Source organism: Castanea sativa, chromosome 7, assembly GCF_040712315.1.
Source record: "Castanea sativa cultivar Marrone di Chiusa Pesio chromosome 7, ASM4071231v1".
Taxonomy (NCBI): domain Eukaryota; kingdom Viridiplantae; phylum Streptophyta; class Magnoliopsida; order Fagales; family Fagaceae; genus Castanea; species Castanea sativa.
This window is the reverse complement of record NC_134019.1, coordinates 17,161,432-17,233,520: the sequence shown is the minus strand read 5'-3', so window position 1 is coordinate 17,233,520 and position 72,089 is coordinate 17,161,432. Positions and strand designations below refer to the sequence as shown.

At 36.1% G+C, this 72,089-nt stretch overlaps 2 protein-coding genes and 1 pseudogene across 5 annotated transcripts in view; 1 reads left to right on the top strand and 2 right to left on the bottom strand.

Annotated features, from left to right (window-relative positions):
- Window positions 1-340, bottom strand: part of LOC142642915 (calmodulin-binding transcription activator 2-like) — a 21,469-nt gene extending 21,129 nt beyond the window's left edge. The window contains exon 1 of one of the 4 annotated variants that reach the window (XM_075817361.1): window positions 104-340. In XM_075817361.1, coding sequence (XP_075673476.1) covers window positions 104-143 — 40 coding nt within the window. In that variant the 5' untranslated portion in view covers window positions 144-340. The remainder of the gene's footprint in view (window positions 1-103) is intronic. The other 3 variants (XM_075817363.1, XM_075817364.1, XM_075817362.1) reach the window with 3 other exon arrangements.
- A 27,300-nt stretch (window positions 341-27,640) lies between these two features.
- Window positions 27,641-51,568, bottom strand: LOC142644061 (uncharacterized). Its single transcript, XM_075818746.1, has 8 exons — window positions 51,497-51,568; window positions 51,134-51,404; window positions 42,401-42,519; window positions 41,439-42,309; window positions 41,174-41,325; window positions 40,943-41,092; window positions 39,595-40,186; window positions 27,641-28,041 (listed from the first exon to the last, which is right to left on the bottom strand). The coding sequence occupies exons 1-8, from the start codon at window positions 51,566-51,568 to the stop codon at window positions 27,641-27,643; spliced, it is 2,628 nt and encodes an 875-aa protein (XP_075674861.1).
- Window positions 51,569-70,320: 18,752 nt separating this feature from the next.
- The window catches only part of LOC142642535 (ubiquinol oxidase, mitochondrial-like), a 6,423-nt pseudogene continuing 4,654 nt past the window's right edge, over window positions 70,321-72,089 (top strand).

Here is a 72,089-nt window from a genome sequence, read left to right as displayed (position 1 = left end):
TCTAAAAAGTAATTGAAAAAAACCTAAACCCATTGAAATGAAGAAATAATTCAAAAAAAGAATAAAATTAGCCATAAAATAAATGAGAGGTTAGAAATCAAACCTAGTCGAGGAGGCAGACCGTACGATCCACGCTCCGCCATGGATTGGGTAACACTCAGAGAGAAAGTCTTGATGGAAACGAAAGAGTTGTAATGATACTGTGAGAGAGAGAGAGAGAGAGAGAGCTCTTTTCGTTTCAGTTTTTGTTTCAGAGTCAGCGTGCGTTTCAAATGACGTGAAGAAGTAAAAGTGTAAAAATCCTTAAATGCAAGATTTCCTTTTTATTTTAATTTTGAGTGCTTATCATGTGATGATGATTATGGAATATAAAAATCATCAGCCATATTTTGCCTTGAGTGTTCCACTTTATAGGTTTATTCAATCAGGTACTGATTAATTACTCATTTAAAAAAAAATTTATGGAAAAAAATTTTTAATTTTTTGATAATTTTTTTTTATTTCTCATTAAAGTTATGTTAAAATTTTTTTAAAAATCAATACGTTAAAAGCATTCGTTAAAATAATAAGTGTTTATAATTAACTGAGTATAAAATGAAATATTTTAGGACAAATAATATCTATTTATGATGATATTCAACTATAATTAGCAAAATATAAAATGAAACATTTTAAGACAAATAATCTTTATTTATGATGATATTTCTCTAAAGATATATGGATAACGGGCTCAATAAAATTGAAGGGCACACAATAAATCCGGATTTCAAAGTTCTATTCACTACATTATTCTTGTAGGAATTTACGTAGAATCTTAAATTTTAAATTTTATAAAAAAAAAAATCTATGATTATGGTTTTGGGATGATTGTTTTTGTCGATGGGTGTTTTTTTTTTTTTTTTTTGTTGTTGTCGTTGTAGGTGGGTGGTTTTGAATTTTGATAATAAAAGTGGAATATTTTTTATTCCGCTAATGAAAGACGGTGCAGAAGTTTAGGATTAGGAAGTCAAAAATGACGTTTGAGTTGGGTGAGTGATGTTTAGACGTGTGGCAAATTTAAGGAAAGTTCAGGGAAAGTGGTTTTCTTTCCTTCCCCAGTTGTCGATGTTACCTTTTTTTGCCCTTTCCACTTCGCTTCTCGCTAGATCTCCGGGTCAAGTCTACAAAGCTAAAAAACTTCGCACCTCTTGCTGCAACATCTCCACCGTTTCCTCGAACCCACATAGCGCCACACATGGTGTTTCTTTTTCTTTTTCTTTTTCTTTTTATAATTTGATAATAAGGTGCAAGAAGAATACAAATTTTCTGTATCATTTATACTATACAAATTATGATACTGTGTTTTTTTTTTTTTTAATTTTGGTTATTTTATAAGTTGACTAAACATATAACAAATTGTGATTTATGGAGCATAAATAGAACATACAAAATGTGAAAAATGATTTGTATTCATGTAAGAGAATTTAAATCATAGATGTCTCTAAATGTTTTATTAAAAATACTTAAATACCATGAAATTTGTTAGTCCTTTTGGTTTAAGTAAATCTTGATGAAAAATGGGAGTTTTTTTTTCTTATTTGGTAAGATGAAAATGAGGAATGATAAAAATAAATAAATAAATGGGGTGGGTTGAATGGGGGCTTAAATGGAGCATTTTCTTATATTTAAATTTTAAATAAATACTATTTATATTTTGATTTTTTTTTATTTAAAACCTTTTTCTCATGCTTTTTGAGATGTAAAATTAGTAATTATGTGTTTGTGTTCAAGTTCCACAAACATTTCTTTCAATTGGTAATATACATAATCCACTTAATTTTTTTATGGTATAGTCGATCTTATATAGGATGCAATCAATTTTAGTTTTGGATAACTCATTTATGTGGACACAATTGTAACTGATATTGGTAGTAATATTCTACAAGCAATACATCCATTTGGAAAAAATGAAACTTTTTTATATAATTTAATACATTGATTAGTGTATTTACATCTATTTGTAAATTTTTTAAAATTTTAGTTTTGAAAATAAACCTAAACTATCCATATCTAAATAATATTATGTTTGAAATAGCCACCATCACTCTTGACAATGTTAAAATTCAGGTGACAAACATTCGATTTCAATAATGGATTTGTCTGAAAAACTATTAATTATTATTTTAATTTTGGTAGAGAAATAAATGAAGAATATTGGTTAATAGGGAAGACTTTTTTTTTTTTTTTGCTAGGTGAGGGGCCTTAATTTTTTTTTTTTTGTTATATAATAAGACAAATAGATATAATATGTTTTATTACGTAAACTGCCTTCTTCCATCTGGGAGCCTTAGGCTTATCAATTGTGCAGGCCCTAGAGGAATTTTACATTGATTTTTATATTTTTTCCCCTTGTAAATATATATATATATATATATATATATATATTTCTATCTTCATTATATCATATATATTATAAAAGATAATAAGGATTTATTAGTAATTTTATTTAAATTACATATTCTCTCTTTTCATTTTTTTTTTCTTCCTCTTTACCAAACACATAAGAGCATCTCCAGCAGATTCTCCAAATTTTTGTATTGTTTGAAGAATAAACAGTGACTTTTACATTTTAGCTACCTACTTTTTCAAATACACTTTTCAACAGATTCTCTATCACATTCTCTATCTCATTTAAATATTATTTCTTCATTCATTGTTTATTCTTTTTTTATCATCATTTATTCTTCCTATATTTATTCCCAACAATTATATTTTTCAACAAAAAGTGTTATATCCACAATATTTTTTGCAATACTTTCATAAGAATCATAACAAAATCTTATATGGAAAGTTATTACTAGTTCTAATTTGAACTCACCACTGAAATTATATTTTTACTCACCAATATTAGCTAATTACTTAAAATTTATTGTGAAAATATTGTGGTAGTATTTTTAAATTGTGATTTCTTATTCTTTGCCTTTCTTTCATCCATACGTTTCCTTTTTTTTTTCTCTTGCATTTTGTCCACCACACACGCATACCCATAGGATTCCATCCTCTCCTCTTTTTTTTTCTTTACTTTCCACTTGATTCCAAAACATCCCTCTCTCTTTCTTTCTCCAACTATCTCATTTTCTACTCTCTTTTTTTTTTCTTTTTTTCTTTTTTTCTTTTTCTACTTGATTCCATAAATTCTCTAGCTCTCTCTATGATACGTCTCACATAATCTTGCTTGCCTTTTGGTGTCATTATCTTCAAACACACACAAACACGCATGGAGAGAAAGGAGAAATCGCCTTTGCTCCACCACACCGCCACCACTGCTCCTCCTCACTATGGAGCGCATGCAACCAAGGGTCATATCGGCTTCTTTTTTTTTTCCTTGTTCTTGATTAGTTGTTGTTCTAATTTTAGATTTGTCAGATCGGCTTCTTTTTTTCTTGATCTTTTATTGTTGTTCTATTTTTTTTCCTGTTCTTGATCTGCTGTTGTTGTTGTTTTAATTTTAGATTTGTTGTTTAAATTATATCAGTTTTATGAGAGCAAGAATTGTTTTGTGAGAGGATGAGAGAAAAAACGAAGCAACAGAGAGAATGAGAGAGAAAAAAAATCCGGAGGAGAGAGAAAGAATTGATATAATAGTAACTGGTATACTTTTTTAAGCATAAAAATTGATTTGGAGTTTCTACAGTGCTCTCTAGATTAAGATAACTACTGTAGTAACTCCAAAAAAAAATTGGAAAAGTTGTGTTTAGAGATGTTGTTGAAGCATGAACAGTGAGGCATTTTGGAGAAAAAGTAGAGATTGAGCATCTATAGGAGATGCTCTAAGATAGAAAGCTAAAATAATTTTTATATATACTTCCACTTTCTATCCCTCCCACATATTACTCTCTCACTTTTTCATTTTCCCAACCAAACATTTTGGCAGAATTAAATTTTAAAATTGATAATAACTAATAAGTTTCTAAAGTCATATCCATCTATTTTGAAATGAAGGGATTATATTTTATCACATCCTCAATATTAAAAAATTGTTTACTACCATCTTTTTTGTATTTATTTAAATTATTAATAATATGATAAAATCTAATCCAATCATTTTTAAATAAATTTAATATTTTAGGAACTCCATAGCGGAACTATCCCTAAGGTGGCGTTTGGATGTCTAGGAATGTAACTGTGGGGGGTAAAAGTGCTTGAATATGCGTTTAGGCTTTGAGCCTGATTAGTTGGTACAAATCTGTTCAATCAGGGTCTCTAGGCCCACAGGTCAGTCCACACTATAGTGATCCGAGGAGTTGTCCGAGGAGGAGTATCTCCTCGGACGGGCCCAGCAAAGGCCCTAAGACTTGCTAAACGGTTCAAAAGCAGAATTCTAGAAGATCTATTGGGTAAAGGTGTGATCCAAGCACCCTTTAGAAGCAGGAATGTGTGAGAAATATATGAGGAAAAAGCTGCTACCACCACATTAAAGGCCTGCATCTACCTCCCTGGCCACATTAATGGAGAAATGACCTCCGAACAGTAAAATTCAACCTTCCAGCTATTACTTGAAGACTTTAAGAAGGTAGTGGATGGGACAAGTATCTGAGAGGAAGATTTGTGCTACACGTAGATGAAACAGGGAAGAAGAAGGATATAAGAAGAGAAGAGGGGGATCTCTCTTCTTCTTGGGGGAATAGAACTAAAAATTGTAATCTTTTGCTTAGAAAAAGAAATACTATACAAATTGTCCTCAGCTCATGTCCGATGAGATTTTTTTTGTTACGTTCATCTATTACTTGCATAGACAGCGGCATTTTAGCCTGTTGTTCAACCTTCCAACATCCCAAACTTAGGTTTCAAACTCATACTTTACAAATTTCATTGTATAAGGCTCTTTGGGCCTGAGCTCATCGCTTGTTTTTGGATCCGGGTACAAATTGTGCACTTACAATTGGCGCCGTCTGTGGGAATCTAGCGTTGAAGGAATTGGAACATCATGGCAGGCTCAGGTTCGCATCATGCAGGCTCAGGTTCGCATCATGCAGAATCTGAAGGATCCCAGCGTGAAGATCTTTTTGAGCGTCTTGAGCATCGAAGGGATCGAGAGGAAAGCGTGCATACCGTATATCCTGACGCGAGCCATTCGCGTGGTGGAAGCAGTGCCACCCATGATGATGATGCCAAGGTCATGCAAAGGGAGATTGACCACCTCAAGAAAAAGCTACGTCGTGTCAGACGAAGGCGGGCTTCACCCCCATCCAATCCTTCCTCAAAGGGGTCTCGGGGAAGCAGTTACAGTCCAAGGTCTAGGACTCCCCTAGCGAAACCTTCTCTTACGAAGGGGATGACCTACCAAGTCGTAAGCATAGGAAGCTTCCTTCCAGGGGCTTGGGGAACGATGCTATGAGCCAAGCGTTACACCAACTTTCGAAATCGCCCTTCTCACGCAGGATCGAGAAGGGAAGGCTCCTTAGACGGTTCACCCAGCCCACCTTCACCATTTATAATGGCAGGACAGACCCGGTTGAACATGTGAGCCATTTTAATCAGAGGATGGCGGTGCATTCTCAGAACAAAACCTTGATATGCAAAGTCTTTCCTTTTAGCTTGGGACCTGTTGCTATGAGATGGTTTAACGGACTAAAGTCGGGGTCTGTTGATTCTTTCATGGAACTTACTAGGGCATTCGCATCTCGATTCATTACATGCAGCAGAGTCCCTCGACCGTTGGACTTACTATTATCTATGGCCATGAGGGAGGGTGAGACATTGAAAGCATACTCCGATAGGTACTAGGAGATGTTTAATGAGATCGATGGAGATTTTGATGAAGTGGCGATTAATACTTTCAAAGTAAGCCTCCCCACTAATCATGATTTAAGGAAATCCCTGAACATAAAGCCCGTATGGAGTGTACGTTGCCTCATGGACCACATCGACGAGTACAAAAGGGTTAAGGAAGATCAACAACAAGGTATGGGTAGGCGAAGGTTATCCCGCAGGAGAGAAGGGATTTCAGGTCGGACAAGTACCATAACAATAAGCCGAGGAGAGATTACTCTAGGCAATCTGGCTCAACCACTCCTCAAGTAGTTAATACTGTATTCCGAGAACCAGTTCACCAATTGCTGGAGAAAGTCCGTAAGGAACCCTACTTTAAGTGGCCTAGTAAGATGGCGGGGGACCCTACGAAACAGAATCAGAACCTTTTTTGCCAGTACCATCAAGATGTGGGCTATACCACCGAGAATTGTCGGACCCTTTGGAACCACTTAGAGTAGCTCGTTAACGAGGGAAAACTGAAGCAGCACCTGTATCAACCCGACGGACAAGGAAATCGTTCGGGTTCAAATAATCAGAAGAACAACTCATCTCGGCCGCCCTTGGGGACGATTAACGTCATCTTCGCAGCACCTGACAGGACCGGTTCGTGTCCTACCAGGGTGATGGCAGTGTCACATTCCCAGGCCGAGGAGTCAGGCTCAAGGCCGAAGAGGATCAAAGGGAGTGCGCCTATTTTAGGATTCTCTAATGAAGATAAGGTTGGGACTATTCAACCCCATGATGACGCCCTGGTGGTCACATTGAGGATAGGGAATTATGACGTCAAGAAGGTGATGGTCGATTAAGGCAGCGGTGCGGATATTATGTACCCTGACTTATTCAAGGGGCTTAAGTTAGGGCTGGAGGATCTCACTCCCTATGACTCGCCGTTAATAAGTTTTGAAGGGAAGACTGTTATACTAAAGGGACAGATTCGATTGCCCGTACAGTCCGGCTCGGAAACGGTCGATGTGGATTTCATCGTGGTTGACACATATTCTCCATACACAGCCATCCTCGCCAGGCCTTGGCTACATGCTTTGGGTGCTGTTTCCTCAACTTTGCATGTTAAAGTAAAATTCCCTTCGGGTGGAATCATTGAAGAAATTCTTGGTAGCCAAACAGTAGCAAGACAATGCATATCGGTAGCAGTACTGCATCAGGCCAAGACAGAGTCCTTGGACTTATAGCAATTAACAACTCTGGATGCGTCCGGTGCGGTGACAGCAGAGGAGGCCATGTGTGAAGATTTGAAAAGATTTCTCATAACTGATGACCCCAAAAGGTTTTTTCAAGTTGGGATACGATTACCCCACCAAAAGAAAATGGAATTGGTGATGTTTTTGAAAAACAATATCGATGTCTTTGCCTGGGATCCCTATGAGGCTTCGGGGGTTGACCCAAGCTTCATTTGTCATCATTTGAACGTCAACCCTGCCGTTGTTCCCAAGAGGCAACCACCTCAGCATTCTTCGAAAGAGCATTCCGAGGCTGTCAAGAAAGAGGTGCTCAAGCTCAAAAGGGCTGGGGCTATTAAAGAAGTTTTCTACCCAGAATGGTTGGCGCACACAGTCGTAGTGAAAAAGAAGAGTAGAAAGTGGAGAGTGTGTGTGGACTTCACAGACCTGAATAAAGTCTGCCCAAAGGACTCGTTCCCGATGCCTCGCATCGATCAGCTTGTAGATGCTACTGTCGGGTATCCTCGGATGAGTTTTTTAGATGCTTTCCAAGGTTATCACCAAATACCATTAGCGTTGGGTGATCAGGAGAAGACTGCTTTCATTACTCCTACAGGGAACTATCATTATAAAGTAATGCCGTTCGGGTTGAAAAATGCAGGGGCTACTTACCAAAGGATGATGACTAGGATGTTTGAATCGCAACTGGGAAAGACCATTGAGGTATATGTGGATGATATGGTAGTGAAGAGTAAGACAGTACCTATGCATGTGAAAGATTTGGACGACACCTTTCAAATACTTAGGAAGTACAAGTTGGGTCTTAACGCCTTAAAGTGTTCTTTTGGGGTGGCTTCTGGAAAGTTCCTAGGCTACATGGTGACTCATAGAGGAATAGAGGTGAACCCGGCACAAGTCAGAGTCATTCAAGGACTGTAACCACCTCAAAATCCAAAGGAAGTTCAGAAATTGACTGGGATGACTGCTGCTTTTAGCAGATTTGTCTCTCGGTCCGCTGACAAGTGTAGACCTTTTTTTCAACTGTTAAATAAATGGAAATGATTCCAATGGTCCGAGGAGTGTGCTTTAGCTTTCCAGCAACTTAAGGAATATCTTTCCCGACCACCCATCATGTCTCGGCCGGAGGTCGATGAAATCCTAGTTGCATACCTAGCTGTAGCTATCCATGCAGTCAGCCTGGTTCTGATAAAGGACGACAATGGGGTACAAAGACTAGTTTATTATGTCAGCAAATCTTTGAATGAAGCTGAGGTGCGTTATTTGCCTTTGGAGAAGGCAATTCTGGTTGTAGTCCATGCCACATGAAAGGTTCCTCACTATTTCCAGTCCCACATCGTCGTGGTTTTAACTCAACTGCCTCTCAAGTCAGTGTTACGAAGTGCTGACTACTCGGGGAGGGTAGCTAAGTGGGGAACTATTCTGGGAGCTTTCGATATCAAATATATGCCACGCACCTCGGTAAAGGGCCAGGTTCTTGCGGATTTGGTGGCGGAGTTCGCCGAACCATCGTTAGAAGAAACTGCGAAGGAATCGCACATGAATGAAAAATTAGTTGGCATGATCATTGGCAAAGGACCTCCGATTTGGAAAGCGTATGTTGATGGGGTAGCAAACCAGAGGGGGTCTGGGGTTGGACTTGTTTTGGTATCTTCTAAGGGAATTATCTTTGAGAAATCATTGAGATTAGCGTTCTCGGCTACTAATAACGAGGCTGAATACGAAGCTGTCTTGGTCGGTATGAATATGGTACGGAGAATGGGGGGAAAGGCAATTCATATGTCCTCAGATTCTCAATTAGTTATGGGCCAAGTGACGGGGACCATGGAGACTAGGGATCTAAGAATGCAAGAGTACCTGACCCAGGTCAAATGTTTACAATCTGAGTTCGATTTTTTCATCCTTTCGCACGTTTCTAGAAGTGGAAACACACATGCGGACTTGTTGGCCACTTTGGCGACATCCTCGTCTCAATGTTTGCATAGGATTATCCTCGTCGAAGACTTGCTAAAACCAACTCTAACCACTGCAAGTGTCGTCCATATCCATCTGATAAGGCCCAGACCTAGCTGGATTGACCCTGTGGTTTCCTTTCTAAAAAGCGATATTCTGCCCGAAGATAAGTCTGAAGCAGATAAGATTCGTCGAAAGGCGCCTCCGTTCTGGTTGTCCGAGGATCAGAAATTATATAAACGCTCTTTTTCCGAACCATACCTGCTATGTGTACATTCTGAAGCAACGGAGACACTTTTGGAAGAATTGCATGAGGGAATTTGTGGAAGCCATACTGGGGGGAGATCTTTAGCCCATTGGGCTCTGACTCAGGGATATTGGTAGCCCAATATGCAGAGGGAAGCTCAAGACTACGCAAAAAAGTGTGACCAATGCCAAAAGTTTGCTCCCAATATTCATCAGCCTAGGGGAGTCCTTAATCCTTTGTCTAGTCCTTGGCCATTCGCTCAATGGGGACTGGATATAGTTGGACCCTTTCCAAGAGCTGTGGGAAACAAAAGGTGGCTGCTCATAGGAACTGATTACTTCACTAAGTGGGTCGAAACTGAGCCTTTATCAAATATTAAGGATGTCGACTCCAAGAAATTTATCTAGAAGAATATTATCACTAGATTTGAGGTACCACACACACTTATTTCAGATAATGGTGTACAATTTGATAGTAGAGCTTTCAGGCAATATTGTAATGACTTGGGCATCACAAATAGATACACCACCCCAGCTTATCCTTAGGGAAATGGGCAGGCAGGCCGAAGCCATTAACAAAGTTATAGTCAATGGACTTAAGAAGAGGCTGGATGATGCGAAGGGTAGATGGGTAGAGGAGTTGCCACATGTTCTGTGGACATATCGGACTACGTCGCGAAGATCTACTAGAGAAACACCCTTCTCCATGACTTACGGGGCCGAGGTGGTGATACCTTTAGAATCTGGGTTTCCCACATTAAGGACGAGTTCCTTCAGCCCGAGGAATAATGATGGCCTCCTAGGAAAAAGCTTGGATCTGGTTGAGGAATGACGAGAGGCCGCCATAGTCCAAATGACTTATTATCAACAGAAGCTTAAACGAGGATATGATGCTCATGTGAAGCTGAGGCCACTAGCGCATGGAATTTGGTGTTGAGGAAAGTCGTGGGTACTGCCAAAAATTCAACATGGGGAAAGCTAGCACCAAATTGGGAAGGACCATATCGGATCATCTCTGTAGCGGGCATATGGTCATATCGATTAGCTGATGTAGATGAAAAAATTGTACAACGCTCCTGGAATGTAAACAACCTACGAATGTATTATTATTAATAAAAAGTATTTTTGTCGTTCGTTGTTCAAATTATCATTATGCAGTTTGGTTTATTTATCGCTGCTCATAAATATCAAACAGAAACTTGGACATGCATGGTCCTCGGACCACATGCCTTGTGGAAATTGATATCCTATTGTTTGTTAAACAGAACTTTAGTTATATCGGGTCCTCAGACCTTCTACTTTGGGAAAATTAACATTTCAAGTTACTACTTCTAAGTATCAAACAGAAACTTGGACATGCATGGTCCTCGGACCACATGCCTTGTGGAAATTGATATCCTATTGTTTGTTAAACAGAACTTTAGTTATATCGGGTCCTCAGACCTTCTACTTTGGAAAAATTAACATTTCAAGTTACTACTTCTAAGTATCAAACAGAAACTTGGACATGCATGGTCCTCGGACCACATGCCTTGTGGAAATTGATATCCTATTGTTTGTTAAACGGAACCTTAGTTATGTTGAGTCCTCAGACCTTCTACTTTGGGGAAATTAACATTTCAAGTTACTACTTCTAAGTATCAAACAGAAACTTGGTCGTGCATGGTCCTCGGACCACATGCTTGTGGAAATTGATATCCTATTGTTTGTTAAACAGAACCTTAGTTATGTTGGGTCCTCAGACCTTCTACTTTAGGGAAATTAACATTTCAAGTTACTACTTCTAAGTATCAAACAAAAACTTGGACATGCATGGTCCTCGGACCACATGCCTTGTAGAAATTAATATCCTATTGTTTGTTAAACAGAACCTTAGTTATGTCGGGTCCTTAGACCTTCTACTTTGGGGAAATTAACATTTCAAGTTACTACTTCTAAGTATCAAACAGAAACTTGGTCGTGCATGGTCCTCGGACCATATGCCTTATGGAAATTGACATCCTACTTTTTATTAAAAAGAAGTTTAGTTATGTCAGGTCCTCGGACCCTTTACTTTGGGAATATTAGCAGAAACCATACCACATTAGTGTTGAGGTGTTAATGAGCCACTTGGATTGCTTTATGCCCCAAACTGAATTCTAAGTTAAATTTTTGATTGTGTATTGCTGTGTCACATATATTATGCTCTTGAGGCATGATTTACAAGTATACGCTAAGTATGTGTACTCTTATTTAAAGTTACGGCAAATTGAAATATTGGAAGTGGAGTTAGTTGTTCCATTCATTCATTTTTGCGCTAATGAGTATTTTTATACTAAAGATTGAAAGTCAAATGAAAGTTAAACCAGTCAAAGTTTCTCATTAATTTATGTTAATGTACATTCAAAGCAAAAACCTTAAAATTTGTTACATAACAAAAAGGGAAGAAGTCCTAACTAGCCTAAGCCTTAAGCCTTAGAAGGGGAGCAGGACGTGCTGGTAGCCTCTGTTCGTTTCAGCTCTAGTTCAAATGAGGTCTGGACTTGTTTTCCTTTATCTCTTGCCATCGGTGGAGGGACATTAGGCTCGGCATTTTGCCGCGAAGGCTTCTCGGCGCCATCGCCCTGTTCCTTCTCTTTGTTGGAACCCTTAGGTTCTTTAGGAGTTGGAATGGGCTCTGGAATCATAGAGGGGAGCGTGGAAGATGCCGTCTCAGGGGCAGGTGCGACAGGAGGAAGTTCTTCGAGCACCTGGATGTCTTGGGGGAGCCAGATGTTTTCAGGCTTCCTCAACTCGAAGGTTGTGGGAATCCTTGCCACATTTAAAGCTTCCTCCCACACTTGTTGACAATATTCCCGGCACAGCTCGGCGAACTCCTCAGTCAGTTGGTTTTCTGTTGCCTCTACCCCTTCCTTGTAAGCGGTCTTCTTTGCGGCCTCCATGGAGTCCTTGAAGGTACGAGCCTCATCCCTCATCCTAGCAAGCTCCTTCTTCAGGTCAGATTTTTCTTGCTGAGCTTTGGATAAGTTTTCGTCCTTCTAACGAAGAAGCTTGCGTTGCCCCTCCACCTGGGTCCTCATTGTCTTCAGGCTGACCTCGGCACCATCCCTCTCCCTTTTCTGCTCTGCCAGCTGTGTGGTTAGTTTCTCGTTCTGCGTAAGAGCTTAGCTGAGGGACTTCTCGGTCTCCTACCTAATCTCCAGTTCAGCTGCAGCTTTCTTTCGAGAGTCCTCCACCCACTACTCGGCATTGAAGACTTCCTGAATGGCCTATGGTGAAATATTAAAATAAATGCATTATTAGTAGCGCAAATTTAAAGTACATAAGAATGGTTTTTTTGTTAAGGTGTAATGAAAGCAATAAAGTGAGGATAAGACTTAGATACTCACCAAAGCCAAGTCCCTTGTTAGCGAGAGGAATAGATGCGGTTGGTTCATCTTGTCCAGGGCGTCCATGTCCTTGGGCAGAAGAAGAGAACGTTCCAAAGCATCGGCCAGGTGGTGAGCGTGACCTTGTTGGAACGCCTTAATGCTGGATTAGCAAGAGATTGGTGCCCCGTCCAGTTTCAGCTCGGGAGACCAGTTGGCCGGTGTACGGCATACCTCGACAAAGTCCCGGTTCTCCCCACTTTCCACTGAAGAGGCACGTCCCTTGCCTTTGCTAGTTTTCTGTTGTTGTTGTTGTTGTTGTTGTTGTTGTTGTTGTTGTTGTTGTTGTTTCAGCTTCTTCTGCTTCTCCGCATCTGCCTCCTCGGCCTCATTCTTCCTCTTCTTCTTAGGCTCCAGAACGGGAGGCTTAGGTTCAGGGGGAGGAGAAGGTGGTGGCAAGGACGGAGGGACCTAGGACCCACCCGTTTCCTTGTTAGAGACTTTCGAGCCCTTCTTATTCATCAGCCTCCGTAGAGTGGCCATATCTTCTTCTTCGGAGCTAGAATCAGGCTGTACAATTACTAGACCTTGTATGCCCGAAGTTTCGACGGGCGCGTGCTCTTTGTCTGAGAGGATGACGAGTGGATCTTCTCGAGGTCTCTTAGCTTCCTCGAGTCGAAACTGGTCGATCTCCTCGTCTAACGATTGTTGCGAGGACGCTGGCTATTCTCAGACGGCGGTTGTCTGGGAATGTGCCAAAAGAGGAATTGCTGCGATAGGGTGAGAGTATGGTATGATGGAGGGGTAGTCTGGGAGGTCGCGGTTAGAAAGGAAGCCTGGTCGTGACACGTCTATCCTTCTGCGTCGTTTGTCTCCCACGGTGATCGCGTTGTCAATTTCTTGAAAATCCACTGATAAAGGATTGTATCCTAGTATCAGGTGGGCAGCTCTCACTTGTAGGTCTTCACTGACAAAGACTTCGGAGCGAAGGACGCGATTCAAGTCTGCGACGTTGCAAATGCTTAGACGTAGACGTACGTGTTGTTTATCTGTGAAAAGAAACATCCGAGAAGACTAGCATGTTTGGATTAGTGATAAATATCAAGGGAAAAAGCAATAATGTGCAATATAATTAAAAACAGCAAAAGTAACGGGATTGAGTCATGGGTTAGGAAATCTAACTCCTATGGAGTCACACCTGGCTCTCCCCATTTGACTGGGTAGTGAGGATCGTCAAACCAGTTTCCCGAGGTGATGAGATAGTCGTCTTTCATGCCTTTGTTGGATTTGGGAAGACAGGATATCAGCCTAACGATGCTAGACCTGGATTTAATGTAGTATCCTACACTTTTGAGTTTATGGCACTCATACATATAGGCAACATCGTGCCATGTGAGGTTTAGACCCATTTGCTCGTTTAAAGCATCGACACAACCTAAGACCCTAAATACGTTCGGTGTGCATTGATCTGGGCATAACCTATGGTTACGTAGGTATTCGCTGGTTACGTTTTTCATGGGGAGGGTCATCCCACCTTCTATGAAGGCGATCATGGGAATGATAACTTCTCCCTTTCTCCTAGCGCCACCTATGGCTTCTACTGGGCAATATTTCAAGCCTACGTCATTGAGGAATCTGATATTTGGCCCTAAAGTCCTCCATACCGGCGTCGGTATCTACTAGACACTTAAATCTACCCATTTGGTGAGAATGAAAATGAAAGTTTGAAGAAGGAAAGGGATCTAGATGGTGACCGAGGATAGAAGCCGTGAAGGAATGAGTAAAGAAAGTGGAGAACTTACGGGAGTTAATTAGGCGATTCTTCACGAGCTTCTTGAGAGCAAAGATAATGATTAGCACTTAGATGTGATTGATTTCTGAAAGAATGGATGGAGATACGGGTTCCCAGGCGTTTTAACGTGTGGGAGGCGGCTTCGAATCAAAATTATCCCGCCCAATTTTTTAGAACAAACTTGGGCCGTTGGATGCAAATCTCACCGTTGAACATGGGGAACAGGATGTAACTTGCAGTCATAAATGTGTGCGTTCCGGGTTTCGAAGCGTCAGAGACGTTTTAAGGGAATGAAAGGACCCCTACATGTGTGGCGGTTTGTAAAGTGTGTGAAGGGTGCGCTGTTTGGTTCAAAACTCTATTTCTCTCCTCAGATGGGAGGGAAAGATAAAGTTTTGAGGGGCTATTGTGGGGGGTAAAAGTGCTTGAATATGCGTTTGGGCTTTGGGTCTGATTAGTTGGTACAAATCTGTTCAATCAAGGTCTCAAGGCCCACAGGTCAGTCCGCATTATAATGATCTGAGGAGTTGTCCGAGGAGGAGTATCTCTTCGGACGGGCCCAGCAAAGGCCCTAAGACTTGCTAAACGGTATAAAGGCAGAATTCTGGAAGATCTATTGGGTAAAGGTGTGATCCAAGAACCCTTTAGAAGCAGGAACGTGTGAGAAATATCTGAGGAAAAAGCTACTACCATCGCATTAAAGGCCCTGCATCTACCTCCCTGGCCGCATTAATGGAAAAATGACATCCGAACAGTAAAATTCAGCCTTCCAGCTATTACTTGAAGACTTTAAGAAGGTGGTGGATGGGACAAGTATCTGGGAGAAAGATTTGTGTTACACATGGATGAAACAGGGAAGAAGAATGATATAAGAAGAGAAGAGGGGGATCTTTCTTCTTCTTGGGGGAAAAGAACTAAAAATTGTAATCTTTTCCTTAGAAAAAGAAATACTATACAAATTTTCTTGGCTCACGTCCGAGGAGGTTTTTTTTGTTACGTCCATCTATTACTTGCATAGACAGCGGCATTCTAGCCTGTTGTTCAACCTTCCAACATCCCAAACCTAGGTTTCAAACTCATACTCTACAAATTTCATTGTATAAGGCTTTTTGGGCCTGAGCCCATCACTTGTTTTTGGGTCTGGGTACAAATTGTGCACTTACAGTAACTATTCCTATATTGATTTAATTGGGAATCTAATAAGATTCTTAGGAATGTGAGATTATAATGTTTGGTTTATTTATAGGAATCTTAACTGAATTATTTATTTTTCTCATTCTCCTCTTAGATTTGTAAATCCAATATAAGTCTTTAAAAAAAAAAAATCTTCCTCTAAATAAATAATGAAAACAAAATATAAATTATAAATTATGACAAATTCATTAAAACTATAGTCTAAAAGAAGAAAATATGAATATATCAAAAAAGTTGTCTATTCTGTTTATGTTGTTTGGGCAGGTAGAGATAATGTTGTTTTGGCGAGAAGAGATAAAGACAAAGGAAAAAATATTTATGATTTATTTTATATTTTATCTCAATTGCTTAAATGATAAGGAAAAATAGTTAAAATTGTCAATTTATAAAAAAATATAATTTTGTTTAAGCTTGAGAATCTAAATACCCACCTATTAAAAGGGATAATCCACATTCCTATTGAAAGGGATAATCCAGATTCTACTGGCATCTGATTCCTTAGTGTGATTTGCAACCAAACATAGATATCTTTAAACATTTATGAGAATCCTAAAATATTACCCCGTACCAAACGCCACATAAGAGTTCTATAAGATCCTAATCCATATTCAATACATTGTATGGCAATTACATGGGAATAGAAATCAATATTACAACTATGACCAAATAACTATTGTTATTCACCTATTTAGTGACAAAGTAGGATTAGAATCCTAAACGTGCATCTCACTTAAAATACAACAAGATTTGATGGTGTAGTCAAATTACATTTTAGTCAAAGTTTCTAGAAATATAAAATTAAATTTACAATTTTTGTTGGTCTACTTTAGCATCTCATTTTGTATAGATTGTATAATTTAATAGTTAATATCATTGCACCTTGTTCAAAATTATTATCTCCATAAATATTTTTTTTTAAAGTAAAAAAGTAACATTCTCTTTGTATATTAAAGTCTAAATTTAATTAGTTGAATATCATGAATTCAAATAAAAAACAAGTTATTTATTTTTAAAAATAATCATAATAACAATAATAATAATAATGTGTTCTTAAAATAGTAAACTTCAATCATATTTTTTTATTGAAGAGAATCCTAAGGTTACAAAAGGTTGTTTTACTTCCAATTAACTTAGTAGAACTTGTTCTAAACAAAAAAGTTAATAGAACTAAATTGGGAAAAAAAAATCTTTGAAATCAAAACATTCATTTGAAATAGATTAAAAATAATAAAGAATTTATTATATATCAATAATATATTAAGGGAAAGGTATTGCTGCATACTTGTAACACATTTTAATTGAATACAAATTAAATTTATAAATACATTGTTCAAGAAATTAACTAATTTTTTTATTAAAAAATGCATAGCTTTTGATCCTAATTAGAAAAGAAAAATAACATTACTTATTTTCCTAGTTACAACCTAGAAAAAAAAATTACATATTTTACTTTCCTAGTTACAACCTATAAAATAAAAATTACAAAAATAAAGAACTGGTTTAACAACCCAAAATCTAAATTTGAAGTCTAGGGTACAGAATGATAAAGTGTTAGGCATCTATTTCACCTAACCCAAAAGTCGGGTATTTTATGATTTAATGGTCATATCATATTGTGCACAAAACATACATTCATTTTTGTCATTATCGATGGCGTATTTTATCTACCCTTAATTTTCTTGAAAATAATTTAAATTATGGAAAATCTCAAAAAATCACATATTTATTTGGAAGCTAAGGGAATCACAGAGACTAAATTAATTTTTCCTGATCATATGGTGAATTAACTGATTTTGTAATTTTAAAAGCCAAAATTACAAAACTACCTGACCTAACATTCAACGAACTTTGACTAATGGTCAAACATGCCTAAAGTTCAACATGAAACACTATTGTGTGTTAGATATGGGAGAATCCACATTACTCCTGACATCCAGATTCTTAGAAATGTAATTCTTCACAATCTAGATGCCTAGGAATGTAGCTATTCCTATGTTTGGTTTCATTGGGAATTTTTAAAGATTCCTAAGAATGTGAGATGATAATATTTGGTTTAATCCTAGGAATTTTAAATGAATTATTTATTTTTTCCATTCTATTTTTAGATTTGAATGTGAACTAACAAGTCCTTTAAAAAAAATATTCCTCTAAATAAATAATGAAAAACAAAATATAAACTATTAATAATTTGTTGAGCAACACACGTACAACAATAAAAGTGAATACCTGACAATAATGGAATGTCTTCTTCAAACCTTTTTTTTTTCCACACGTAAAACCTAAATAGAACTTTGTTAAAGAATATATCAACAAAGTTGTCTATCCTGTTTATTTTTTTTTGGCAGGAAAAGATAAAAATAAGGGAAAAGATATTGATGATTTGTTTTCTATTTTATCTTAATTACTTAAATGATAAGGAAAATGGTTAAAATTTTCAATTTATAAAAAATACAATTTCATTTAAACTTGAGAATCTGGATACTCACCTGTTTTAAAGGAAATCCATATTCCTACTGAAAGGGATTTAAAGGAAGAATTTAAAGGAGGAATTTAGGTTCTCCTAACATCTGATAGTTATAAACCAAACTTATAAATTAAATAAAAAAATAAAAAAAGAGAGGGTCAAGTTCTCTTTTCATAGATGATTGCATTGTTATGTATTAAGAAACAATAGTATTTTGTTTTTATTGGTAGATGATTGTATCTTAATGTATTAAGAAACAATAATTTTGTGTATTTATCTTGGTTGATAGTTTGTAATATAATATATGAATGCTTATTTGGATTTTTTTTCCTTATATTTTGGCTCCCCTAACTTGAAATCCTAAGTTTGTCCATAATTTTATCATACTTAAATACATAATTTGGACCTCTTTGAACAATTTTGACCGTAGTTTGACCAAGAGTTAACAAAAAATAAGGCAGCTTGATTGTGAAAAATTTAAGTAATGAAAGACAATTGAATTCTCTTTAAAATGATTGCTCATGGGTTCATATCATACTTAAAAAGTAACATATCGTGAAATTATTTAAAAATTAACCAAACAATTAGCCATTTCGGAAAAATTGTCATAAATCTTAATAGTGATTAGATTGCGATCAAATCGTGTGTTGTTTTTATCAAATCGAAAAAATTATATAATGGGTAAGAATGATAGTTCCAAGATGTCACTCAACCAAAGGCAGTAGACACTACTCAATGCTACTAGTTGCTAATGCCATTCATCAGGACCAAGCCACACATTTGATTGTTGGGAGGAAACACTCAACTCCAAAGCAGAAAACATTGACAAATAATATAAATATATATATATATTTTAAATCAAATACTCTCTCATATGTTTCTGATTTCTAATTGATATTTATAGATGATTACCCTTGAGGGGCCAGCCTCTTTTTCTTTTCCACACCAATCCTTATTTACTACTATATTGTGTAGCTCATTTATGTCGAATCTTTGATTTAACTAACTGAACATATCACGACTTGCATTACTCCAAACTTTAGAAGGTTGATTGCTTAATGTTATAGTTAAAGACTATTAAAATTGATATGATAAATTAGGCTAGGAAATGCAATTTACTCTTATGCTACCCATTTGTTTCAGCGTAAAATATTTTCCTAAAAACATTTTCATTTTATAGTGTTTGGTTGTGTGCATGAAAAAGCTATGTAAAATATTTTCCAGTGTTTGATACAATGTAAAATGAAAAAAATAAATTATTAAAAAATTAAAACTTTTTTTATTAACTTCCAAAAAATACATGTATCTTAAATAGAGATAAACCATCCATAACATAGATAATACATCCAAACATGTTTATAAAAAAAAAATACATCCAAACATTAATATATTCCTTCAAGGAAGATATTCAAGGCACCTGTAAACATATATACTGAATAAAGACAAAGCCATCCATCATACCAAAAACTAAAATGATAAAGCATCATCCATACGTAGATATATTCCTTCAAGGAATATATATTGAGGGCACTTGTAATACATATACTAAATAAAAAACATCATTCAGAACCAAAAAAAGAAGAAGCAACTATAACATAGGTAAATTACTTTCATAACATAGATTATCATAATATTACCACCAACCAAAAAAATAATATTGTTCCACAGCCATCCCAAACCTTGCCAGTCGGTGTTGCATAACCATTTGTAAATACACTTACAATAACAAAACCCAAAGACTACGACAATATAACTAACATTAATACATAAATGCACTTCCTGCCTTTTCATCATTAACCAAATGACTTTTTTGAAATAAAAAAGGGTTTAGTCTTCTAAAATTATTATTGACAAGGCTAGATAAACCAAAAACCTCCATAGCAAGATTGAAGTTATTAGGGGATGGAAATTACTTTTAACTTTTATTGTAACTCATCATGATTTATTTAGTTATTTATTTATTTATTGTTTTCTAGATACAATAATATTTTAATTTATTGTGTTCACTCCATTATAATTGTTCTTTATCATCAAACTAAGATATCAATTAATTTTTTGTATAAGCGGGGTTTAAATTATTTAACCACCAAAAATCTTACAAATTGAGCTAAATAATTTTCAATAACTATGGAAGGTACAATAACATGCACGCGAAATAAAATGACATTTTCCACAAATCGGCCAGCTCCTCCAACTGTTTACATTGATTAGAACAACGAATTGAATCAATGCACATTCCACTCCATGTTTGACTTCTACGTTCATCATAGAAGAGCTTGCACATCCTATTCCTAGCTGGAGTTGTCTTGCGTTCAGTATCTACAATTCTACATTGCTCGCCACTAACGAAGAAGGAGAAGAACCTATAAAAGAGGCAAGTGAACTAACTTCATTAAGGATCTGTTTGGATATAATTTATTTTGCTGAAACTGAAAACTGAAAACACTGTAGCAAAATAATTTTTAAATGTGTGAATAGTATTTTGAGACCCATTTTTAATAAAAAAAATGGCTGAAAATGAAATTTGTGGGTTCGTAAACAGTGCACGAATGCACTATTCACGGAAGAAAGTGGCTGAAAAGTCAGAAATATACAGCTATTGTTCATAAACAGTAGCTGTTTGTCCCCCTGAAACGCGTGCTGCAGCAAAAAAACAAAAAAAGTGAAACGCAGGAAAGTCAACAAGTGCGGCTGGGAAAAAAAAAAAAAAAAACTGCAAAACGCGCTTGAGCTAAACGCAGACGCCAAAACGCTCTATCCAAACGCTCCCTAAATAGGTAAAAAGGAGTGAAAATTTTAATTTGAATAAAATTTAATTTCAAATAATAGAACCCACTTACACCAATAAATTTAAGCAAAATTTTATAATCAAAACAACAATAGATAAGATTAGGAGGTTAATTATCCCATGTTCATGATGTGAAAGCACCTACCTGAGTTTACGACAAGGATGAAGATAGATTTGGGAGACATATATATAATGTTTAACTGCATTTTTTGGCAAATGAAAATAGTAATAGCAAGTATTATAGTGACACATGCTTTTAAATTATATAAAACATCAGAGCTGGCCTTTTAGCAAGCTAAGAGTGAAGTGTCCACAATTGAATATATCAAAGATTATCTAATCAAACTTGATCTTGATCCCTTGGAAACTAAACGAGCAAATGCTTCTTTCATTGTTGAAATCACAATTGTCTTCACTTTATAACTATTATAAATATACTGGCCTCTGAGCATGAGTGTGAACGTTGCTCAGAAGCTCTTTTATTTTTTTAGGTAAAAGTTAATAATTTGCATCTGTTATAATTTAGAAATATATATTTTTATTTTTCAAACAAATAAAAAGGATAAACTTTAGAGAGATAACTATAATTTCTTGTTTGAATGTGAACGGAAAAAATCCTAAATTTTAGGAATTCTCTTTTTGAATTCAAAATGAAATTTGTTATTTGACATTTATGACCTTATTACTAAATAAAGTTACCATTCATCAATGAGGGTATATATAATTTTTTTCTCCTATAATTTCTAAGTTGATAAAAATCTTAATTTGATTACAATCCAAATTCTTTATCTAATCCATTTAATCCTTATTTTTTAAGTGTAGTGTATTATAATCAAAATTCTCCATCTAATCCATCTAATCCTTATTTGTAGGTGTAGTGTATATTAAAAAAAGCAGTTTTAATAGCGCCAAGTGGCTTCACCAAATTGCATAACTTTTTTAGATTTTAAAAATATATATAATTTTTCTTCTCCTATAATTTCTAAGTTGATAAAATCTTAATTTAATTACAATCCAAATTATTCATCTAATCCACCTAATCCTTATTTTTTTTAAGAGTAGTGTATTATAATCCAAATTTTATATCTAATCCATTTAATCCTTATTTTTACGTGAAGTGTATTATATATATATATATATATATAAACAATTTTAACAAAACATTTAACCTACATTCAATAGAATGTAAAATTTTAAAAAGAGATTAAATTTAATTGGTTTTCTTCTTTGAGAAGTAAATTTAATTGGTCGGTGCCATACAACTACGACCTATAATTGTGTCTATCTAAATATTATCAACAAAGCATAAAATAATAGAATAGAAAGAAAAAAAAAATCCAAAATCCAAAACATAAAATATTAAAATGTGTAGTTGTGTACGTAGAAGTATAACTAATCCCATGAATTAAAAAAAAAAAAAATCCACTTTCATTGGGAGGATATACACACAGGAAGGAAGTAATAATAAATTTGTTATCTATGTTTTTTCAAATATATTTTGTTTTAATTTATTGATTTTTTGGATAAATATCAAATTTTTAAATAACAGAAAAAAAAAGATGCTAATAACATTAACAACTTGATCTTTACCATATATTAGGGGAAAAATTGTAAGTAATGTTAACAACTTGATTTTTATGGAATTTGATTTTAAATAAATTCCTTCTCTTTTTTTTTTCCCTTGTAACAACTTCTTTACAACTTAAAATTATTGTTTTAAATAGAAACAACATCTTATCAACTTTTTTTGGGGTTGAAGTTTACCATGGTTGATATTTTTTTTGTTGGATAAATATAGGAATGATTATTGATTACAGTTTACCTACAATTGTGTCTATCTAAATATTATCAACAAAACCTAAAATAATAGGATAAAAAAAAATCCAAAGCTTAAAATATTAAAATGTGTAGTTGTGTACGTAGAAGTATATTAGATCTCATGAATTAAAAAAAAAAAAAATTACTTTCAATTGGAGGATATGCACACGGGAGGAATTAATAATTAATTTGTTATCTACTTTTTTTTTTTCAAATATATTTTGATTCAATCAATTTATATTTTGGATAAATATCAAATTTTTGGATAACAAAAAAAAAAAAGCTAATAACATTAGCAACTTGATCTTTACCATATATTAGGGGGAAAATTGTAATTAACGTTAACAAATTGATTTTTATGGTATTTGATTTTAAATATATATATATATATATATATATTGTTTTTTTTTGCTTATAGCAACTTCTTCACAATTTAAAGTTATTGTTTAAATAGAAAAAACTTCTTATCAACTCTTTTTTTGGGTTGAAGTTTACCATGGTTGAAATTTTGTTTGTTGGATAAATATAGGAATGATTATGGATAATAATTTTTTTATATCATGACTCTCATCTTTAGATTTTCAAGTTACTATAAATAATAAGGCTAGATTCATAATTTTTTCATTAACATTTGTCCAAGTTTCTATCATTTTTTAGGGCTATTTGTTATATTTACACATTTTGTTTTGATAGGGTGAAATTTAGTGCCTCCTTCCTCACTTTCAAAGACAAAAATTCAATTCTTACATAAATTTATCTACTTTTATTTTTAATGTTTAGTATATTTTTTTAATTATTGAATTTAGGGTTTTTCATTTAAATACGCACTTGGGTTTTAATTATGCAAACTCCCTTTATATTTTTCAGGCATCTCTTTTTATATTAGTTGCATAGTACCACCGCACACCCTTGGTGCAATGGTCACTCCACAGGTTCAAGTCTCCAGGAGGGAGTTTCACACACATTTACACTTAGATTAGGCTAGAGTAAAAATTCTATCTTGTATAAAAAAAAAAAAAGTTGCATAGTTATTTACCATATTCCATTCAATTAATTTTGGACTTATATATGATTTTTTCTATTTATAAAAACTCAATCTTACACAATATGCATTCATTATATAACATAAAGTAAAATGTTACTTATTTTAAAAAAAAAATAGAGCAAAATATTACTTCATTTTTATTATCTATTTAATTTTAATTAATATAAAAATTATTATTCTTTATTTTCATTAATTTACACATAATACTTAATAAAGTCGTGCATTGGACGGGCCTAATACTAGTATCTATATAAAACTGAAATTTTTGACTTTTTGTTGACCTCTTCAGAGCTTGCCACATCATTATTACTTTTTTTTTTTTATAATTTAAGTTTTTTTTTTTTTTTTTTTTAACTACATAACGCACGTTATTTCACTAGCGTTAGGATTAAAAAGAAAAAAGAAAGAGACTCACGTTAGGAGTCCTAACGTGTGTGGATTTATTTTAACAGCAATCGATCATTGATTGGTATTGGTAAAATCTCATAGGATACCTGCAATGTAGTTGGCACTTCTTTATTAAATCCATAAACTTAGCGGTAGGATAATGTTTAAGAGTTGCTTTCTAAATAGACTTCCACTTTCAAGGTGTGGAATAGACTTCCACTTTCAGGATTCCACACCGTATATTTAGACACCTTAATGCATGATGGTGATGTTTATATTAATTTTCTTGTATCTTTACACTTTCTTTTAAAACTAAATTACCATGTTTGATAATATAGTGAACTCGATTTATGCCTATGAGTATAGCATTTTGTCTTTGATTGTGATATTTTGATTATTGGTTTTGATGAAAAACGAAAAGAATGGCACAATCGAAGAGATCTATAGAAGAAGCAGTGAAGGCAAAGAAAGAGTTGAATGGGTTTTTCGGTATTAATTTCTTTTGAATTGTATGTGTAAGGACACAATTTGAGCCCAGACCCACAGTCAAAAGGGAATAGGCCTGAAAAGCCTTTTTACAATAAAATTTGTAGAGAGTGGACTTGAAATCTAGGTTCTAATGATGTTTAGATAACAAAGAATGATGGGCTTTCGTCACAATGGTACTCACAAGGAACTGTTTATATGAATATGAAGGAAACTTTATCCTCGGACACAAGCCGATGATGACTTATATTACTTTTTCCCAAAATAGATTACAATTATAGATAGTGAAGTTTACAGTGTATTTTCTCTCATTTTTCCGATCCCCTTTGCTTAAGGTCCCTTCTTTCTTTTATACTTCCTACTTCCTTTCTTCTTCATCCTCCACGTCAGGGTTAGATTGTTGGCTTAGATACTTGTCACATCCACCTCCCCTAAAGTCTTTGGAGATAGGAGCAAAGTTCCACCCTGATGTTCAGATCTCACTTCCTCATTAATGCGGCCAGAATAACAGTTGCAGAGCATTCAATGTGGGAGCAGTGGTAACAACTTTATTTAAGATATTCCACTGTCCTTCTTCTTATCCTCTATGTTTACTGTGTCTACCCTTACCTATAAGATTTTCCAGAACATAGCCGAGGTCATAACCTTCCTCAGACCAACTTCTTGTACATACTTGCTCAGACATTATCTCTTATTTATTTAATATTGCCTTTATGAGTTAATATTCATACACCCTCGGACCGTTTAGTGTCCTTAGGCTGGGCCTTTAACCCGAAGAATATTCTTGGGCCACCCTACACATATTCCTGGGCCCAATGACCCTATAGTATGTGTATTGAATTTTGGTTTGTGTATGTGATTCAAATTTAAGAAAAATTTTAGTTGAAATTTCAAACACAGTAGGTTTGGATAAATTGGATTAATAAAAATCTTATTTTCTTGGGTAGGACTTGAATTCTCTAAAACTTTTGTTCAGTGGCTGATAGTGAGGATTGAGATGCCCAAAAGCCATACATTAAACCAACTTTTCAACAAACCTCTTTCGTATATTATGACTAAATTAAAATGATCAGTTTGAAATTTGAGGTATGTTGACTGAATTCTAAGTTTGAAATTTTTTGATCATATAAAATTTTACTGTAGAGTAAGTTTGCTTAAAGAATAGTCTCTTATTTTTTAGTTTATTCCTTAATTTTGTTATTAAGAAAAAAAAAATTTCCTAAAGGAATATAGCCACTTAAAATACCAAATAACGTAGATTACGATCTTTAAAAAATGTTTTATGTTAAAAAGATTTCATAGTTAGATCATAGAGTTACAAGTTATAGATTTACTTACTTACTTTTTTTTTTTTCTTTTTTTTTTCTGAAGCGTTTGAAGTTTGAACTAATCAAAGGCTGGCCCCCTCCAGCCACAACCTGGGCCTGTCCCTGTTTGCACATGATTCATAGATTTTCTAACATTTAGGCTTAATAATATTGAGTCATATGAGATTATGAGAGAAACCCAAAAGGAGTTAGATTTTCCAGCATCAATATATCTCATGCATCATATCAAATAGGTATTTACATGAGTTCCACATATAATGATTTATGATTCTAATTGTGAACATCATGTGGCGAACAATTCGTTTGTGAAAATTCACATCAAATAACTACTAAAAAGAAATTCTTCAATCGAAGGAGTTTATAAAAGAAAAACATTAAAACAAGAGATGGTCCCTTGCTTAGCCGTTAAACAAATTTGTGTATTCGTCATAGGGGGTTTAATATACTAGCTAGAAAAATTCTCACTAAAGTTAATATTAAGATATGGATTTTCTTGTCAAAATACTTGAATGATAATGACTAAAGGTATGATCAATTTGTTCTGTTGTGTAATCTCCATATGAATTTTGTAATATGGATCAATAATTTTGCTTTGTATAGCTAAGATTTAGTGGCATTGTTTCATTCTGTACTCGAGGATCGTCCCTCACTTGCAAAAAAGAGAAAAAAAAAAAAAAAAAAGTACTGCCTTGGTGTCAAAGTTTTGAGCGTGAAAGTTAAGTTAGAGAGATGCATGGACCTTGTCAAGTTATGCTCATTGAATAAACATGAAAGAAGACCTTGTCAGAACTCGTAAGAGACTTTGAAGAGTCAAGACACCAAGTTTCAGCGTCTGTAAATGAAAGGGAAAACTTGTTTGGTAGCTGACTTTGAGGCCAGCTGGACCTCCAGAACAGAGTGATAGAAGAATAGAGAAATAGGATAGGAAGGATAGGTAGTTTGATGAACAATTTGCTTAAACTTCATTGATCATGGCCTTTGGCCTTTATACAAGTTTGCTCTGTATTCTCACTAACTAATTCTTCACAGCACTAACCAACTAACCCCCTCAACAACTAACTAACTAACTAACAACAGTTATAGTTACCTTCACACATTGACTACCCTTAACCATAGTTAACTAACACAACTAACACAAGCAGTAACTAATGCCATAAGCAACACTAGTTTGAGCAGTAATTCAATACAATAGTACATTAATGGTTAAATCCTAACAATTCCCCCCCCCCCTTAGAGCACCTTGCCCACAAGGTGAGGAAATTTAGATTGCAGATCATATAAGACCTCCCAAGTAGCATCTTCCTTGCTTTCACCCTGCCATTGGACCAAGACCTGAGTAACAGTTCTGCTCCGCAATTGAATAGATTTCCTAGCTAAGATCAGCACAGGTTCTGGGGTAATCACCAAATCTACATTCATAGCAGGTAATGTAGGTTTAGGCACCACTTGATTGCCCAACTTGGCCTTGAGATTGGAGACATGGAACACAGGATGGATGAGGGAACTAGGAGGTAAATCCTGTTTGTAGGAAATTGCCCCTACCTTCTGTATGATCTGGAATGGCCCATAGTAATGAGGAGCTAGCTTTCCCAGCTTTTTATGGTGCACAAATGACTGCTTGTATAGCTGCAACCTTAGGTACACCCAATCCCCCACAACAAATGATTTGTCCACCCTCTTCTTGTTAGCAAACCACCTCATCCTCTCTTAAGCAGCACACAAATTTTTCTTAAGTAAAGCCAAAAGCTGCTGTCTATCCTTAAGTAACAAATCCATAGCCTTAACCCTTGTAGTGCCGGATACCTAGTCTAAAACCCGAGGAGGAGGGTACCCATACAAAGCTTCAAAGGGTGTCATCTTAGAGGAGATGTGGAAATTGGTATTAAACCAAAAATCTGTCAAGGGCAACCATTCAACCCAAGTGTTAGGCTTATCAGCTGCAAAAGCCCTTAAGTAGTGTTCCAAGCTCTTATTAACCACCTCAGTTTGAGGGTGGTAAGAAGACATGGCCAATGTGACTCCTTGCAATCTCATCAATTCCTTCCAAAAAAGAGAAGTGAACACAGGATCTCTATCATTGACAATGGTGGAAGGCATGCCATGTAGTTTGAAAACAAACTGTAGATAGAGATTGGCAACCTTGGTTGCAGTGTAAGGATGTGAAAGGGGCATAAAATGGACATACTTAGTGAGTCTATCCACCACTACAAACACCAAAGACTTCAAGTGAGACTTAGGCAACCCTTCAATAAAGTCTATACTCACATCCAACCAAGGTCTCTTTAGAATAGGTAGGGGCTACAACAACCCAGCAAGGAAGCAGGTCTCATGTTTAAGCTTCTGACATACATCACATTCCCTCACATATTGCTTCAGATCCTGCCTCGGTCTAGACCAGTAAAAGTCTTTTTGAAGCCTATGCAAAGTCTTTAAGTAGCCAGAATGGCCCCCCAAGGGATTGTCATGCACCTACTTTAACACCACAATCTTCAAATTTCCATAAGAATCTCCCAAGTGCAATCTTTCTTTGTAAAATAGAAAACCATTACAGAAAGTAAACCCTTGAGGAACATCAGTACCTAACTGGATAGCATGAATAATAGCCTACATTTTAGGGTCAATAGTGTGGGGAGTAAAAAGACCCTGATGGGTATATGGGCCTTTGGGCCATGCTAAGGAAGGCCGACCTGCTCCTGGGTTTAGAACTTGTTAGTATTGTGGGTCGGCCCATACGCCGAGGATCCGAGAGTACAGCCGAGGATGATTTTTCCCCTCGGACGGACATCGGAGATTCCGGGACTTCATTGTAAAGGTTAGGGAATGACACGGTGAAGACCAATAGTATAAGGGGGTGAACCCTTGAATGTCCTAGAAGCATCGATGCTAGAGAAATACCAAGGATAAAGGCTGCCACATCCGCATTAAAGACCCTGCACCTACCGCCCTGGCCGCATTAATGGGGAAGTGACACCTGAACAGTGGAAGGGAAACTTCTGGTTACTATTCAAAGGCACTGAGAAAATAAATATCTAGGCTAAGGGGGAGTTGGGGCAATACGTGTACAAAGTATCAAAAAGAAGAGTATTTAAGGAGCAACCTAGAACTGAAAATGTGGATGGACTACTTTGTAATCGAAAAGGAAAAGAAAAAAAAAGGAAGAGATACTATAAGAACAACTCTTGGCTTACGTCCGAGGAGGTTGATTTACAATATTCCCCGTTGTTTTTGAGTGTTTGCAATCTTGGGCTTGTCATTTAATCCTCACACACTTCTAACCTGGGTTTCAAGCCCACACTCTACAAATTCATATTGTTTAAGGCTCATTGGGCCTGAGCCCGTAACTGTTCTTGGGGCCAGGTGTAATTGTGCACTTACAATTGGCGCCGTCTGTGGGAAATCTAGTCTAGAAGAGGTAGGGATATTATGGCAGGCTTAGGCTCTTACCATGCAGAGTCATAGGGATCACAACCGGAGGACCATTTAGAGCGTCTTGAACATCGAAGGGATCGTGAGGGAAGCGTCCACACAGAGTATCCAGGCGCCAGCCATACTCATGGTGGGGGTAGCACCACTCACGAGGAGGGTTCTAAATCTATGCAGAAGGAAATTAATCGTTTGAAGAGGAAGTTACGCCGTGCTAAACGCAAGTTTTCACCATCCTCGTCTAATCCTTCCTCTGAGGAGGATAGGGGAGATGGCTACAGCTCGAGGTCGCGCTCCCCCACCAGTGCAACGTCCTCCGGTGAGGAAAACGACCAGCCAACTTGCAAACGTAGGAAGCTTCATTCTAGGGGCTTAGGCAACGACGCTATGAGTAGGGCATTGCACCAACTCTCTAAGTCTCCATTCATACGGAGGATTGAAAAAGGAAGGCTTCCCAGGAGGTTTACCCAGCCCACCTTTACCATCTACAATGGCCAGACTGATCCGGTGGAGCACGTGAGTCACTTCAACCAGAGGATGGCAATGCACTCTCACAACGAGACTCTGATGTGTAAGGTTTTCCCCTCCAGCTTAGGACCTGTGGCTATGAGATGGTTTAACGGTCTCAAATCGGGGTCTGTAGGCTCATTCGGGGAGTTAACTAGGGCATTTGCTTCGCGGTTTATTACGTGTAGCAGAATCCCTCGACCATTGGACTCGCTGCTATCCATGGCCATGAAGGAAGGGGTGACGCTGAAAGCATACTCCGACCGATACTGGGAAATGTTTAATGAAATAGATGGTGATTTTGATGAGGTGGCGCTTAATACCTTTAAGGTAGGTCTTCCTACTGACCACGACCTAAGAAAGTCTTTGACGAAAAAGCCCGTCCGCAGCGTACGCCGCCTTATGGATCGTATTGATGAGTATAAAAGGGTAAAGGAAGACCAGCAGCAGAGGAAGGGAAAGGAGAAGGTTATCCCGCAGGAGAGAAGGGATTTCAGGTCGGACAGATATCACAACAACAAGCCGAGGAGGGATTACTTCGGGCAATCCGGCTCGGCAGCACCTCAGGCTGTAAATACTGTGTTCCGAGAACCAGTGCATCAGTTACTAGAGAAAGTTCGTAAAGAGCCCTTCTTCAGATGGCCCAGTAAGATGGCAGGGGATCCTGCGAAAAGAAATCAAAACCTCTTTTGTCAGTATCATCAGGATGTGGGCCACACTACCGAGAACTGTCGGACCTTGTGGAACCATCTGGAACAACTCGTCAGTGAGGGAAAGTTGAAGCAGCACTTGTGTTAGCCCGCTGGGTAGGTCAGTCAAGTCGGCTCGAATAACCAGAGGAACAATTCATCTCGGCCATCATTGGGAACAATTAATGTTATCTTCGCTGCACCTGGTAGGACCGGCTCAGGTCCCACTAGAGTGATGGCGGTTTCCCATCCTCAGGCCGAGGATGTGGGTTGCAGGCCAAAGAGGTTGAAGGGCACTTTGCCCGTCTTAGGTTTCTCTGAGGAGGATAAGGTAGGGACTATCCAGCCCCATGACGATGCTCTTGTGGTCACCCTCAGGATAGGGAATTATGATGTGAGGAGGGTGATGATAGATCAGGGCAGCGGTGCAAATATCATGTACCTTGATCTATTCAAGGGGTTAAGGTTGAAGTTGGAAGATCTTACTCCTTATGATTCGCCGCTCATAAGTTTTGAGGGGAGAGCCGTTGTGCCGAAGGGACAAATTCGTTTGCCCGTTCAATCCGGCTCAGAAACGGTTGAGGTGGACTTTATTGTGGTTGACGCGTACTCTCCATATACATCCATCCTTGCCAGGCCATGGCTGCACGCTCTTGGAGCTGTCTCCTCTACCTTGCATGTCAAAGTTAAATTTCCCTCAGGGGAATGTGTTGAAGAGGTCCTCGGCAGCCAATCGGTGGCCAGGCAATGCATATCGGCTGCTGTCCTGCATCAGACGGAGGCCGAATCTTCGGCTCTGATCACCAAAGGTTTATAGCAATTAACTGCTCCCGGTTCATCTGGGATGGCGACAGGGGAGGAGACATATTGTGAGGAGTTGGAGAAGTTTCCAGTAGCCGATGACCCAGAGAGGTTCTTCCAAGTCGGTGTACTTTTGCCACACCAAGAGAAGATGGAATTGTTAGAATTCTTGAAGGACAATGTTGATGTTTTTGCGTGGGATCCTTATGAAGCTCCAGGCGTTGATCCAAGCTTCATTTGTCATCACTTAAATGTCAATCCAGCTATCGTTCCGAGAAGGCAGCCACCTCGGCGATCCTCCAGGGAACATTCCGAGGCTGTGAAGGAAGAGGTTCTTAAGCTTAAAAGGGCTGGTGCTATCAAAGAGGTTTTCTACCCCGAGTGGTTGGCCCATACGGTTGTTGTGAAAAAGAAGAATGGAACGTGGTGGGTATGTGTGGACTTCACTGATCTGAACAAGGCCTGTCCTAAAGATTCGTTCCCAATGCCACGTATTGATCAACTGGTGGATGCCACTGTCGGACATCCTCGGATGAGTTTTTTGGACGCCTTCCAAGGTTACCACCAGATTCCCTTAGCATTGGAGGACCAGGAGAAAACTGCCTTCATTACACCGACGGGGAATTATCATTATAAGGTCATGCCATTCGGCTTGAAGAATGCTGGGGCTACCTATCAAAGGATGATGACCAGAATGTTCGAACAGCAGATGGGGAAAACCATTGAAGTATATGTCGACGACATGGTGGTGAAAAGCAAAACAATACCCTCACACGTGAAAGATTTGGTCGACACTTTTCAAATACTGAGAAAGTACAAGTTGCGCCTCAACGCCTCAAAGTGCTCTTTTGGCGTGGGGTCTGGAAAGTTCTTGGGATATATGATTACTCATAGAGGCATAGAGGTAAATCCTGTGCAGGTCAAGGCTATTCAGGACTTGCAGTCTCCTCGGAACCCAAAAGAAATCCAGAAGCTAACGGGAATGATTGCTGCCTTGAATAGATTCATATCTCGGTCAACTGACCGGTGTCGTCCTTTCTTCCAACTGTTGAATAAGTGGAAAGGGTTTCAATGGACCGAGGACTGCGAATTAGCTTTTCAACAGCTCAAGCAATATCTTTCTCGGCCACCCATTCTGTCTCGTCCGGAGGCACATGAGATTTTGTTTGCTTATCTGGCAGTGGCCGTCCACGCGGTCAGCCTGGTCCTGATAAGAGATGATGACGGGGTGCAAAGACCGGTATATTATGTTAGTAAGTCTTTAGGTGATGCCGAAGTGCGTTATCAACCTTTAGAAAAAGCGCTTCTGGCCGTGGTTCATGCCACGCGAAAGATTCCCCACTATTTTCAGTCTCACACAGTGGTTGTTCTGACTCAATTGCCTCTCAAGGCAGTGCTGCGTAGCGCCGACTACTCAGGAAGGATAGCAAAGTGGGGGACCATCCTGGGGGCTTTTGATGTTAAATACAAGCCTCGCACCTCGGTGAAGGGCCAGGTCCTCACTGACCTGGTGGCGGAATTTGCCGAGCCATTGCTGGAAGAAACTCTGAAAGAGGCCCACATGGGTGAAAAATCAGTTGGGGTAATCACAGCTGCGGTGTCTCCGATTTGGGAAGTGTATATGGATGGGGCTGCTAATCAGAGAGGGTCTGGTATTGGACTTGTTCTAATGTCCCCTGAAGGAATTGTCTTTGAAAAATCTTTAAGATTGGCCTTCTCGGCTACTAACAATGAGGCCGAGTATGAAGCAGTCTTGGTAGGCATGCAGATGGTACGTAAGATGGGTGGGAAGGAAGTCCATGTCTTCTCAGACTCTCAACTAGTGGTCGACCAGGTCATGGGGACCATGGAGGCTAGAGACCCCAGAATGCAGGAATATTTGGCCCAGATCAAGCGCTAGCAACCTGAATTTGACTCCTTCGCCTTAACTCATATCTCTTGGAGCGGAAACACCCATGCAGACTCCTTAGCCATGCTGGCAACTACCTCGGCTCAAGGTTTACCAAGGGTTATCCTCGTTGAGGATTTACTAAAACCCTCTGTTGTCATTGCCGACGCACCTCGCATCCATCTAATAAGGCTTGGACCTAGTTGGATTGACCCGGTCATATCTTTTCTTAGGAATGATGTTCTTCCTGAAGACAAATCTGAAACAGATAAGATACGTCGAAAGGCGCCGCGTTTCTGGTTGTCCGAGGACCAGAAACTGTACAAACGATCCTTTTCAGGACCGTACTTGTTGTGTGTACACCCTGACTCAACGGAAGGGCTTCTGGAAGAACTGCATGAAGAGATTTGTGGCAGCCACACCGGGGGAAGATCCTTAGTCCACAGAGCTCTAACTCAGGGTTATTGGTGGCCCAATATGCAAAGGGAGGCTCAAGACTATGCCAGGAAATGCGATCAGTGTCAGAGGTTCGCCCCTAATATTCATCAACCTGGAGGAGTTCTTAACCCCCTTTCCAGTCCTTGGCCCTTCGCACAGTGGGGACTAGACATAGTTGGGCCATTCCCAAGGGTAACAGGTAACAAAAGATGGCTTCTCGTGGGAACAGACTATTTCACTAAATAGGTTGAGGCCGAGCCCTTAGCAAACATTAGAGATGTTGACTCCAGGAAGTTTTTCTGGAAGAACATCGTAACTAGGTTCGGTATACCACACACACTCATCTCAGACAACGGTGTTCAGTTCGATAGTAAGGCTTTTAGGAAGTATTGTGGTGACATGGGTATCACAAATAGATATTCCACTCCAGTTTATCCTCAAGGAAATGGGCAAGCCGAGGCCGTTAACAAGGTCATTGTCAGTGGGCTGAAGAAAAGGTTGGACGATGCGAAAGGCAGATGGGTAGAAGAGCTCCCTCATGTTCTGTGGACGTATCGGACTACACCGTGCAGGTCCACTGGAGAAACGCCATTCTCTATGACTTATGGAGCCGAGGCGGTGATACCTTTGGAATCTGGTTTTCCTACCCTAAAGACAAGTTCTTTTAGCTCGGAGAATAACGATGGACTCTTGGAGAAAGGTCTTGATTGTCTTGATTTACTTGAGGAACGACGCGAGGCAGCTATGGTTCAAATGGCTTACTATCAACAGAAGCTAAAACGAGGATATGATGCCCACGTGAAGCTAAGGCCACTTGCACCTGGTGATCTTGTGCTAAGAAAAGTTATTGGCACCTCTAAAAACCCAGCTTGGGGTAAGCTATGACCCAACTGGGAAGGCCCTTATCGCATTGTTTCAGTAGCAGGCATATGGTCATATCGGCTAGCTGACCTAGACGAAAAAATTGTACCACGCCCGTGGAATGTAAATAATCTTAGAAGGTATTATTATAAATAAAATTTGCTTTTGTCGGTTAACATTTCGAAGTTATAAATACCTCTGACGCATGAAGCTACTATCTTTAAGAATCAAACAGAAACTTGGTTAAGTGCAGTCCTCGGACCACAAACCTTGTGGAAATTGATGTCTTCTCATTTGTTAAACAGAACCTAAGTTATGCCGGGTCCTCAGACCTCCTACTTTGGGAAAATTAACATTTGAAGCTACTATCTTTAAGAATCAAACAGAAACTTGGTTAAGTGCAGTCCTCGGACCACAAACCTTGTGGAAATTGATGTCTTCTCATTTGTTAAACAGAACCTTAGTTATGCCGGGTCCTCAGACCTCCTACTTTGGGAAAATTAACATTTGAAGCTACTATCTTTAAGAATCAAACAGAAACTTGGTTAAGTGTAGTCCTCGGACCACAAACCTTGTGGAAATTGATGTCTTCTCATTTGTTAAACAGAACCTTAGTTATGCCGGGTCCTCAGACCTCCTACTTTGGGAAAATTAACATTTGAGGTTATCATTTGTAAGAGTCAAACAGAAACTTGGTTAAGTGCGGTCCTCGGACCCCAAACCTTGTGGAAGTTGATGTCTTGTCATTTGTTAAACAGAACCTTAGTTATGCTGGGTCTTCGGACCTCCTGCTTTGGGAAATTTAACATTTTTGAAGTTACAATTTTTAAGAATCAAACGGAAAATTGGTTAAGTCTTATCTTCGGACCACGACTTTGATCAAAGTTAACTCCTTATTATGTCTGGGTGTTAATGCGTTACTGTTTATTAACTCTGATCTTAAGCTTTATATCTTTAAATGATAAGCAAATTTGTGTAAGGAATGGTCCTCGGACCTTACAACCTACTAGAAACGGTGCTATACATTACAAGGGTTTGATCGTTATATGAGGTCTTTTCTTCTTTTTAATCAAAGCATTGTTTAAATATCTCAACCATGTCACCTTCTGTTAAATCTTTAATAACATGCGCGTGATTATGTGGAAGTTATGATTGTGCAATCCTTGGAGTTAGATTTGTTTACTCTGAGAAACTTTTGCTATGTATTAATGGGAAACTTTTGCGATAAGTATAAAAAGAATAAAGTAAAAACAGATGCAACACGGGTGAACATCAAATAAAGTTGTTCTTCATTAATCATTTGGACATGCATTACATATAAAGGCTGAACATGGAGAAAGAGAAGCCCTAAGCTAGGTCCTGAGCTTTTGGAGGAGGATTTCGCTGAGAAGTGCTGGTTCCCTCTGTCTCTTTCAGCTCCAACTCAAAAGGAGACAGAACCTTTTGTCCTTTGTCTGCTACTTTCGTTGGAGGGACATTGGATTCCATGGCTTGGCTAAGGCCCTTCTCGGCACCTCCGCCTCCTTCCTTGTCTTTATTGGAACCCGAAGGTTCTGTAGGATCCGGAATTGGCTTCGGGACCATGGGAGGAAGAGCAGGAAGAGTTGTCTCAGGGGTAGGAGTAGCAGCAGGAGCCTCTTCAATCTCTTGTATCTCCAGGGGAAGCCAAACGTTCTCGGACTTCCTCAGATCCGAGGATAGAGGAACTCTTGCTACGTTTAAAGCTTCCCCCCAGACTTTCTGACAGTACTCCCGGCACAAAGCCGCGAAGTCCTCTGTCAGCTGCTCCTCGGTGGTTGCTACCCCTTCCTCGAAACTCGCCTGCTTGGCAGCTTGTAAGGAGAGTTGGAATGAGCTGGCTTCTTCCTTCATCAGCGCAAGTTCTTTTTCCAAATCCGAGCGTTCCCGTTGGACTCGGGCGAGCTCATCATCTTTTTCGCGAAGGAGCTTGCACTGCCCTTCTATCTGGGTCTTCATAGTCTTCAAGTTTGACTCGACCCCATTTTTCTCTCTCCTCAGCTCAGCCACCTCCGAGGTAAGCTTTTCATTCTCTGCAAGAGCTGTGCCCAAGGTCTTCTCTGTCTCTAGCCTAATCTACAGCTCAGTCCTGGCCTTCTTCCGAGTATCTTCTATAAATCTCTCGGCTGCAAAGACCCCCTGAATGGCCTGTAACAAAGTGTGATGGAATCAGGAATAGTAAACAAGGGGTAAACTTGTGGAATCTTCCTAAAAAGGGGTAAACTTACCAGCGCTAAATCCCTTTTTAAAGAGATGAATAGTTATGGCTGGCTCATTTTTTCCAAGGTTTCCATGTCCTTGGGCAACAGAAGAGGGTGCTCCAACACTTCGGCCAAGTGGTGGGCATGGCCTTGTTGAACCGCCCTTATACTGGACTGGTAGGAGATGGGTGCGCTGTCCAGTCTTAAGTCGGGGGACCAGGTGGTCGGTGCTCGGCGCACTTCGGCCTCGTCCCTGATTTCCCCGCTTTCAACTGAGCGGGCCCTACCCTTGCCTTTGTCCAGCTTCTGCTGCTGAACCGGTGGGAGTTGTTGTCGTGGTTTCTTGGGGTCCTTACTGATCGTCCCCTCAATATCCCCATTTCTCTTCTTCTTGGGATCCTCGGCTGGAAGTTTTAGCTCAGCTGGAGGAGGGGGAGGTGGCAAAGATGGGGGAACTTGGGACGTCCCCGTCTTTTTCTCCATAACCTTCGCAGCTCTATTGGTTAGGAGACCCTTCATCCTGCCCATATCTTCCTCGGATTCGTCCTCGGGTAGGACAACTACAAACCCTGCAATTCCGGAGGCCTCGGTGGCTTCTTCCTCCTCGTCGGAAAGTACGACGAACTGATTCCCTCGAGGTCTCTCGGTGTCTTCAAAATGGAATTGATCTATCTCCTCGTCTAGTGTATGTGAAGAAGACACCTGCTCTTCTGGAATAATAGTTGCCTGAGAGTGCACGGCGAGGGGAATTGCCGCTATGGGTTGGTTGTACAAAACGGTGTGGGGGGCGTCAGGGAGATCGTGGTCGTCCAAAAAGTGGGGCCGGGCTACGTTTATTCTTCTTCGTCTTCGGTCACCCGCAATTATGGCGTTCTCTATCTCCTAGAAGTCCGAGGATATGGGAGTGTACCCCAGAATGAGATGAGCAGCCCTGAGTTGTAAGTCTTCGTTAACGAACACGTCGGAGCGAAGCACTCGGTTTAGGTCTGCGATGCTACAGTGACTCAAACGAGGGCGCACATGTTGCTTATCTGCAAAAAAGACGTCAAAACAAACAAGCCTAATCAGATTCACACAGATATGTAATAAGTTTAAGTAATTATGAATACTCATTTTTGTGTGTGTTAGAGGAAGTTGTGTTGTGGGGAGATTAATCCTATGGCATCGCACCTGGGTCCCCCCACTCAACTGGGCAGTGGAGGCCGTCGTGCCAGTTCCCAGAGACGATCAGGTGGTCGTCCTTCATGCCTTTGTTGGATTTGGGCAGACAGGAGATTAACCTAACGACACTAGAACGGGACTTAATGTAGTAACCTATATTGGAGAGTTTATGGGACTCGTACAGAAAAACGACATCATGCCAGGAGAGGTTTAGACCCATTTGCTCGTTTAGAGTATCGACGCTACCCAAAACTCTAAAAACGTTTGGGAGGCACTGATCGGGACACAACCGGTGGTTGCGAAGGTACTCCCTAGTTACAGGTTTCATTGGGAGGGTCATCCCACCCTCTATAAAGGCTATCATCGGGATGATAACCTCTCCCTCTTTCCTAGAATCGGCCACGGCTTCCGCCGGACAATATTCTAGACCTACGTCGCTGGGAATACGGTACTTGGCCCTAAAGCCTTCCATCCCAGCGGCGGTATCAACTAGACACTTGAATCTTCCTATTACAGAGGAACGAAAGATTAAACTCTAAGAGGGAGAATGCTTATAGTGAGAGCCGAGGACAAGGACCGAGGAGAAAAGGTTAAGTATAGAAAGAACAAAAACTTACAAAGTTGAAGGTGTGCAAATTTCCACGGTTTTTTGCAGGTAAAGTATGATGGCTGATGTTTTGATGGGATTAACCCCTAGGGAATTAAATGAAGGCGCAGGTTCCCGAAGCGTCATGGCGTGCGGAAAAGCGGCCTCGAAATTATGTTTATCCCGCCCAAATTTTCGTGGAGTAATGAGGGCCGTTGGATGCCCATCTCGCCGTTGAACGTGGGGGACAAAGTGTAACTTGCAGTAATAAATGCGCGCGTTTTTTAAAATAAAACCGCCAAGTGGCATCTTCTGGGACGCGAAACGATTTTCACATGTGCCATCACTCACAAAGTGTGTGGAGTAGGTTCTCGTTAGATCAAAACCCTATTTTTCTCCTCGGACGTCGAAAATTAGAGTTTTGAGGGGCTATTGTGGGGAGTAAAAAGACCCTGATGGGTATATGGGCCTTTGGGCTATGCTAAGGAAGGCCGACCTGCTTCTGGGTTTAGAACTTGTTAGTACTGTGGGTCGGCCCATACGCCGAGGATCCGAGAGTACAGCCGAGGATGATTTTTCCCCTCGGACGGACATCGGAGATTCCGAGACTTCATTGTAAAGGTTAGGGAATGACACGGTGAAGACCAATGGTACAAGGGGGTGAACCCTTGAATGTCCTAGAAGCATCGATGCTAGAGAAATACCAAGGATAAAGGCTGCCACATCTGCATTAAAGACCCTGCACCTACCGCCCTGGCCGCATTAATGGGGAAGTGACACCTGAACAGTGGAAGGGAAACTTCTGGTTACTATTCAAAGGCACTGAGAAAATAAATATCTAGGCTAAGGGGGAGTTGGGGCAACACGTGTACAAAGTATCAAAAAGAAGAGTATTTAAGGAGCAACCTAGAACTGAAAATGTGGACGGACTACTTTGTAATCGAAAAGGAAAAGAAAAAAAGAGGAAGAGATAATATAAGAACAACTCTTGGCTTACGTTCGAGGAGGTTGATTTACAATATTCCCCGTTGTTTTTGAGTGTTTGCAATCTTGGGCTTGTCATTTAATCCTCACACACTTCTAACCTGGGTTTCAAGCCCACACTCTACAAATTCATATTGTTTAAGGCTCATTGGGCCTGAGCCCGTAACTGTTCTTGGGGCCAGGTGTAATTGTGCACTTACAAATAGTATAACTCAATTTTAGATCAGACAACCAGGTTGGAGTAGGGAAGGATATCATGCATAAGGTGCCCTTAAAGGCAGTTGGGACACTTGATGCAGAAGTAGCTGGTTCAGATGGTACAGAAACAGAACAAGAGGTAACAACTTCTTCACCTTGCCTCCTTGAAAGAGCATCAGCCACCACATTCTCCCTACCTTGCTTGTACTCCACTATAAAAGCATAGCCAAGGAGCTTAGTGATCCACCTTTGCTGTGCTGGAGTTCCCACCCTCTGCTCTAATAGATATTTTAAACTTTGGTGATTAGTTTTGATAACAAATGGTCTCCCTAACAAATAGGGCCTCCACTTCTTCACTGCCACCACCAAAGCTAAAAATTCTTTTTCATAAGTAGAGAGTGAAAGCTTATTACCCTTCAATGTCTGGCTGTGGTAGGCAATAAGCATATGATCTTGCATCAAAACAGCTCCCAAACCTAGACCAGAAGCATCACACTCCACAGTGAAGGGCTTGGTGAAATCAGGCAAAGCCAACACTAGATGACATGAAACAACATCCTTAAGCATCTCAAAGGCATGGGCAGCTTTTGGGGTCTAAATAAAAGAATCTTTCTTCAATAATGCAGTTAAAGTTGCTACATTTTGCCTATAACCCTTCACGAATTTCCTATAATAGCCAGTGAGGCCAAAGAAACCCCTTAAAGCCTTGACATCTCTAGGTATAGGCCATTGCTGTATAGTAGTAGTCTTCTTAGGGCTAGCCTTCACCCCTTCACTAGAAATAAGATGGCCTAGATACTCCACCTCATCACAAGAAAACATACACTTAGATTTCTTAGCATATAGCTAGTGTTTGGCCAAAGTTTTCAAAACCAATCTGAGGTGACCAAAGTGATCAGACAAGGATCTACTATAAACTAGTATATCATCAAAAAAGAAAAAGAAAAAAGAACAAACTTCCTTAAAAAAGGGCTTAAAAATTCATCAAGGATTGAAAGGTAGAGGGAGCATTGGTCAAGCCAAAGGGCATAACCAAAAATTCATAGTGGTCTTCATGTGTCCTAAAAGTAGTTTTAGGAATGTCTTCCTCCTTCGTCCTGATTTGGTTGTAACCAGACCTAAAGTCCAATTTAGAAAACACACAAGCATCACCTAGCTCATCCAACAACTCATCAATGACAGGAATAGGGTATTTGTCCTTGTAGTTTCTTGATTCAAAGCCCTATAATGAATACACATCCTCCAAGAACCATTAGCTTTCCTAACTAAAAGAACTGGTGAAGCAAATGGACTACAACTATTCCTAATTGAACCAACAGACAACAACTCCTTAACTATCTTTTCAATTACATTCTTTTGATAATAAGGGTACCTGTAGGGTCTTTGGTAGATGTCTTGAGCTCCTTCCTTAAGCTTGATTTGATTTTCATGTCCCCTAATAGGAGGTAATCCAACAGGAGTTGCAAAGACTGCATCAAACTCTAATAGTAGCTCAGCCACCTAGACAGGGACTTTGGAAGCACCATCTGCATAGTGGAAATCCGTAGGATCTAAAATTTGCAGAATCAATCCTCTCTTCACAGGTTCTTTCAAAAATTGAGTCCCTTCTTGAATGTGAGTACTTGCACCCCTTAAACCATGTAACATCACAAACTTTTGTGCATAAGAATAGCACATAGTTAGCAATTTGAAGTCCCATTGAATGACCCCAAGGGTACTCAACCACTGAGTTCCTAACACCAAATCACAACCCCCATAGGCAACACATGTAATTGAACCAAAAATTGATGCCCTTGCAAACAAATAGGAACTTCCTTACATAATCCTTGAGTTCTAATCACATCACCATTAGCCACCTTCACTTCCAAAATTTGAGAAGCATCCACAGGAATATGTAATTGAGAAAATAAGGAAGTATCAACAAAATTATGTGTGCTACTCGAGTCTATAAGAATTACCAAGGACTTATGCCTAACCTTTCCCATTACCCTCATAGTACTAGAAGTAAGGGTACCACTTAAGGCATAAAGTGTGATTCCAGCATCCTCAACATTGTTTTCTTGACAGTGCAAGGTGTGAACAAAAACAGAAATTCCATTACCCTCCTCAAGTTCAGTAATATGCACCCCTAAATTAACTTCAAGCATAAACTCCACACAATCAAGAAGGAACAACATAGCATATTTACATTTATGACCAGGACCCCACTTCTCATCACAATTATAACATAATCCTTTTTTCTTCCTCTCCTCCATTTGAGCAGGAGATATTCTTTTGATTGGCAATCTAGTATTCCTACTATCTACCAAAGGAGTAACTTTGGGTGGACCTAACATTAAGGGCTTAACTAGCCCCAATTGAACCTTAGAACTCCTCTTATAACTACAATTGTACTCTTCTTGAATCTTGGATAAACCAAAAGCCTCATTTAGTGATTGAGGATTAAGCATACGGACAGGAAGTCTTATCTCATCCTTCAAGCGACTGAGGAAGCAACTCAGCTTGTGTGATGCAGACAACCCTTTGATTCTATTAGATAAGACTTCAAATTGAGCCTTATACATTGCCATGGAAGTTGTTTGCCTCAACCTGGTCAGCATTTCCATGGGATCATCATATGCAGTTGAACCAAACCTTGCATGCATAGTTTGAACCAGTGACTTCCAATCAGAACACCCCTGTTTCTTCACTTTCTTGAAACCAAACCAGAGCTTCACCTTCCATAAGAAAAGAAGCTAACATCAATTTCTCTCTAATGGGAGTATTGTAATACCTAAAATATTGACTGGCCTTATACACCCAACTCACAGGTTCTCCACCAGAAAATCTTGGAAAATCCAACTTCATGGGGTGAGACATAGGCAACAATGAAGAACTAGGGTTTTGATTTCCCCCAATTCTTTGAGATTGGTAGGTGCCACCATGATCTGAAGAACTCAATTTTTGTAGAATTGTAGTTAATTTTTGGCTCATCTCATTCAAAGTTCTCATGTGAATTTCTTAAATAGTTTGCATCTCTTGTAACTCCTTAGTGTGATGATCAGTTGTGCTTTGAAGTGAAGCAATGGCTTCATTTATTGTAGCAGAGGCACGAGTCTCTGCCATGAATGCCAAGGAAAGCCAAGCTTTGATACCAAATGAAAGGGAAAACTTGTTTGGTAGCTGAATTCGAGGCTAGTTGGACCTCCAGAACAGAGTGATAGAAGAATAGAGAGATAGGATAGGAAGGATTGGTAGTTTGATGAACAATTTGCTTAAACTTCATTGATGATGGCCTTTGGCCTTTATACAAGTTTGCTCTGCATTCTCACTACCAACCAACTAACTAACCCCCTCAACAACTAACTAACTAACAACAGTTACAGTTACCTTCACACATTGACTACCCTTAACCATAGTTAACTAACACAACTAACACAAGCAGTAACTAACACAGTAAGCAACACTAGTATGAACAGTAATTCAATACAATAGTACATTGATGGTTAAATCCTAACAGTAAAGGTTCATGCATGGACCATACTTTTTTTCATTTATAGTAGTAGTTGATGAAGAAGATGAATAGTACATGGCAGCCCATAAGGGTCTAATATGCGTGTTACAGACTTACAATGACAGATATATGTTCCTTCTAGCATTCTTGACTCATTAAAAATGAAAGTTCTTCAGTTCTTTGGGTATCAAATTTAGGTCTGTACTTTATATATATGTTAAACATAGTTGGTGTTGGCTTTACTTCTTGCTGTTTTCCCATTAATGGTAGTCTTGGCCTTCAATCAAGGGCCATTATGCTTAATGTTAGTTGCTAGAAAATTCACCTTCATGCAGTAGTAGCTCTAGGTATGTTTTTTAAGGTGGTCACTAAAAAATTTAAATTATACAAAATCTAATAAAGCAATAACTTGAATATTTGCTACAACTACGAGTTGTTAAGGAAAGTAAAATTATTACAATTGTAAAGCCAAAAAAATTATAACTGTTGTCACCTTCAAGGAGAATTCACAACCACAATATTTTTCTTGGTACAATTTTTTAAGAAAAAACTAAAATTAAAGATTATTTTTATTGAATAGGTTGAATGAGCTACAAAATTTGAACGATTAGCGATTTTTATCTTTTTGTTTAATAATAGGTTTTTTATTAAATAATCTGTTCACTTGTTGTTTGGTCTTGTCTTTTTTTGTTTTTGTTTATGTTTATGTTTGTTGTTATTTGGGCTAATATTGGACAAAATTTAGCTATAAAATAGTTGTAACTTAAGGCTACAACCTTATTCAATAAAATAAACATTACTACATATCTAGAAAATTTAACCGTTGAATTGTATGTTCTTTACGCTCTTAATACACATGTCAAATTTTGTATTTATCTGATATTCTTTACTATATAATCTATAGGAATTAGATGCAATCCAATGGTAGATTTGTCAAAATTTATCTCCAATAAAAAGATATTGAGTAAGGTTGTATCCTAAGGCTACAACTAATTTTATAGTTAAACTTTGTTCGCTAGTATTTATTATTGTTATTTAAGTTTTTTTTTTTTAAAAAAAAAATTTATAAAAGAGATTAAGGATTATGTTTGGAGGCACAATTAATTTTGGAGTAATGCTACGTCTACAATATTTTTACAATAAATTTTATGCAAAAAGCTGTTATTGGTGAATAAAAAAATAATATCAATATTGGGTTTAAATTAGAACCAGTAACAATTTACTACATTGGATTTGTTGTGAAATTATTGTGAAAATATTGTGAATGTAGCCCTACTCTTATTTTTTTTAACCCAAAGTTTTTTAATTTTCAAATCAGGATGTTCAACATTTTTATTAGGGTGGTCATAATAGGTTATTTAGCATATATTATTTTTTTGATAAATGTACATATACATTTTTTTTTGTGCTAGTCAGGCTTCATGGCTTCATGGCTTCATGGCTTCACCAGAAACTTTCTATACATAAGAATTAAGAAATGAATTGAAGTCTCAAAGAAAAGTAGGGACAGGTGACAACAAAGAAATTAAAAGCTCTCAATAAATGCTGTAAATTTATGAGGAGAATTTTCTTTTCTTTTTCTTTTTAGGACATACTGGCTTTATCACACGCACTTCGAGCATGCGATGAGGTTTTTTTTTTTTTTTTTTAGTGGTTGTAGCAAAAAAAAAAAAAAATCTATGCTTTTTTTATTCTATATATATAATTTTTATTTTGATAATATAATTTATAAGTAGATAAATGAATTTGAAAATCAACAAGAGAGTGACCCTATTTTTAGGCAATATTTTAGTGGAAGTTAGGATTATATATTTGTGTGGGCCTTTTTTGCAAATGTTGGGTTGGGCCGCCTGTCGCTACACTAGGCCCAAAGATTTTTGGATCAAGGAGTTGGAATTGGTCCAAGAGCAATCCTCCTTGGTTTGGCTTGTGCTCAAACAATGCCCCTGTTAATCAGGCTTTGATCACATGCCCATGATAGGTAGGATTGTTACGTTAACTACGGCAGGCAGATATAATAAAGATAATAATAACAAATTCGTTTATGATTTAGACAGAAGCAAGTAATGGGCTTTGATAAGGGATGCCCGTTTTATGAAAACAATAACAAGAGAATAGGTATTGAATGAATAACAGTAAGCTTAAAGGAAATGAATGTTAGTCTGCCGCATCAAGTTATATTGCCAAACCTAAGTCAAGAAGGGGGATCACCTCTTCAACACGATTAACCTCTTTGAAGGAGAAATTAACTGCTTTGAAGGGGTGGGCCTGAGTGACTTGTGTTTAAGGAGGTCTTTTTCCGTTACCAGAGAGCATGGGTTAGAGAGGGAGAGGGAGAGGGAGATTGACCCATTCAGTACATGCTTACCACTCTATTCTCTCTGTTTTCTTTTACTTCTTCTCTCTATTCCTTAATTCTTTCCTTTCTTTCTTTTCGTTTTTTTTTTTTTTACTCTCCTTGTTATCTTCTTTGATTCTTTCTCTCTTTTTCTTCTTGTTTTCTTACTCTCATTGTCTTTGTGATTCTAATGATTATAGCCCAAAGGTTTCCGTCCTCTTTGCCGTGCACAACAAAGGTCATTTATATAGAGCCAGCCGTAGCGGGTTTTCACCGTTTTAGCCCTTAACTGTTTTTGTCTGGTATGGGTGTTCTTTGCCGACCATTACTGACTGGTCAGTCACCCAGCCAGTGCCACTTACCTGTGCTGGCTGTGCCATTCTACTTCACCAGACAAAGAAAGCTCTTTTGTTTGATTGCTCGCCGTGGCACTCTTACCTGCCACGGTGTAAATACTCTCATTCTCTCCATCCCTCATGGCATGCACCTAGTGGTTCAAACTCAACTTTGCCTCTTTTGGGTGGTATGTCATCCTAGTAGGACATTGTCTCTAAAAGGATTTGAGCAGGAAACACGAAAATAGGTTTTCCCCCCTCCCCACCACTAGACCATAACCCCTTACTTCTGACCTATGACCTCACCATTTTCCTGTATTGGTTGGGTATAGGCTGGTGGTGTCTGGCCCTTGAGCGTGCCTTGCCTCATGCTCATCCAAGTTCTACCTGCTGCTTATGTGTTTGCTGCGATCTGAATGCCCTGTCTGCCGTTCATCTTTAGCTTCTCATGGCGTGGGCTACTTTCCCTGACTTCGCATTTATGGTTTGCTTCTCTTAGGGGCTGGGCCTCCCCCGATTGTGGGCTGTTCTTATGCTTCTAGCTCTTGTTATTTGTTTCCTACCACATCATTCTGCTATGCCTGCCGTGAGGTTTGCTTGGCCCAAGTCTGCTGGGTCTCTCCAGGCTTTTCTTATTCTTTCTCTGAAGGCCTAATAAACTCATTGAACCCTTTACTACTTGCGAGCTCCCTCGTCCCATCTACTTTCCTTTGGGCATCCTTGACCCATTTACTTTCTTGGGGCATCCGTGGCCCTTTCCAATTCTATGTTTCCCATAGGCTTTTACTAGCTTCTTGGGCTTCTTTGACCCGAGTGCTTCTTACTTTTTCTTTGGGGCTCATAGATCCTCCATTGCCCCTTACTTTCTTTACTTACATTGCCTTGGGCCTGCTGTGGCAACCGTGACCCATTCTCATTTTTCTACATCCATACAACCCATGAGTTTGTTATTTCTTTCTTCCGGATCTTTTTAGACCCGTTTACTTCTTCAGGGTCCATTTATTCGCTTTATGGACCCATCATCCATTATTCCTGCCACTTAGCTTAATGGCATTTCCATCCCACTCTCTTCTGCCCATGTCTTTGGGCCTTTCCTCCTGCTGGGCTTCCACAAAAAAAAAAAAAAGAGCATCTACAATATTTACCAAATTATCCTTTAGTTTTGTCTCTACTTAAACATAGGAATGTAGGGGTATTTTCGAACAACAAAAATTCGGTCCAAACAAAGGAAGCCCCCTCTTTTTCTTTTTCTTTTTTGAGAGGGAAGGAAGCCCCTTAAATATTATAGATGAGGGAAATATTTTTAACAAGTGTAATAAGAGCACATGTTAAGGAGTAATAAATATAAATACTCAATAATGAGGGCAGTTTTTTACTCCACCCCATTCTAGTAGATACCCGGTACGAATGTCATTCACAAATTTAAAACTTATAAAACATCAAAAAATAACTTCTAACATTACAAAACATAACAATATATGCAACAATTCCAACTTTCCAAGTATTAAATATACCCAAAAAAAAAAACATAACAATACAACTAAACATGGATTTTCTTGTCAAAATTCTCACTAAAGTTAATATTAAGATATGGATTTTCTTGTCAAATACTTGAATGATAATAACTAAAGGCATGATCAATTTATTCTGTTGTGTAAACTCCATATGAATTTTGTAATATGGACCAATAATTTTGCTTTGTATAACTAAGAGTTTTATGATTTAGTGGCATTGTTGGATTCTGTACTCGAAGATCGTCCCTCACTTGACTATCCACTTAGAAATTATAGTTGAAGAAAACTTACATATATATATATATATACATATATATATATATATATATATATATATATCTTTTTTTAAAAATCTAAAAATTTAAGAAATTTTTTGCAATTTGGTGCCGCCACTTGGCACTACCACATCGTCTAATTCCAATTGTGATCATCAAATTCTTATTTATTTATTTGTCGTAGTATTATCTTTTGAAATTGGTATTTGAGAATCAATGTATGGCATTTTTTTTGGTTATATATATAAACGTGTCCCAATACTGCTGGGTTTAGTATTCTAGTTGTGCCAGCAAGCAATGGCATCACCATTTAACCCCAAATAAAGAGAAGACCAATGACCAGACCAGAGTTCTCCTCCTGCTACAAAATAATGGAGTAGGAGATGATCTACTATTTCTCCACAATACAATTGTCCAACCAAAAATGCAACCTTGAGCAGAATCCTTGTTGTCCGTATATTCTTCAATGGAAACCAATGATCTCAGTTTCCACTCAAAGCTTTATAGTAGGAACTAACATCAAATATTCCATAACGTGATAAGAGAAAATGCTAAGAGACTTCTTAGAGCATGGGAAAGAGCAACAAACTCTATAAAGTGTAATTTGGAGCAAAATTGTCAAATTAGGTAGAGCCGAAGTCTAGTGGGCACAACACAGTTTTGTGGGATAAATAACTTTGGAGTGTGTGTTAAGATGAACAAATTTGGTAACTCTTATTTTAGCATTTCTCTACACATGAATGGAAATATTTTTATGAAAGAAAATTAGCACATTAACACATTTGTCAAAAAAATAATGCAATACCGAAAACGTGTACAATAAACCAAGTCAACCTATCCGAAATAAAATTTTAAACTGAATTAGAGTATATACAATAGCTTAAAAGCAAAATTTTCCAAACTCAAATCATTCTAGAATGAAAACAATCTAAAACTCCAAAATATGAAAATAGTCTTTCATTTAAATATTTTATATGTTCTTTAATCGTCTAACACTTCTATTTGATCCTCCACTTTCTCTTTTTTTATTTCTCTACAAAATAGAAATAATAAAAAAGTTATTTTCTTCTTAAGGAAAACAAAGATTTTGTGAAGTTTTAAAAAAGAACCAAATGATATTTATTTGTGCAATTGTACTTACTTCTTCACAATCTTTCTCTTCTTTACTTCGGCACAAATTTTTTTCTTCAAGTACTTTATTTCCATTGTTAGCCCCTCTTTTTGTTATTTCCTATAATCAATATGATTCAATATATCATTATGTACTAATGATAATATTATAACTTCATCAATAATGTATAGGTGAAGCATCGTAACCTGTTCCGTTTCCTTCAATTTCAATGACTCTGGTTATTGTAAAATTTTGTTTGTGAACAAAAAAATTGTATGCAGTAATTTTCAGTTGGAAGATGTAGGTTTTTCCAATTATGCAATATTTGATGCTACTTGGAATAATATTGTCACCGTCTTCATTCTATTATTAAAAAAACAAAAGATTTCAATTAGTGTAACATAATACAATTAATATAATTATACAAACAATCTATATATATATATATATTGGAGAGTTGCATAGCAGGCACTTTAATTTAATTAACTTCTCTTCTTCCTTGTCAAACACTACAAAATTTGCATGTTCTGTTGTATCGCCAACTTGCATGTCAAGTCTGTATCTGAAATATTATTTTTCATTTACATCAATTAACATTTTTATATATTTAAAGTTAACCAATAGTAAATATTAGAATTACTTACTTAATTTTTGGGAATCCACATACTTTCATACATGTCTCACAAAATAGTTTTGATTCATGTTTTTTCAATTTTTTTAGGACACTCATCACAGAAGACATAATACCATCCATTCTCCGCATTGATCTTTTTAATTGAGGCCATGCAATAAAATGTTATGTCCTATAAAAAAAAACATGGTAAATATTATCATTCAGGTTCCATGAATATTTATGTAACTGTTTTAGAGTTTATTTATAAGAAAGTTCATGAAGGATTTTTTCACATAAACATATTTGGAAAACAAATATAGACCCAAGAACACTCTTTACAACATCTTAAAATATATAGCAATATACTACTCCTGTCATCTGTCTTTCCCAATTGGTTGAAAACATCATGAGGTATTAGTTGAGTTAAATTTTTTTGGACAAATTGCAACTAACAATAAAGCATCGGAGAATGTTATTGATAGAAGAAAAAGCATCTAAAATAAGTTCATTCAATTACATGTCAATTAGAAGATAGGGTTTGTTTTGTCAAAAAAAGGTAACAGAAAAATGGTTGTTAATCACATCATTTACTTTCTAAAAGTATTTATCATATTCAAAATCAATTTGAGGAATTAATGTAATCATAGTTTGTTGTCATCAACTTAAACTTAATTACCAAAAAAAATCATCAATTCAACTTGATTTTTACATGATTATTTAAACAGAACTTATTGATTGATATGTCAGTCCAAATGCTAGGAAAAGAAAATTTTATGTTGCAGCATTCGCATATGATGTACATATACCTCATTTGAAATCCATTCTTCAGCCATTTTTATTTTTTCCCATTTAATTATTTATTTATTTGTTACATAAAATATTCTCCTTTTATAAATAAGCATACCTAGATGCAGACACTACCCTTCAAAAATTAGATTATGCGTTGCTTACTCTCTGCTATCGTATATTTAACAATTGAATCCAAGTTCAAGTAAGAGATAACAATACCTTGCACACTTAATACTAACCTATTCTTTTTCAGTCTTTATAGTTTATAAAGGTCGAAATTTCCGATGGTGTTCTTTTCATCTTAGAAATCTCATTAGGTTCAAGGATTGAACGTGATAGTTGCAACAACTCAATCTTCTTCTCTTTCTCATCAAGGTTGAATTCAGTTTCTTCAAGACTATATTGAAATTCAACATATTAAAAATGTCTATTGGTATCATAAAATAATAATTTAAGAAATTATAAAATTGAACTAAAATAAATAAGTAATTTTAAAATTGTATTGACCTTTTTCTTAACTCTATGACCTCTGGAATATCTAAATTCACATACAACATTGAAGAGTTTGTAGAAGATAATGATAATTACCCTACCATCATTCATACATTAGTAGTTTAAATTATGATGTTTAAACACAAATCATGTATATTAAAAGAAAGAATTGCTTACTCATATATGTCTTAACAGTGGTTGATGTGATAATTATAATAGGCCGCACAAAATTATCAAAACATATATCTTCATTAATTGCCTCTGCAAATTTATCCCAAAATGTGATTCTAATTTTTTCCCTCCTGCATAAACATTTTCTTAGACAATTAAAAATTTATCTCTTGAAAAAATGTACAAATCTAAGTAATATATTCATCTATATCTAACTAAACTGTTATCTTGAAGTTCAATTAGCCTTTTGTTCAATTTTTTCCCACGCACCTCTATCTTTTCCATGGGAGAAATTCCTATTATTTCTCCTATTACATTTACAAACAATAAAGATCTTGATCAAAATCATGAGTTATGAAGATAATAGTATATAACTATATTTTAAAATATAAATGTATAATCAAAATTACCTATTAGAGTTGTGTTTTTGTCAGCAAGATACTTCAACTCATCAAATGGAACCAATTCAAATTTTTGTTTTGCAATAAGTTCATCATTTGTTTCTAACAACTTCACAGATGTTGTTGCATAAAATCTTATCATGTACTTGTGATTCACAATCCTATAAGCATCCTTGTTTTCGACAACTCCAAAATATTTTATTCGATAGATTTTACCTTCTTGTATATCTCTAAAATGATTAACAAATGATTTTCTAATACTTGGATGAATAAGATTATCCTAAAAAAATGAGAATAAACTTATCAAGAAAATATAATTCAATTGTATTTGAAGAGCTGAAAGTAATTTTATTATTTTATTTCAAAACTTACCTTCTCATCAAGCAGCACCAAATCAACACTCATAAGTTCATTATTTATTTTAATATTAAGTACTTCCGACATTCTTGTGACTCTAACTCTAATATTCCAATTGTCTTTTTCAGTGTCAGTTTCTTCCAAGAGATTATATCTTTTGTCTATACATTCTAATAAAATAATATAAAAAAATAATTAGCATTTGCCTAAAAAAAAAGAAATATGAATTGTAAACAATAAAAATTTGGGCAATGCTTGCAATTGGCATATCATACAACCATGTTAGTCAAGAACAAAATAACTAAAATTAAACTCCATCTCAAAAAAAGAAAAATTAAACTCATTATAAAAAAATCACCATATTCGGGTATATAATTTTGGATAATTTATATCATTACATATCATATTTCAATATATATACAATATGGATTCAAATATATATATATATTTTGGTGTTGGTGGTTTAATATTCGGCCAAGTTATATTTAAGCTCCGTTTGGGTAAGCAACGTCCACGTCCAGCGCGTCCAGGTTTTTTTATTTTTTATTTTTTTTATTTTTAAGTCCAGCGCTTGGTGCACTGTTCATGGGACATGAACAATGCATCAAGGCAAATGCACAGTAAATTCATTAACGAACAGTAACCATAAAATATTTTTTTTTATTTTTTTTAGTTTTCAGCAAAATAAGCGGTATCCAAACGCATACTTAAGATCTTATAAGGCAATGGGGACTGTTTCTGTTAGCTTTTTTGCGTAAAAACTCAACACGTAATAATGAATACTAATTAGATATAGATAGCTGCATTCTTAGCGGGAGCATAAGATAAACTAAACAGAGGTACAATTTCTTAGATACAGTAAGCAATAATCGACTTACATACATTAGTACTCTTTTAAAAAAAAGTATATTAAAAAAACTTACATATAAATATAAGCATTTAAAAAACATTCAACATCTATACCCACAAAACACGAAAAGGAAAAGAAAAGGTTAAAAAAGTCTAAATATTAGCTCTATCTACCAAGAAGAAAAGAAAACCCTAGAAAAGGAAAAAAGAAAATATTGACTATTTATTTTGTCATTTTATTATGTTTGGACTAAAAACTTAATTTCTTAGTTAATTAGGCATGAAAGCTCAATTTCTTATATAATTTTTGAACAATCAAACTAACATTATAAAAAAAATCAATTGACAATCCATAACAATTCTCTAAATTGGATTAAACTTAAGGAAATCAACTTAAACAAATACACAAAATATATTCAATTTGTTGGGAAAAAAAAAAGAGTAGAGTAAAGAAATACGTACTTGTGAGGTTGTAGGTAGAAGAAGAGAAGAATAGCGCAAAAGAACCATATGATGGGTATTAATTATGAATTATTTGATATATACATATATATATACACACACACTCCACATTGAAGAATTTTATATGAACAAAAAGTCTAAAGCTAATATTAATTGAATAGAATTTTATAAACTAAAATTCTAAACACTACTTTTTCAAAAAAAAAAAAAATTCTAAACACTACATTGCTCTAACACCCATTCCTAAGCCAACACAATACCATGTGCTTGTCACGGTAATTTCTTTTATTATAGCAAAATTGATAATATTGATGCCATGTGAAATTTGATTACATAATGGTTCTATTCACATGATTAAGATTCGTCCAATTTGTTTTAAAATTCTAGACACTACGTTGCAACCTTAGACAAAATAAACTAAAGAAAAGAACAAATTAAGCACGATTTCTAGCACCACGTGAAGCAATATTAATTGAATATAATTTTATCCTATGAAGCAACATTAATTGAATAGAACTTTATCCTTCCTTCTTTTAATCAAGATTTTTATCCACTTAGAAATTATAATTGAAAAAAAACTTATATATTTTTTCTTAAAATCTAAAAATTTAAGAAAATTTTTGTAATTTGGTGTCATCACTTGGTGCAACCACGGCGTTTAAGCCCAACTAGATACTAATTATGAATTATTTGATATATATATACACACACACACACACACACAAACTCCACATTGAAGAATTTTATATGAACAAAAAGTCTAAAGCTAATTAAACCACCACGTGATATGCAATTGTTGGGTCTTTTAATATTTAGCAAATATTTAATTTTGTTTTGATTTGGTTCAATATTTTGCACCATGTGACGCAACTACTGCTAAGTCTTTTTAGAACCACGTGAAGTAATTAACATAACCACTTGATGCACGGCTTTTAATTGTTATGATTTTTGAATTTATCCACTAAGAAATGCTACAAGTGTAATTTAACTTTAATCAAATTAAGATTTTTATCCACTTAGAAATTATAGTTGAAGAAAACTTATATATATATATTTTCCTTAAAATCTAAAATTCTAAAAAAATTTCTGCAATTTGGTGTCTCCACTTGGTGCAACCACGACATCTATGCCTAACTTTTATTATATACTAGTATTATGTTTGTGCGATGCACGACTTAATAAAAGAATTATATATAAATTTTAAAATATTTTTTTTGATAATATAATTAAACTTAATAACAAATAAATAGCAAAAATATTTTAAAGATTCTGGCAAGTTTTTAATTTCTAAAAGCTCTTAGTAGTAAACGGGTGTTGCATGGTTTTGGTCATAAACTTATAACATGAATAATTTTATTAAGAAACACTAATTAATGATTGAAGAGAAATGTTATACTGATTGGACTTAGACATAACTTTTACTTGTTCAAATAAAAATTAAGGTGAAGTAGAGTGAGGAACAACAAATAATAATTATAACATACTGGCATAATAACATTTTTATTTAATATAATGAAGAGCTTAGATCTCAAAGTGTCAAATTAATATCAACACTAAACATGCTAAGATGTTTATGTTAATAAATGTAAATAAGCAAAAAATTAATATCAACATCTAACACCCTACTATTGCATGAATTATGATTAAAATTGACCTAATATTTTTACTTTAACCCCAAGCAATCATCCTGAATTTACAAATTAAAACTACCCAAAATTATAAATAAAAAAATTGAAAGCAAAATTCACTATAACACACACATAAATATATAGACACAAAGAAACTTTGAATTCAATAATTACAAATAATATAATTTCTAAACATTAAAAAAATCTGGAATTAGAGTTAAAGTAAAGACACTCACATGAAAATTGAGTTAACTTTGACAGCAAGGGGGAGACAGTGAAGTCGTGGAGATTTTTCATCACCTTAAATATCCATTGTTTTTACATTACCCATTTTATATGAGAGAGCATAGCAATAATATGGAAGCATAAACAATGATAAAATAGATGATAAAGAAGAAAATAGCAAAATAGATATATTCAAAATAAGGTTAAAACGAAATATGGAATCTGAAAACAGAAACTAACAAAATCTTACTTGGATAAAAACTTCTGTCTTTGATTAAAATTGAAAACTTCTGTCTTTAATACAAGCTTTGAAAATAAAGACTGACTGAAGAGTTACAAGATTACAAAGTAAAATCTGTCTGAGAAAGGTTACAAGATTACAAAAGAAGAGAAGGGTTACAAGAGCCTGTCTGAGGGAGAGAGAGGGCTATCACAAAGGCTTTCTAAGGCTTCTAAATTTTAGGCTTCAAAATGTTAGGCTTGCCTCTGTCTTCAGAGTCTGTCCCTTTTATAGATGAAGAGTACCATGGTAAGTTCTGAAAAGTAACCTGAATTTGTAGAATTAACTCAAGTTAAACTGTCGGTCAAGGCTTATCCTTACTAAACAGTAGTCTGTTTGAGAATCTGTCAAGTCGCATGCTAGTAAACAGTAATGATAAATATATGTCTGTCTGTCTGGTTTGTGTCTGCCTATTTGTTTGTATTTGTCTGGACTGTCTTGACTTGTCTTGGATTAATATCTGTCTTGGATTAATATCTGTCTTTGTCCGTCTGTCTGAGAATCTGTCATGCATGCTTGTGAACAATAGTACATTTGTCTGTGGTTGTCATAATCTCTGTCTTGGACTGTCTCGTGCTAATAAATAGTGATCTGTCATGATTCTGTCAATCTGTCATATATCATAGGGATCTTGAGAATCTTGAAATAATTTTGAACGAGTCCTGAAATTTGGAGAGGAGGATTCCATTACTGTGTCATCTTCATCGTCTGAAATCTGTGATGCAGCTTTAAGTAACTATTTTTTAAGTTGTTTTCTATCTGATACAGAGGCGAGTTGGCATTGAACTTGACTTTTTTCCAAAAGAAAATGAGAACTAGAGGACTTTTTCTGTAATTCTTGGCAGATATGATCAAAATTAAACTTATTCCTCCATTTTAATGAAAACTTTCTGGTAAGCATAGGAAAAGGATATTGAGGATGTTTTTCTATCTTGTATTCCCATCTGATAATCCATGGAAGATCTGGAAACCTATAAAAAAAAACTGTAAAAGGTGAGGAAAATCCTTTAGATGAGGACTGCCTGGTTCTTTTTTGAAGGTCTCATAGGCTTGAAGGAGATCAGGAGGAAGAATCCTGGCTTCGGGACCATAGGAATTCCACCAGTCAATAAACCATCTTGGTATCATCATATCTTCTTTCTATACATATCAAAACGAAAAAATCAAGTGTGTCTGTAAATATTATTTTGGAATAGGAGGATCCTATCCCAAGCTTCCATATAGTCATAATAATTATAAAACTGGGGTTCAAATTGTACTAAAAAGTTCCGAGTGATCCAGGGTTGTGCTTTCCACTGAGAGGGGGTGAGGATTTGTTTTATAACTACCTTAGAGTAGCCAATTCTGTTAGGGTCTTGAGAGCAGGGCATATGGGTTAGTACTATTGAGTCTGTATCAACTAAAATATGCTTATAAAATGTTTGGGTCTTGAAGGTTTCCGTCTTAGGGTGTTCCCATCTTGGGGGTAAAAGCTATCTAACTAGAGAAAGGGTATCTGTTATGTGCTAGTATTCTAGTTCAATCCATAAAATAAAATTCCAAGAGACTTTCGGGAGTTCGATACTGTCATTTTCTTTTGTTGCTGGGGCTTCCTAAAAGGTAAAGGGTGAGGATCTCTATTTGGTTGACTGGAGGGAGAGGCTAAAGGGGGAAAATAGGTTGCTGCTATATTAAATGGTGTTTTTAAGGGAGGAGTTAAGGTTGAGGTTGAGGTTGAGGTTGAGGTTGAGGGCATGGCATATGACTGTTTAGATATTGGACTAGTACTTGGGGAAAGTGGGCTGAAAGGATTTGGGTTGCATATCACTTGGGGTCTGGTTGAAGAAGTAGCGGGTGAAATGAAGGAAGGGGTAGGAAGAAATCTGCTAGGAGGAATAGGAGCAGCAGCATAGGACTATATGGTTATGGGTTTTGGGGAGTTGCTCTTTTCTGAAGGGGAACTTATCTTCCCTGTAAGAATTCACAGGTTAAAAAATCAGGAATTGAATTAGATTCTCCTTTCATATATTCAATGCCAAAGTCAAAAACACTTAAAATAGCTTGCCATCTTGCAAAACTTTGTTTAGAAACAAGATTTTGAACATCTTTTTGCAAAACTTCTTTAGCACTTTTAAAATCAACTCTGATTAAAAACTTTTGATTAAAAAGATCATTTTGGAATTTCGAAACACATAGTATAATAGATAGAATTTCTTTTTTAATAGTGCTATAATTTTGCTGGGTAGCTGACCAGGAGCCAGAATGGAATCTCACAATTTTCTCTTTATTATCATTTACTACTTGTTTTAGAATTCCACCGTAGCCTATATCAGAAGCACTTGTCTCCACAATCTTGAAAGCATGGGGTGAAGGAATAACAAAGCAGGGGAGTTGTTTAACATATTTTTTGATTTGTCGAACTATCATAGTATGTTTTTCTATCCATGCAGGAGGATTCTTTTCAAGCCTTTTATACAGGGGTTTGCATTTTTTTCTTAATCCTTGAAAATAATTTGAAACATAATTTAGGCTGCTAAGAAATCTTTGTAGCTGATTTTTATCTTTTATTTCATCTAGAAATTTATCTGCCAATTGAATGGCTTTGTCAATAGGGCTTAGTGTTCTCTTATAAATATTATGTCCTAAAAACTGGATTTTATCTTGAAACAAATTTATCTTAGTGGCTGAGACAACTAATCCATTGTGTTTAATTATTTTGACAAATATTTCTAAATGTTTCCAATGGTCATCAATTGATTTAGAAAAGATTAAAACATTATCTATATAGACAATTGAAAATTCTGTAAAGGGTGTAAATATATCATTCAATATATTTTGAAACTCACTGGGTGCATTCTTTACACCAAATGGCATAACATTCCATTCATAATGACCAAAAGGAACTGTAAAAGCAGTTTTGTATCTGTCTTTCTCACCTATCTGTATTTGCCAAAATCCACTTTTTATATCAAATTTAGAAAATATAGTTGCTTCATGAAGTCTGTCAAGCAAATCTTTTTTATTAGGAATAGGATATCTTATCCATTGTAATGCTTTATTTAAAGGTTTATAATTTATAACTAATCTTGGAACTCCTCATTCCAAGGAGACTTGCTTTTCCTAATCAAACCTTTATTTAAAAGATCTTCTATTTCTTTCTTACAATGTTCTAGTAAATCATTATTCATTTGTATTGGTCTAGCTTTAGTAGGTATTTGTCTTTCATTGAAGTCTTTTTCATAAGGTAATTGAACTATATGTCAGTGTCTATGCCAAAAGGCAGTGGGAAGATTAGAACAAATTTCTGTCTCAATATGTTGTCTGAATAATTGTATGTTATGCTTTAATATAGGGTCTGTCAATTGCTCAACAATTCTGTCATATATTATTTCTGACTTTAAAGATAACAAATGTCTGTCTTTTCTGTAAATTCTTTCTTTGTCAATTTCCTTTATTATAGAGATATTATCAAGCAAATAAACTTCTTTCAGGATTGGTGGTAAGATGAACTTAAAAAGTATGTCTTTTCCTAGCACAGTAGTTTTAATTCCTTCTTTTGTTGTTAAAAAGGGGTAAAGTAAAGCCATAAATGGGTTGCCTAAAATAATTTTAGAGGAAAGATCTTTAATTAAGACAAAGACAGTTTCAAAACATACTCCGTCATTACATATGTGAACCTTAGGTATTTTGTAATTAATTATGAGCTTTTCTCCATTAGCCTGAGATAATCTTTCAGAGGATTTTTCATAATACTTTAAAGGTGCTAGTCCTTCTTGTATACAGTTCATATTAGCACCTGAATCTATTAAAGCAATTGCTGTCAAAGAGAACTCTTTATTAATTACTAAAGTGATCTCTGTATACCATTTTTGGAAAATTACTCTATCAATTAAACTCAAGAAATTCTGTCTATTACTATCATCTTTTCCTAGTGAAAGGGGGTCTGTTATGGGTTTAGAAAGTTCTTTTAGATTTATTATGTCTGCAATATTTTGTTCATCTATGCTGTGGACTTATCTTATTTAATTTCTTGTTTTACCAATTTTGCTTCTGTCATTAAGTCTTGTAGAGTTATTGGTTTTACACCTTTTACATCTTTTTCATCTTGTGTCTTTTTTGTCTTTTCTTTCTTATCTTTTTCTTGTTTTCTACATTCCATAACATGATGTCCATATTGCCTACATCTAATACAAACAATAGGTATATTTATAGAATCTTTTAAGCTTAGTAAATAATCTACCTTATCCTTTAAATGATTAGGTAGATTATCTATTAATTTCATTATTATGTCTTTTTGCTTTCTCTTTCTTTTATTAACTTTAATTGGGTTGGTTGATTTTAATTCTTCCTTCTTTACTCGGTCTATATCTCTTTGAGTGACGTTAAATATTTCCATTAGTTTATTTATTATGTCTTTCTCAAATTCTAATTTACTTATTTGTTTAACAATTTTATTATGTTTGTCACATTGCTTTTTAGTATGCCATATTCTTTATATTTATGACAAATAATATTTTTAGTGTGTCTGTCATCTTTTTTACTATCTGATAACTCAGTAGAATTTAAAACTGCTATGCCCTTTTTTTTTGTCTATATCAAAAGGTGAATTCAAAAGTTCTATCTTTTTAGCTATTTCTATCAAGCTATTATTTTGGGCATATATGATAGATTTTTCAATTGCCTTTAGTCTTTTATCTATTTTTTCCTTTAAACTTTCATGCTTATTATTTTTATTATTATTATTCCTTCTTTTGTTGACTATTTCTAAACTTTCTAAACTATTACTATTATGTCTTTCTTTTTCTATCTCCTTCTTTGACATGTGTCTTCCTATTTCTTCTTTTACATCTAACTTCCTACGTAGAGTTTCTTTTGAGTTGGTTGGCTTAATAATACTATTGCCTTGTCTTTCCATCTTTTCTATCATTTCTTTTACTACACCTTTTTTTATTATTCCTTCTTCTTCCATACGTGTTGTTGTTTCTATAATTAGACAATCTTTCATGTTATTGGTCTTTTGTTTTTCTATGCCTTTTTCTTCATGCATTATTTCTATAAGACTTTCATTCTTTTCTTTCTTTAAGTCTTCTTTCCTTAAGTCCTTTTCTTTGTCTTTATATGTTATAGATATAGGTCTCTCAGTTGCTTTTGAATTTTTAAAACTACTGTTATCTTCACATATTAAACTATCTTTTATAGTATTTTTTATATCTATCAGATTAATTGATATGTCGGTACTTGCTGAATTATTCTGTTGTTGTCTATTATACCACTTATCAGTCATGGTTTTTGTTAAAGATGATCTATGATGGGGTTCAAATTCTCTTTCTTTTTCTATAGGTGAGTTTAAAGCTTTTATTCTGTCATAGAGATCCAAAAAACTGTCTATTCTATTATTTCTTTCATTTTTTTTCTTTCTACAGTAGTGGGTATATCTATGGCTTCTAAAGATTCTAATTTTTTATTAATTCTATCTAAGAAATTAGCATTGTGTCTATCAGTCTATCGGTTGATTTTATCTCCTATTAATGCATTCCAATTATTTGTGTTAGTAAAAAAAAATGTGGAAAAAGTTAAAACTGCAATAAAATCGAAACTGATCAAGATTGGAACCTATGTCCAAAAATGTTGATTAACACTTGGACTTGGGCACTGAGTGCCATTGACATTTGGTCACTCACGGCAAGTGCCGATTCAGCACTCATTGCCAGCCAATAGGCACATGCCTCTTCGACTTCAAATTTTCAACGTCTTATCATTTTTTTTTTTTTTGGTTTCCAAACATTATCTTATCAATATCTAATTTGATAATCCAAAATTATCAACCTTGAGGTGTCAAAAACTCATTAAAACTCACTATATAGCCTCATCACACGCGTTTCGCGCGTGCGATGAGGCTTTTTTTTAAGTGGTCCTATTTTGTAGAAAAAAAAAACCGTATTTTTTTATATTTTATATATATATAATTTTTATTTTGAAAATCTAATTTATAAGTGAATAAATTAATTTAAAAATTAATAGGAGAGTGGTCCTATTTTTTAGGCAATATTTTAGGGGGAGTTAGAGTTGCATTTGTAAGTGCACACGGTCCAGTCACCAGATGGACTCAGGTCCAAAAAGCCTTATACAATAAAATTTATAGAGTATGAGGTTGAAACCTAGACTATGGATATTAAATAAAGAGAGAAATCAGGCTAGATTGTCATTATCCGCGTGTTCAATAGATGAGAATAGCAAAGAAACTCTCCTCAGACACAAGCCGAAGACCACTTGTATTGCCTTTCTTTCTTTAAGAGCAATATTGCAACTACAGTTTAAGTATTCGATGCCCCCTTTTTCTTCTACCCTCCTTCCCCTTTTATCTCTCTCTCGTTTTCTTGTATCTATCTTCTTCCTCCTTTTTTTCTTCCACGTGTATCACAAATCTCCCAACTAGATACTTGTCCCATCCAGCACCTTCTTGAAACCTTCAAATACCAGCTGGAAGGCTGAACCTCACTGTTCAGAGGTCATTTCTCCATTAATGCGGCCAGAGAGGTAGGTGCAGGGTCTTTAATGCGGTGGTAGCAGCTTTTTCTCCTCTGATATTTCTCACACGTTCTTCCTTCCAAGAACTGCGTGGATCACGCCTTTACCCAAGATATCTTCCGGAATTCTATCTCCAAATGCCTTGGTAAGTCCCATGATCTTTACTTGACCCGTTCGATGAGATACTCCTCCTCGGACAACTCCTTCACCCCTTGTAGCGTGAACTGGCCTGCGGGCCTTAAAGGCTCTACTTGGACAGGCTTACATCACCAAATCAGGCCCAAAGCCCAAATATATATATTTTATTTATTTTACCCCCACAGCATTTTTACCGGATTTTCCTTTAGTTTTGTCTCTACTTAAACATAGGACTGTAGGGGCATTTTTAAACTAAAAAATGAGGAATCCAAACAAGGGAAGCCCCTTTAATAGATTTAAGGGGCTTCCCCAGTTTGGATTCCTCATTTTTTAGTTTAAAAATGCCCCTACAGTCCTATGTTTAAGTAGAGACAAAACTAAAGGATAATCCGGTAAAAATACAACTTTAACTCCCACTAAAACATTGCCTAACAAATAGGACCACTCTCCTATTAATTTTTAAATTGATTTATTCACTTACAAATTAGATTTTTAAAATAAAAATTATATATATAAAATAATTAAATACAATTTTTTTCTACAAAATAGGACCGCTAAAAAAAAAAGCCTCAATGCATGCGCGAAGCGCGTGTGATGAGACTAGTAATAGTATAGATAAAGTCAGGCTTCAATCACTAAATTCTTTGCGCTTTAATGACCCAATAACATATAAAAACTAAGTTAAAATGTAAAACTTATCATCTAAGTTTCACCACTTTCCAGTTCAATCTTCTAAGTTTGCATTTTGTCATTTCAGCCTTCTAAGCTTTAATCCTTCTCAATTCAGTCATCTGTTAATGTTCCATCCATTCTTGCCGTTAACTTGCCCAAAACTACTCCATTTTGGCCTTAATTTAGTATTTATTTAGTAATTAATTTTATTATTTATTTCTTAATTTTGGAAAAAAACGTTAATTAAAAAAACCTAGAAATTAAAATAGCAAAGGACGTATTCTATCTCCATCTGAAGAACACGAATAGAAACCCCAGCCACTAATAAGAGACTAATAAGAGGGAGAAAGGTAGACAAAGAGAGATCTGGGTAAGAATTGGTTATTTCACTACTGAAGCATCTCTCGTAAGAATTGATGATGGACTGCAACCACTCTGAATGTTCTATTGAAAACCAAAATCCTCCTCTAACGATATACTTCAGCCACTCCGGTAAGATCTGGGTTATTTCACATTTGGGTTGTGACACTTTTCACCACATCAATTATTTATGTTGTACATATGAGTTGGAAATGGGTTTTCAATTCTAACTTATGTTCTTCCCGACGTTACTTAGCCATGAATTACAATGCTCAAGTACTGGTCCTAAATTATAGTTGTATTGTACTTGTTTGAGAGATCGAGAGATTGAGAGGGAGAGCGAGAGACAAATTGAGTGAGAGAAAGTGAAGGACTGAAATGATAAAATACAAACTTAAGTGACTGAAATAAAAAGTTGTGGAGGATTGAAATACTTAGAAGACTAAAATGACAAAATGCAAACTTAAATGATTGAAATAAAAAGTTATAAAACTTAGAAATTGAATTTTGCATTTTGACCTAAAAACTATGTTCAATTCATTTTAAGCACATAGTTGTAGTGTTAAGATCAACTTTTTAAACCTAAATTGATCATCAAATCCTTGCATGCAGGTAGAAACACTCAAACCTCTGGCTGTTTGATCTTTGATTATTGCTTCAATTTATCAAACACATGTTTGTCTTTGCGAAAGGCTGAAAGAAGTCTGTGTCTAATATCAGCGGTGTGTGTTTTGACATTGTGATCGGCCATGTTTTAAGGATGCCATTTGCAAATGAGTTTGATATCCACTCCTTATTGGCAAAGGCCAAGACAGAATAGACAATAGTGTTCATAAAGTTACTGACAAAGGCTATGACAGAATAGACAATAGTGTTCATAAAAAAACGTGGGAGAGGTACACAGTTTTTTGGGATTGGGTGCCAGAGGAATTATACACATGAGGGAAGTGAATTTATTTGCGTGAGGGCACCAATAAAATGGCCAGCCGAGTCTCTCACAGTTACCCTAATTCCAACAGCATTGGAATCACGAAATATTTCACCATCAAAATTTACTTTGTAAACTGAGTAGTAAGAGGGATGCCATCTTACTTCACTATGGAACACTAAAGGAACCTATCTCTGTTCTTCATGAGCCAACAGAAATTCTTGGAGGTAATCAACTAATCATTGGCTTTGAGCCAAGTTTGGTGCCTTGGCAGGTTTTCATTCCTAAATAATTTCTTTTGTTCCATCAAAAAAGATATTAAAACTTGACCCCTCTCAACTAATTTTTTTTTTATTCCACCTTGATCATGTGAGATACAAAATTAATTAATTAATTAATTCTTATTTGAGTAATACAACAGCCACAAATTATTTTATAACATTTTTACAAACTGTTAATGTGACTAACTTCTTATTGGTTTTCATCAAAGTTCACTATTAATTTCACTTTTTCATTTACCAATAATCACTTGTCATTCCTATCAAAAAATAATCACTCATTATATTAGCAGTTTGTAAAAATTTTTGTAAAAAAAAAAGTTTGTATCTCTAATATTATATATATATATATATATATATATATATATATGTGCGTGGGGCGGAGGCGGAGGCGGAGGCGGGGGCGGGGGGAAGAAGAAGTAATGACTACTAACCATACATTTTCCCAAAAGAAAGATATTTTATTCCCATACATATTGATGATTCAGTGGGTTCTAGTTTGCTCAACTGGTAAAGTCTCTGATGGTTGTATAAGAGATCTGGGGTTCAATCCCCGCCTACACCCAAAACTGATTGGTTTCTTGGTCTGATAATAAAGAGCAATTATGTGATACTCTCTCAAAAAAAAAAAAAATTTGATGGTCCATAATTCATGTGATACTCTAAATTCTTTAATTTAAAAAAAAAAAAAAAAAAACTCTATAGTAGTTAAACTTTACTTGAATTTAGTACTCTTTGTACATTGGATTTGTCAAAATCATAACACATGGTCGAAAGTAAAAATGTGTTATAATTCTAACGAGTCCAATGCACGGTGCACCATACGTAACCCTTGCCCCTTGCAGCCTGCATTTCAAGCACTAATCATAACTGTGATTATTTCTTCATTGCACTTTCAATTCAATTAATGCTTTGCATTTAATAAGTTTATATATATATATATATATATATATATATATATATATATATGCACGGTGCACCATACGTAACCCTTGCCCCTTGCAGCCTGCACTTCAAGCACTAATCATAACTGTGATTATTTCTTCATTGCACTTTCAATTCAATTAATGCTTTGCATTTAATAAGTTTATATATATATATATATATATATGCACGGTGCACCATACGTAACCCTTGGCCCTTGCAGCCTGCATTTCAAGCACTAATCGTAACTGTGATTATTTCTTTATTGCACTTTCAATTCAATTAATGCTTTGCATTTAATAAGTTTATATATATATATATATATATATATAAATATAATAAATGTTTTGTTCATTATGTTTGACAAAATAAGTAATGTTCAAATAATTTTGTATCATAATTTTTTTTTTACAGTATCAAGGTGATTTATGGTTGGAATAAAATAATATTACTTCTATAGGAATATTTGCATTAATCATAAAGAATGTAACGCTACAAATTATTTTGACCAAACATTATGAAGCCAAATTTGCACAATATTGAAGTTTCAGCTGCATTGGTAATTAATTTCGACACCCTAATAAGATTTTTTTTAAAAAAAATACAACTAATAACACAATTTTATTCTAATTTGCTGAAGTGATAAGTTGTGAGTGATGAAAAATAAAAGTGATATTAATTGTTGGATCCATATAAAAATCATTATTTATTATTTACAGCTAGCATGTAGCCCACACTATGTGCAACTACAATTCTACATACACCAAGATTTGCACATCATATGTTTAGCTATAATATTTTAATATTTGTAGGTTGTGTTTTTTTATTTTAACTCTCTTTTGATTGTATCTTATATTTGTTAAGGTACATTTTTTTTCACCTAATATTATTTAAATACTATCTATTTGTTTTAAAAAATAACATCACCAACAAATTATTGGGCTTCACCAAAATTTTTATGCTAGCCCACAACTATTCTTCCTATCGCCATAAAATTGGGCCACAAAAATGAAGCTCTCAAGATCCAATATTTTTCATAAAGCCTATAATTTAGACTCACCCCTAGATTATTTATTAAGCAAGTTGAAATTTCATTCTTTTTAAAGAAGCCCAAAATGCCTATGCTTAGCAATATTTGAAAAAGCCCATGAATCAACTCATGGCAAGACAATTTTATGGCATTCAAGTCCATAATCAAAGCCCATGAATCAACTCATGGCAAGACATCCTTATGGAATTCAAATTCATAATTAAAGCCCAAGATTCAACTCATGGCAATACATCTTTATGGAATTCAAATCTATAATCAAAGCCCATGACTCAAACCTATGACAAATTATTAAAGCCCGTTGTTACACGGCACCCTAAAGCTCATTGCTACACGACACCCTAAAGTCCATTGCTACATGACACCATCAAAAGTCCATTGCTACATGACACCAACAAAGCCTAACTTACGTTGGCAATATAAAAAAACCCAGTTTTTACTAGCAATATTTAAAACCCAATTTACATTGGCACCATTTTAAAGGCCCAAGGATATTAATACTTGGCAAGATATTATATTGTAATTATTTAAAGTCCAATGATGAACAATGTTTTAACTTCTTAAACATATTACTATAATAAGCCCATCAAATTTATGGCAACTATCTATTTTCAAAACCCATGGCAACCATTTTAAAACCTATGGGAAGTTATGATTATTTATCCTAGACCTATGACGTCTATTTCATAAAATCAATTGGATAATAAAATTGTTTAATTTTCACCAACACATCCTCAACAATCCCTCTCGGCTCCCTTACAGAGCAGTCAGCCAACTCTAGAGTTACTGAAGTAGGTTTTAACTCACCAAGTCCAAGTTTTTGATATACACTAAAAGGGATCAAATTAATTCTTGTCCCAAGATCTAGCAATGCATGCTCCATGATGTAATCTCCAATAGTACAAGAGATCGTAGGACAACCTAGATCCTTATACTTTGGTGGGGCCTTATGTTGGATAACTGCACTTACCTGTTCTATTAAGAATACGGTATTCTTCACATGATGCTTTCTCTTGATGGTGCATAGGTCTTTAATTACCTTGGCATATGCAGGCAATTGCTTAATAACATGCAATAATGGCAAATTTATCTTGACTTAATGCAAATGCTCTAATATCTCGAATGTGGTGTCCAATTTCTTGGGCAATTTTAAGGTTTGTGGAAATGATGGAGGGATTGGGCATTGTTCAATGTCATCAAGCCTAAGTGACTCAGTTTCATCCTTCTCTTTTTCAACTATGGTCTCCTTAGATTTCTTAGTTACTAAAGGAGAACTTTTATCAATCTCCTTACCACTCCTCAAAATGGTCACAGCTTTTATTTCCTCATATTTATCCTTAGAGCCAATTTTTAGATTTTGATTGATGGGATTGAATTGAGTTTGGGAAGGAAGCTTCCCTCTCTCTGCCCCACTCAATGAACTTGTAAGCCTAGTTACATGACTATTGGTCTTACCTCTTCATCTAGCCTAGTGAGCATGGATTCAAACTTTTAATTTTGCTCACTTTGCCTTTGGATCAAAGTACTAAGTGCATCCTTCAAGGAAGGTCTAGATGATGATGATGATGATGAAGCATGTGGTGAATTAAAACTCCTTGGAACAAGAGGATTTAACACATTGTCACTCTTATAACTCAAATACAGATGGTTACACATATTTAAGTTATAATTGTTAGTATATGAAGAATTATTTGGCCAGTATGAATTAAATGCATGTACTTGTTCTTTTGGCACATTCAAGAATGATGAAAGGGTTGCACATTTATTTGTAGCATGGTTTATCCCATGATAGATTTTACACACCTCCATTGGGTCCTTTCTAAAGGTAGCACTAACACTCTTACTTCCTTTCATTTTGAGTACCTCAATTTCTTTAGTTAACATACTGATTTTTGCACTAATGTTATCATCTTCCCTTAACTTGAAAACACTTCCACTAGAAGTGGTAGTGTTAGTTCTAGTCCTATCAGTGGAGTCCATAGGGCTAGATCCAGTTCATGTGTTAGAGTTTTCAGCTATCTCATCAAGATAATCCATTGCATCTTCGAGTTCTTTTTGTAAAAAGTCACCTCCGCATGTGAGTTGAACAAACTGTCGGCCCCTAGGTGTAAGTCATTCATAAAAATAGCTAACCAACCTTCAATCTTCTTGCCTATGAGTTGGGCAAAAATTGAAAAGATCTTTGTACCTTTCCCAAGCTTGGTATAAGGTCTCATTTTCTCTTTAGACAAAACTAGCTATCCTTCTTTTTACTTGCTGGACTTTATGGGGAAGGAAATGTTTCTTAAAAATCTCTTGGGCCATCTCTCCCCAATTACCTATAGACTTAGGTTTCAAGGTGTAAAGCCAACTTTTTGCCTTATCCTTAAAAAGAAAAAGGAAAAAAAAACATAACTTAGCAGCCTCAATAACATTTTGTGCATAGAAACTACTAATTACCTCTTCAAAAGCTCTAACATGGACATAAGGATTTTCATTTTCTTGTCTCCTAAAGTCAGGAAGTATTGCTAATAAACCTTGTTTCACTTCTACATGTGGTGCATTAGGTGGAAACATGATGCATAAATTAATAGAATTTTATGTGGGATGCAACAGTTCATACATAGTTCTTCTATTCTCCTCATGATTATTATGTGTTTCATCACCCATTATTGATGAACTAGGTGAAGGCAAAGGTATGTCAAAAAGATTACTAAAGTAAGTTTCAAAAATTTCTAATTTACCTCTCTTGTTTCTAACCCAAATGCTCATGCAACAATGAATGCACAATCAAATCAAATCAAACTTAAAATAAAAAAAAAAACATAAAAAAAAATAAGGGTAAAGAAAATGGAACGAAGTTACCAATAAAAGAATTTCCACCAATTGTGCTTTGCTCCCAAAAAGTGCCTCTGAACACGCAACAACTCCCTAGCAACGGCGCCAAAATTACTTGCTCACTCCCAAGTGCGGGAGATCGTAGTAGTATAATTCTCAGAGTACTGAGGTCGAACCAAAAGATTGATTACAGTGATATAGATAGATAGATACAGTTTAGAGATACTATTACTACTACAATTACTTTCTGGTGCCCAAACCCTAACTAACCTTGACCCGGTAATGGCGCCCAAGTTTGGCTTGGCGGGTGGGATACCGGAGCGAAGGGTCCGACCCATTGGGAATGCTATCAATTCGCGGCAGTTCAAGAATGCTCTCAAGCAGTCCACCACACTTCTCTCCAAATTCCCTAACTCACCTTACGCTCTTGTAATGTTTCATTTCCTCTCTTTTTTGCCTTTTGTACTGTTATAGCTTGTGGTGTGTGTATATATTTATGCAAGTTGCAATGTTATACTTTATTGTTAAAATTGCTTGGATTTTGTTAGCAATGTAGATTATTTTCTGTGTGTTAATTTCCGTTTACAAGTTTTTGCTGTTTTGGTTTAACTTGAGAGATAATAAGATTGAAGTTGGAACATTCAAATATCAATTTCTTATTTCTAGGCTTGAAGAGCTCAATAAATGTTTTAATATGATATTTCATTAAAGTAGATAAAAAGAAAATGCACAAATGGTAATGTTGAAATGACATTTGTGACGGCATTGATTCCGTTCGGCAAGCGCTTAAAGCTCTTATTTTAGAAAGGATGGGGAAACCCAATGAAGCGCTAAATGTTTGCTTAAGTGCCAATGATTTGTCGTATAAGAATGACTTTGTTTTGATGGACGAACTCACTCTCAGCACGTTGCAGATTGTTTTCCAACGACTTGATCACTGTCATTGTTTGTTTTGATGCTTGAAGTAAACCTGTTTATAAAATTTCCTTAATTAAATGCATGATTGCTCCTAAGTTCTTCCAATCCCCTTAAGTCAACTTTCGTTGCCTGAGCGACTAAAGAGATGTTTGATACATACACTTAAAAACTGAAAATATATATGAAAATGCGTGTAATATTGTTTAAAAATTAAAAACATGTGTATTAGCATGATACCAAACCGGCCTAATTTCCTGACAGCTCCATTTTAGTAACATGTGTCGCATGGTTAGCCTGCCACATAACAATCATCACTGTAATTCACACTTTACCTACCGATCTTGACCTCGACAGCTCCTCCTATCAAGTTGGAATGAAAATGAGAGTAGATTTGTAATTTCAAAGAGAAGACAAGGGTATACTAGTCCATTGAGAATGCCTTTGTCGGACACTCACCGAGAGTTTCGCTCTCAGTATTTTATAGCAGCTCTACTAGTGTACAGCCCAAAAGCATTCTTCGTCCTGTACAGCCCAATCATTTGCCCTAGTGGAGCCGGCAGGAAACAAGTGGGTCCCACATAATCAATCAATTGGATAAATTAACGGCATTCTTCTGCAATTATTTTTCTCTCACAGACAACACGCAAATATTTTCTAAACAAAGAAATTAGTGAGAGTGGAGGGAAGGTTACAGAAATAGAAACAAAAAAATCAGCCGCAGATAATCCGGTTTTCCAAAATGCCACCGTCACACTCCACTCAAATTCCTTTGATCTAATAATCTAAACTCATCTAGACCGTCGGATGCTTTGCCTTGAAGCCCAAGCAACGGCCTAAAAAAGCACAAACCAAACCAAAATCCATACAACGCGAAGCACAGTACACAAACTCCGTGTCTCTTTCTCTCTCTCTCTCTGTTTTTTTTTTTCCTCTCAGACATAAACAAAACTGCTCAGACATCTCTCCGAACTCTGAGGAAACAAAAGAGATGAAGCGGTTTGTGGCGGGGAGTCTGGCGAGGGGGCTGATCAGCCGCGGCGCCGGCGGTGGTTACATGTCGACGGCTGAGATGATAGCGAGGCCTGCTAGAATGCAGGGAGTGATGATGAATAAGCAGCAGAGTCAACGGTACTACTACTGGAGTAGAATGATGAGCTCGGTGGCGGAGAAGAGCAAAGAGGTTGGTAATGGAGGAGGAGTGGAAGCGATCAAGGAAGAAGAGAAGCCGAAGATAGAGAAGAATGGTGATGAGGAGAAAGGAATAGCTATTGGGGGCTTTCAAGGCCTAGTATCAAGAGACCAGATGGTACCGATTGGCCTTGGAATTGTTTCATGGTAATAATTAACTTTTTTTCTTTTGGTGATTTTATGGATCATTGTGTTCTTTTGAATATGAATTGTTTTATGAGTAATTGGCTTTTTGTTGTTGTTGTTGTCGTCGTCGTCGTCGTCGTTTTGACTTGCACTTTTAACTGTTGTACTTGTAATTGACTATAGGTTACTGTTCTGGATTTTGTTGCCTATTGTGCTTTTCTTTTTGACTTTTTTTTTTTCTTGTTTTGGCAAACATATTTATCTAACAGAACTTCACTTTTCTACAACAGTTCTACACAAATTTTTTTTTTTTTAAATTGTAAATCTTAACATGGATTGTTGATTATTATCTTCTTTTTTTCCCTTCTTTTAAGAGATCTTTCAGATTTTACAACTTTTTTTTTTTTAAGGAAAATCTACCATGTGTTGTTTTAAGTGAGTAGGAATAGTGTTGAAATTTTAGTGGATGAACCGGTCATGGTTAGTTATATCAATTTTAGACCAACCTTCTTATTCAAGTGGGGTAGCATTTTGGTGGTTTAATATCTACCTACATCAAAAATTGATTTTTGGTCTGATGATAAAAAAGTGCAATTATTAGAAGCGGACGCCATTGATTGGAATTTTATAAAAAAACAAATGGTAGCATTTTGAGTCTTCAATTCATTGACTGACATAGGCACTTGTTTATTTTGATATGTTACTCACTTTTCTAACCCTCTCTTTTCCCAAATGTTATTGTGACATTTAATTTGGAGATGTGTTCTATATTTCATTATTCCATTCTTTCTGTTCTAAAACAAAAAAAATTTACTTGTCAACCACATTACGTATTATTCTATTCTCTTGTGAGTTTATATTACATGGAACTTCAAGAAATATTTTTATTAAGTGTGCATACTAGTCTTATTGACTGATTTTCTTTTCTGATGTAGCCATGGGACTCTTATGAGGCAGACTTGTCAATAGACTTGACAAAGCATCATGTGCCAAAGAAGTTTTTGGATAAATTTGCGTACAGGACCGTGAAACTTCTTAGAATTCCAACGGATTTGTTTTTTAAGGTAAGTTGCCTTTGTTGTGTGTTGTATTGTATTCATCAAAAAGCATACTTAACTTTTACTCTTGTTATTTTTTTTTTCTTTTCTTTTTTCCTAGCGAAATATTTTTAACACTGGCCGTGTATTTCCTAGAGTGTAAAGACTCTTCTTTTAGGTAGAATCCAAATTTTGCGAACTCAAGAATGCTCTGTTGGAAGTA

Excerpts from the sequence above, each read along its gene's own strand:
- LOC142644061 (XM_075818746.1), bottom strand. The coding sequence starts at position 51,568 with ATGTCGGAAGTACTTAATATTAAAATAAATAATGAACTTATGAGTGTT. Across the intron at positions 51,405-51,496 it reads TGGTGCTGCTTGATGAGAAG|GATAATCTTATTCATCCAAG; the intron begins GTAAGTTTTGAA and ends TCATTTTTTTAG. Across the intron at positions 41,093-41,173 it reads CTCAATTTTTGAAAGAACCT|GTGGCTGAGCTACTATTAGA; the intron begins GTGAAGAGAGGA and ends GTCCCTGTCTAG.